We start from the raw sequence: 72,089 nt of genomic DNA, 5'->3' as shown, positions 1-72,089 counted from the left end.
CTTATTAAAACATGTCTAACTTATAAATAAACATCGCTACTGTCGCTGGGCACACGACCAACTACAAGCAATCACTATGAACTGGCATATATCGTGCTTACCACAGATTAACTGGTCGAGGGCGCTTCTTCCTCTGACGGCGTCTGGTCACGGCGCTTCCACGGCCCACAATAATGCCTCTGGGCGATTTAATAAACACTTCGTCGACCAGGACTTGAGACCACAACGTTCCCAGCTCGGTTCCACAGCTGGCACGTCTACACACTTCTCTTCTCTTCGAGATATATCACTAGGGGTTCCCTTCTGACGGGAGCTCAACGGAGCGCAGCTTTCCCCTGCGATGTCTGGCACTCAAGTGAGGTCAAAGCCCTTCCAGAAGCGAGCCTCACGCCTCCAGCAAAATGTCCACATCTCCTAGCCAGTCATTTATTTGTTTTCTTCCTCATCGCCCATAATCTTAAACTGCTCATGGAATCCACCATACTATTTTTCATATGGGTTATCACCTCAATATATGCTAGACCTTCTAATCAGGTCAGGCTTGATGAATAACTCTCAAGGAGGGAGACTCGTTTCTCCTGTAGGCTGAGATCATAACAAGGGGATCAAAACATTCCCTCTAATGCGTTATGCGTGGTTTCCTCCGAGGCTATGGGTCCCCCTTCTTCCAGCTAGAGGTGGTACTCCCTTCCATATTTATATATATATATATATATATATATATATATATATATATATATATATATATATATATATATATATATAATATATATATATTATATATATATATATATATATATTATATATATATATACCTAGAAGGGGTACCACCTTTGGTGCAAGTGTAGGGACCCATAGCCTCAGAGAAGAAAATAAAGAGTACTCAGAGAAGACCTTGTGGATCCTCACTGAACACGTTAATATTTTCTTCTCCTACCATCCCTATTCTTTTGGTATATGTGTATATTTATCTAACTTTATTTGAAAATGTCATTACACAAAAAAAGTTACAATATTGATTACATGCTGGGTACAAGGCTGCTTGTCACAAGTTGAACAGCTCCTCAGATGGCGGGCAGGAACCATGGATGCAGTGAGCATTTCCTCTTTGGATTGCCACACTAAGGCGCTGAAAGAGAAAACTAGCAGCTCTAGGGTCTCTAGTTATTTCGATTAGCTTAGACCCCAACTCCTTCAAAAAGCTAGCAGCACTTTTACCCCAGGCACCAAGTGTCTCTGAGGTAATGGGGACAAAATTATAGTGGTGCTCAAGGTCTCTGTATTTATGTGACTTGGCTGCTTCCCAATGATTGGCAGCTCCTCCTGCTTGTGTAGCACTGAAGTCAACATAGGTATTGGCTAAAGTTGAAACGCAAGTGTAGTCCCACACCAACTGTCTACCATTCTTCCAGGGGTTCACCGTGATTCCGTCTGGGCGATTGACGGCTCATCAGAGTTGCGGGACATTAGGTAACGGGGCTCTCTCTCTGCTGGACAACCGACTGTGGTAAGGCTTCTCTTAATAATGTCATTGACCTCGCCGTGTCTTGCATGCCATCCTCCTGTCCTTTGGCAGAGAAGGCAATGCCGTCCGTACCTGTCGGCCTCTGCCTCACCGCAAATACACCTGTACTCGGTGTGGATTGGGGCAGTGAGGCAGAGAGCCACGGCAATTCGGAGGGCCCGCGGTGTGAGATTGGTGCCGGTTGCTGACATTGGGGTTGCTAATAGGAAATCACCTGCATGGGGAGCTGGATATATATATATATATATATATATATTATATATATTATATATATATATATAAATATATATATATATATATATATATATATATATATATATATATATATATATGTCGTACCTAGTAGCCAGAACGCACTTCTCTGCCTACAATGCAAGGCCCGATTAGCCTAATAAGCCAAGTTTTCATGAATTAATTGTTTTTCGACTACCTAACCTACCTAACCTAACCTAACCTAACTTTTTTGGCTACCTAACCTAACCTAACCTATAAAGATAGGTTAGGTTAGGTTAGGTAGGGTTGGTTAGGTTCGGTCATATATCTACGTTAATTTTAACTCCAATAAAAAAAAATTGATCTCATACATAATGAAATGGGTAACTTTATCATTTCATAAGAAAAAAATTAGAGAAAATATATTAATTCAGGAAAACTTGGCTTATTAGGCAAATCGGGCCTTGCATAGTAGGCTGAGAAGTGCGTTCTGGCTACTTTTTTGTATATAATATATACTTTATACTTATGCTACTTTTTTATATATATATATATATATATATATATATATATATATATATATATATATATATATATATATATATATATGTCGTACCTAGTAGCCAGAATGCACTTCTCGGCCTACTATGCAAGGCCCGATTTGCCTAATAGGCCGAGTGATTTTCTATATTTTCCATAAATTGTTTCCTATTGGTTTATTTTTAATATTATTTTTATATTATATTATGAACAGAAATTATTGATTTAGTTATGTTAGTCTAGGTTAGTCTAGGCTAACCTTAAGATAGGTTAGGTTAGGTCAGGTAAGGTTGGTTAGGTTCGGTCATATATCTACGTTAATTTTAACTCAATTTTAACAAAATTAACTTATACGTAATGATATATATATATATATATATATATAATATATATATATTATATATATATATATAATATATATATATATAGAAGGTTAACCAGGTTAGGTCCAGGTTAACCTACTTTCTGAGGTGTTCACCATCTTACAGTAGCCAAAAACTAAGTGAGTATGACCGGTTACTGAAATCAATGCTAGAAAAAGCCCTTAACCTCTCTCTCGATGACCTACAGTGGAAACAAGTCTCTCTTCCCGTAAGACTTGGGGGCCTCGGAGTTCGAACAGCAACGTAAATCGCTGTTCCAGCCTTCCTGTCCTCCTTATCAGCATCCGAGACCTTGTGAAGGAAATTCTACCTGCCCACTTACATCAGCTGGCAGGTGTACATGATCCCAATTTTACACGCTGTGCCACAGAGTGGGCCTCTCGTGCAGGCCAATCACCTCAACCACCATCCCCAAAAGCCCACATGCAGTCCAGCTGGGATGGCCCCATTGTAGACCAAGTTGCTGCAGAGTGCCTGGGTGCTGCAACAACACAACACGACATTGCTCGCCTCACAGCAGTCGCAGCACCACATGCAGGGGATTTCCTGTTAGCAACCCCAATGTCGGCAACTGGCACGCGTCTCACACCACACGCCCTCCGAATTGCTGTGGCCCTCCGCCTTGCTGCCCCAATCCACACCAGATATAGGTGTATTTGCGGCGAGGTGGTGGCTGACAGGTACGGCCACCATGGCCTACTCTGCCAAAGCACAGGGGGATGGCACTCGAGGCACAGTGAAGTTAACGACATCATCAAGAGGAGCCTCACCACAGCCGGATGCCCAGCTGAAAGAGAGCCCCGTTACCTAACGCCCCTTAACTCTGATGCTCTTATTGGTCGCCTGGATGGTATCACAGTGAACCCCTGGAAGAATGGCAAGCAGTTGGTATGGGACTACACGTGCGTATCAACCCTGGCTAACACCTACATTAACCTCAGTGTTGCACAACCAGGTGGCGCTGCCACCCACAGGGAAGCAGCCAAATCCCGTAAGTATAGAGAACTGGATCACCACTACAATTTTGTCCCCATTGCTTCTGAGATACTCGGCGCCTGGGTAAAAGTGCTACCAGTTTTTTGAAGGATCTGGGCTCTAGGCTCATTGAAACAACAAGGGACCCAAGAGCTGCAAGTTTTCTTTTCCAGCGCCTCAGTGTGTCGATACAGAGGGAAATTCGCACTGCATCCAGGGTTCCTGCCTGCCATCTGAGGAGCTGGAGGAACTCGACAACCTATGATAACCATCTTTGTAACCCATATGTAACTCCTTTTTTGTAACAAAGTTCAAATAAAGTAATATATATGTGTACATACAAAAGAATGGAGTGGTAGGAGAAGATAATATTAGTGTTCAGTGAGAAACCACAAGGTCTCCTCTGAATACTTTTTATTTTCTTCTCTGAGGCTATGGGTCCCCACATTGGCACCAGAGGTGGTAACCTCACAAACAATATATATATATATATATATATATATATATTATATATATATATATATATATATATATATATATATATATATATATATAATATATACATATGTCGTACCTAGTAGCCAGAACGCACTTCTCAGCCTACTATGCAAGGCCAGATTTGCCTAATAAGCCAAGTTTTCCTGAATTAATATATTTTCTCTAATTTTGTTCTTATGAAATGATAAAGCGATCCATTTCATTATGTATGAGGTCAATTTTTTTTAATTGGAGTTAAAATTAACGTAGATATATGACCGAACCTAACCAACCCTACCTAACCTAACCTATCTTTATAGGTTAGGTTTGGTTAGGTAGCCCAAATGTTAGGTTAGGTTAGGTTAGGTTAGGTAGGTTAGGTAGTGGAAAAACAATTAATTCATGAAAACTTGGCTTATTAGGCAAATCGGGCCTTGCATAGTAGGCTGAGAAGTGCGTTCTGGCTACTAGGTACGACATATATATATATATTATATTATATATATATATATATATATATATATATATATATATATATATATATATATATATATATATATATATATATATGTCGTACCTAGTAGCCAGAACGCACTTCTCAGCCTACTATGCAAGGCCCGATTTGCCTAATAAGCCAAGTTTTCCTGAATTAATATATTTTCTCTAATTTTTTCTTATGAAATGATAAAGCTATCCATTTCATTATGTATGAGGTCAATTTTGTTTTATTGGAGTTAAAATTAACGTAGATATATGACGGAACCTAACCAACCCTACCTAACCTAACCTAACCTATCTTTATAGGTTAGGTTAGGTTAGGTAGCAGAAAAAGTTAGGTTAGGTTAGGTTAGGTAGGTTAGGTAGTCGAAAAACAATTAATTCATGAAAACTTGGCTTATTAGGCAAATCGGGCCTTGCATAGTAGGCCGAGAAGTGCGTTCTGGCTACTAGGTACGACATATATATATATATATATATATATATATATATATATATATATATATATATATATATATATATATATTTAAAAATAATAATCATAAATTTGACAAGTTCCAGAAAAATGCACTGATTATCTGTATAAATGAAAATGGAAATGTTCGTTTGTTCAAAATCGCTAATCTCCGAAAGTTCTTTCTCCGATTACCTTGAAATTTTCACACAACGTTCCCTTCGTATTCGAGCGGGTTTTTATATACAAACTATATAGATGTCACGTCTGTGACGGAAAAAAACTATTTTTTTTTTTAAAGCTGTGTTCTTTGGGTGTTTTTCATGTGAGGGAAATCTTCGAAACCTTTTTACCGATTGCTTTGAAATTTTGACACAACATTGCATTCGAATAGGCGAATGTTTTAATATACCTATTATATACATGCTTCACCTGTGACAGCAAAAAACATGTTTTTTTGGAAAAACAGCGCCATCTGTAGGACATAAGAGCAACACACGCTGTAAACTCCTAAAGTTCTTCACCGATTGCTTTGAAATTTTTACACAACGTTCCATTCAAATACGTGCATATTTTTATATACCTATAATTTAGATGCCACACCTGTGAAAGGTAAAAACATGTGTTTTTGGAAAAACAGCGCCATCTGTTGCACATAAGAAGAACACACGATATACGAAATATGTTACCATTCTATTTCAATGTTTCTGATTGCATTGATAAATTGAATTTTTCATAGATTTTGATCGATTTTCATTTCGATTTAGTTATTTTGTGTGACGTTGCGTTGGAATTGAGCTGTGTTGTTTAACAATCCATTCATTTCGTGGGTAAAGCTTATTTGTTTCTTTTTTCATTTTTTTCATTTCGGTTTTTAATTGTTCTTCTTATTTTTCAGTGCAATTAGTGGTGAAATTGAGCTGTGTCGATTGAACTGCGTTTGAATTGAAATATTTCGTTAGTATTTTTTTTTTTTAAACAAGAAAATGGACAACACGTTTATTTCACAGCTGCAAATGTACAACAAACAGCTATGAATCCGCTGGCTACAACGTTAACTGCTTTCTTCACGTTATGTCAAAATGACGCGTTTACGAAAACACTGCTGTATTCGGAAGTGCCTACGTATTACACATAGAATACCAGTAGAAAATCATTTGAACGACGAAAACGAGGAGACCGAGTCGACAGACAACCTGGCATATTCAAATTAACTACGATAGGCAGACTGTACACAGTGCATCCCAATCAAGATGAATGCTTCTTTCTTCGTATGCTGTTGGTAAATGTACCTGGTCCAACGTTTTCCAACAATTGAGATTTGTCAACATCGTAACACATGCCACTTCCCGTAGTGCATGTCAAGCTCTGAATTTATTGGAGAACGACCGACACTGGGATGTATGCATTTATGACGCGTCCAACACGTCACATCAAAATCAAATTCATGCATTGTTAGGAATCATATTGACCGCCTGCTCTCCTTTATCTCCAACAGAATATATGGAAGAAATATAAATCGCACATGGCTGAAGATATTATCCGTCGAATACGAAAGAAATTTTAAATATGAACATGGATTTCACAGCAGAAATCCACAACGAAGCATTGATAATGGTTGAAAATTTGTGCTTAGAAATCGCGAACAAAGTTCTCATTCAATTGGAAATGCCATCACCGAATCGACCTGCTGCTGCTTCGTTCGATGTAGAATTGCGTCGTGAACAAAATTACAACACGAGTGATCTGTTGTCGTATGTGCACTCAAATATTCTTAACTTAACACTTGAGCGAAAAGGCATTTACAATCAAATAATTAAAACTGTCAATAACGGGTTTGGAGAAATCTTCTTAGATGCGTCAGGAGGAACTGTAAATCTTTCCTAATTAGATTGATTCTGGCAGCATTTCGATCCCAAAATGGCATAAGCTTTGCTCTTCCATCGTCTGGAATAGCTGCGACATTGTTGCCAGGTGGAAGAACTGCTACTTCGATTTGAAATTGCCACTGAACATGCAATTCTTTGAAACACCCACATGCAACATTTCCAAAGCATCCGGTTAGGGAAAAGTATTGCAGAAATGTAAACTTATTGTTTGGGATGAATGCACAATGGCCCACAAAATATCACTCGAGGCTCTTGATCGATCATTCAAAAGATTTGCGTGGAAACATCAGACCACTTGTGAACGCATTAATATTGCTTGCAGGAGATTTCAGGCAAATATTACCTGTAATTCCTCGATACAAGTCAGTCAACACTGTTGAGGAAGCAGATGAATCGATTAGTTATCCAACAGAATTTTTTAATTCACTCGATCTGCCAGGGATACATCACACGTACGGCAATTGAAAATCTGCGTGCCAATTATCATGTTGCGAAATATTAATCAGCTAAAGCTTTGCAACGCTACACGCCTTGCAGAAATAAATTAATCAGCGATGTCGTAGAAGAAACAATCTTGACAAGACCTTTCAAAGGTGAAGATGTCCTCATTCCTCGCATTCCTATGATTCCAACTGATATCCCATTTCAATTTAAGATATTGTAATTTCCAATTCGATTGACATCTGCAATCACCATCAACAAAGCTCAGGGGCCACTCTTTAGAATTGTGCCGTTTATATCTAGACATGGAATGCTTCTCATAGGGACAATTATATGTTGCATGTTCTAGAGTCGGCAAACCAGACAATCTCTGTCTCCACAGACAATTGAACAACAAAAATTATTGTATACTCACAAGCATTGTGAAATTAAACACATTAGAAACGTGCGCTTTCTCTTTTCTGTCTTTATCATTTAACCAGACTGAGCCACAGCAACGCGTGGCGGCTACAGCTAGTATATATATATATAATCAGTGCATTTTTCTGGAACTTGTCAAATTTATGACTATATTTTTAAATATTCATGTGTGTTTAATTGATCATTCCTTTTATTTACTAAAATTGTCATTTACTAGGAGCATTCTGGTGCATCAACTACCTACACAGTGGCCTTACCCTAGATATGATACAGTGTTGATAGATACACAAGCCTTGCCAGACTAGGATACATAACAGCTCGTCGTACCACATCGCAATGGATCTTCCTTCCGCTACTTTGGCTCTGTGGCGACTTTTGATAGTTGGGAGTATTTTCTTCTTGATTTGCTCCTTAGTCTGTGTAAAACTTGGAGGTATGTGAACCTGTACAACAGGTTGAGCAGTGGCAGTTTTTGCTAGTGAATCTGCCTTTGCATTACCATCTATGCCAATGTGACTTGGCATCCAGTTTAGGGTGATTGACAGCCCTAGATTATGGGCTTCTTTTCCTGTAAGTTGAATTTCTGTGAGAGAGGGACCAAGCTCTCATGCGGCCTTTATTGATCTCCAAACTGCTTTTGATACAGCAAACAGAGAAATAATTTTAGAACAACTAGCTTCTTTTGGAGTTAAGGGAAGGCTGTTGATATGGCTCAGGGGTTACCTGAGTAACAGAATCGCCTCAGTCCTTTTCATGGGTGTGAAAAGTAAACTTTGTGCACCCTTCGAGTTGGGTACACCCCCAGGGTGGAGTGCTAAGTTCTACACTGTTCAATGTTCTGATGCACAAATTAACAATTGATATTCCTGCACTTATTTACGAAGCCGTCATCTGTTATTCCAATGACATATGCATTGTTGCAAATTCCCAAACTAGACTGCAAGCTCTACTTGATTCACTCACTGCTAAAAGCATTGAATGTGGTCTTGTTATCTCTATAACTAAATCCAGACTTCTCCATCCCCAAGAGAAAACTCATGTCCCTATAACTTTCAAGGTCAACAACCAGAACATTGAAACGTGTAGGCAGCACAAATACCTTGGAGTTGGTATTAACAGTGACATTGTAAACGATCTACACCGTAGGTTAAAAGAAAAACTAAAACCACTGAAAATACTTAGTTGTAAGAATATTGTGTCGGGGTTTTCACCTCTCTATTATTCTCTACCCTTACTCTGGGGTGAGCAATAGTTATGCTCAAGGTAACTCACCGTAGCCCTGCGGGTCTTCCCTCGATCCTCACGGCGCCACTGCACGCCAGGAGAGTCTCCCAGTCAATCTTAACGGCCTCTTATTAAGAAAGAGTGAGAACACGACTCGTTCACCTCGACTGTCGTGTGCCCTCCCCAACAATAGGGCTCTACGGTTAAACACAAGATCGCCAACTGGTGTTTAAGGTGGCCAGTAACACCCTCAGTGGACTGGTGTATTCAGTGGTAGCCTTGGCAAGGTCACACTCAAAGTCAGGAATCAGGCAGGTACTTATTGTTATCACTCTATGCTTACAGGTATAGTATAGCCACAAGATCAATGGAGGGGATGATAAAAACACAAAGAGAGTTTTGTATTTTACTTAAAATGTATGAAAGATGTCACAAGGCCACACAATAATCATAAATCAACTGATCCTGACTCGGCCGGTAATTCCCACGGATATTATGTGATCATAGGGGCAACATCTCCCTCCTCATCAAGTGTCAAGAACAGCTGATCGCAATGGCCTCTCCGCGCGAACTTTGCTTGTTTTCTAGATTCGCTGTTTCGTTAAATTCTCCAATATTACTAGAAACTCGCACACTCGATATTGGCTAAATAAACCGATTACTCGGTTGCACTGTACTCAGGCTCAAACAGTCTTTTCTACAATCAATGCTATAATGATTCACTGTAATGGCTTCACATTGTTCTTCATCATCAATATATTATGAACTATTAACACTGGAGTTTTCAGTACTTTCTCTCGTTGGCGATAACGCAATAATTCACTGTACTCACAAATGATTATTCACTGAATGAACATAGACATATATATGGTATATAAATCAATCATCAATACATGGAAAATAAATAGTTTCTGGGCACATAGCCTAACCTCCAAATACTGGCATAATCTTATATATAATTTACCACTATATGTTCATATCAAAATCTATAGAAAGATATACACAACACAGTAAATTTATCACTGGTTCCTGGTGTCTGTACACACCAATAATCAACATGAATATTACAAGTACTCTTGATAGTACTGTCTAGCACCTGGTGCTTTACCATGACATAGGTGAGACTTGCTCACGACATATAAAATCTTCGGGCTAGATAATATAGCCGAATATATAGCTAACTAAAGGGGAATGGGGAGGGAACTAGAACCACCTACTTCACCCTATCCTCCGATGAGAGTCGAGATGTAGCTCCTGGTCCTCGTGTCGGGAACGCCCCCACACTACACGTCGTCGTGTCCTACCAGAGCCTCTCGTCGTCCCACCGTTTAGCGCGTCGTCTCCGTGCCTCCTCACTGCAGGTCCGTCCTTCTTGACTTCTTGAAGGTTGGAGTCGGTCTCCTGGCCGTCGTCTTCTCCCAGCAACGGCTGTCGCCTACGTCTCAGCTACAGTCGTTCGGTTTCCCCAAATAGTCCTCTCTTCCTCAGCTACCCAGTGGCTCTGTCAGCCACTACGCTGTCACGAACTGGTGAATTGCCACAGACGTCAATATACGTCACTGCACGGCTTCACTGCTACTGGCACAGTACCTGACTGGAGCACTTGTTGCTCAAATAACCGTCAATTCCCTCTTCTGGTTCAACACATGAACTAGGGAAGACTTCTCAGAGTACTGGCGAACTTCGATGACGCGTAAATCCACGGTAGTGGGAAACAGCTGTCCGACAGACAGGACCACTCGTCGCACGTCCGACCTCTATGACGTGTCGTGTCTGACTGCTGGCGCCAGCCCGGCGCGCTGGCCGGACCCCCTTCCTTCGTGACGTCACTTTCGCCACGGGAGGTTTTCATTGGCTCCCAGTGCCACACTGCTGTCGGTGACCAATCCGGTGCCACTGACGTCACACGGTTTTGGCGGGAGATCAGGGAAGCCAGCGCCATCTTGGCTCCCTAAAGGGCCTAAACCACAGGCCAAAATATTACTATTTCACAAATTTCTCGGTCTCCGAGAACACTTCACTCTCTCCCATATATCAAATTGTAGCCTGCAACGTAGAGAACGCTTGGGAAAAGTAGACATGACTCTTACTGCAGGCTGGGAGAATTATAAGGGGGGGAACTCCGTCACATACCCCTCCCCTTAAAATAAGAGTCATGTCTGGTTAGTGTATGGGATAGGGCATCCGCTACTACGTCGTCCTTCCCCTTGATGTGCTTGACCTTGATCCTTGTCAGACTCTCAGTGCGGGTGAGACTGGTGCCGTCCGCCCTGGACCACTTACTTTCCTCCTCCGGGAGTTCTCGGTCCCTCGGTACACTCAGACCCGTCTTCCGCTGGGTTTCTCGGGTACGTTCCGTCCTGCTTGCGGCTCTTCCTTCCACATGAAGAAAGGTTCAGGCGGTCCTGCGACACACCTGTTTCTTCCGGGGTCCATCCGGCTTCCCAATCTCGTACGACACTGGACCCAACCGTCGCAGCACTCGGTATGGTCTCTTGAACCGCTCTTGGTCACTCTACCTTTACCTGGCAGCACAACCATTACTTTGGATCCGGCCTGAAAATCCCTCTGCGCAGCTCTCCTGTCGTACCACTCCGACATCTTACGTTGCGCCTTCTTCAGGAGTTTCCTAGCCAGTCTTCGCTCTAGTGAGACGTTCTTTGAACTTCTGGACATATTTATTCACCGTTCCCACGGTTGCTCCTGGCGTCCATCGTTCCTTCATCATGAATAGCATGGCATATATAATATATAAATGGAAAGTAAGCCTTCTCAGGACCCACACGTCCTCCTTCGGCCTTACTAACCAATTCGGGGAACTCCCCTGCTGTAACTCTCCGAGACGAGTGCGGCTTACCCCTGGAGAACTGGTGAGTGTCACCTGCAACTCACCATTCGGGCTACTCTCGCCCTCCACTCGTTCTCTGGGTCCTACGCAGAGGTGATCTGTTCCCAGGCTGTCATCGACTCCTCAGCCCCATCAGATCCACAACCTCCTGGCTTCTTCCTTTCTTCCGTTGTCTCGGTGTCACAGTACAAACTGGGATCGCCACCGGTGCGATTCCCTTCTCGTCCCCACAGACGTTCAATCTTCGCCTGTCTCCTCGTGTTGTTCTGGGCACTCTTCGCCTTTCACGAGATGCGGGAGGACATATCCTCCACACGCGTCATTCCCCAAGATGACCTGCGCCTCCATCTTGGGCATTGATGTACAGACTCCCACCTCTAGGGTCTGGCAGCCATATCGGAATTTAAAGTTACCTGGTGTAGGGGCATCCTCACTGGGCCTCCCACAGTGGCCACCCGTGCCACCCCCACACTGGTACTTTCGTAACCCTCGGGGAACAGGGTTTCACTTACCAGGGTAAAGTCAGCCCCGGTGTCTCTTAGCATCTTCACTGGGATGGGGTCTGCGACCCCCATCCTTACGGTTCCTTGACACATGAACGGGTGAACTTTCTTCTCCCCATTCAGCACGGGTTCATCCCGCACTCCCTCGGCCCTCTGGTCCTCGAACATCACTAAAGCAACGTGTCCCCGCTGCTTAGCGTCTGCACTCCCGCGCGACGTGTCCGGGTATTCCGCAGTTGTAGCAGCGGCCCCTCGGCGGAGACCATCCCACCGCTCGCCTTAGCACTGCCTCCAGAGACCGTCACACCCTGTGTCTTTCCCGCCTCACTTGTCGTTTCTTTCCCTGCAGTAACAGTTCCCGAGCTCTCAGCTTGGTTCTCCCCTATCGGCTCTACACACCTTTTGATCCTCGGGTGTTCCAACTTGAGAAATGGGACTTGGGAGAACTCCTGTCCTCCATCCATCCGTCCTTCTATAACTCCTATCGTTTCCGACGTATGCGGGTGGTCGGTTCTGTCCCTCTCGGCGTGGGCGTAGGGCTTCTTCTAGCATGTCGGCCCGGTCGGCTGCGGCCCTCAGGTCCTTTATGTCCGCCTCCTTTACCCTCATCCTGATCTCAGGAGAGAGCACGGACATAAACTTTTCCATGGCCATTAGTTCCTTGACCTCTTCGACCGACCTTGCTTCTTCAGAGTCCAGCCACTTAAGGAGCTTTCTTTCTATGTCCCTCGCCGTCTCCGCATACGATTTTCCTGGCAACCGGTACATTCTCTAAACCTCTTTCTGTAACACTCTGGCGTGAGCTTAAAGGAACGGAGCACAGCTCGTTTTACCGCATCGTAGTTAGTGCATTCTTGGAAGTCGAGCATAGTGAAGGCTTGGCGAGCTTCCCCTGTGAGCCTCCCTTGGACCAACTCCGCCCACTCCGCCCTCGGCCACCTCTTCATAGCAGCAACTCTCTCAAAGTGATCGAAGAAACTTTCGGCTTCACTAGGCACAAAGACCGGCAGGTCTCGTTCCCTCACTCGTCGGTCTTCCTGTGGCGGGGCAGGGGCACCTAGTCCCAGTTCAGCTCGCTTCAGCTCCACCTCCTGGTTGGCTTCTATTTCCATTTGTCTCAGCCTAACTTCTTGCTCTCGTTCTTCCCTGCGTAGCTGTGCTTCTCGTTCTTGCTCTTCCCGGCGCAGCTGTGCTTCTCGCTCTTGCTCTTCCCGGCGCAGCTGTGCTTCTCGCTCTTGCTCTTCCCGGCGCAGCTGTGCTTCTCGCTCTTGCTCTTCCCGGCGCAGCTGTGCTTCTCGCTCTTGCTCTTCCCGGCGCAGCTGTGCTTCTCGCTCTTGCTCTTCCCGGCGCAGCTGTGCTTCTCGCTCCTCACGCTTCGTCTGTGCTTCTCGCTCTTCACGCTTCATCTGTGCTTCTCGCTCTTCTTTGCGCTGCTGTGCTTCTCGCTCTTCTTTGCGCTGCTGTGCCTCTCGCTCTTCTTTGCGCTGCTGTGCCTCTAGCTGCAGCTTCATTATTTCCAGCTTAATGCTGTGCCTGCTGCCGCTGGATCCCCTGCTGCTTCCACCAATACTCAGGTGTTCACCCTCACTGGCAGGTGTTTGGGGCCGTTCCTCCCCCAAAGCTTCGTCTCGAGCCTTTAGCTGAGCCATTATCTCTAGTCTTCTTTCACCAACTCGGGCAGATTTCAGCTTTATTCCAAAATGATCCGCTATAGCCTGTAACTGTGCCTTGGTGCACTCTTCCAGCACCTGTTCGTCTCTAGAGTCAATAAACCTCGCTACTTTATCATCCTCCATCTTGTGCTACGAGTGTTAACCTGCACCTGATCTCTAACACCACTGCCAAGTACCACCACTGCAACCTTTACTCCGATCGAAATCCTGGCGAGGTCGCCAATGTCGGGGTTTTCACCTCTCTATTATTCTCTACCCTTACTCTGGGGTGAGCAATAGTTATGCTCAAGGTAACTCACCGTAGCCCTGCGGGTCTTCCCTCGATCCTCACGGCGCCACTGCACGCCAGGAGAGTCTCCCAGTCAATCTTAACGGCCTCTTATTAAGAAAGAGTGAGAACACGACTCGTTCACTCGACTGTCGTGTGCCCTCCCCAACAATAGGGCTCTACGGTTAAACACAAGATCGCCAACTGGTGTTTAAGGTGGCCAGTAACACCCTCAGTGGACTGGTGTATTCAGTGGTAGCCTTGGCAAGGTCACACTCAAAGGTCAGGAATCAGGCAGGTACTTATTGTTATCACTCTATGCTTACAGGTATAGTATAGCCACAAGATCAATGGAGGGGATGATAAAAACACAAAGAGAGTTTTGTATTTTACTTAAAATGTATGAAAGATGTCACAAGGCCACACAATAATCATAAATCAACTGATCCTGACTCGGCCGGTAATTCCCACGGATATTATGTGATCATAAGGTGGCAACATCTCCCTTCCTCATCAAGTGTCAAGAACAGCTGATCGTAATGGCCTCTCCGCGCGAACTTTGCTTGTTTTCTAGATTCGCTGTTTCGTTAAATTCTCCAATATTACTAGAAACTCGCACACTCGATATTGGCTAAATAAACCGGATTACTCGGTTGCACTGTACTCAGGCTCAAACAGTCTTTTCTACAATCAATGCTATAATGATTCACTGTAATGGCTTCACATTGTTCTTCACTCATCAATATATTATGAACTATTAACACTGGAGTTTTCAGTACTTTCTCTCGTGGCGATAACGCAATAATTCACTGTACTCACAAATGATTATTCACTGAATGAACATAGACATATATATGGTATATAAATCAATCATCAATACATGGAAAATAAATAGTTTCTGGGCACATAGCCTAACCTCCAAATACTGGCATAATCTTATATATAATTTACCACTATATGTTCATATCACAAATCTATAGAAAGATATACACAACACAGTAAATTTATCACTGGTTCCTGGTGTCTGTACACACCAATAATCAACATGAATATTACAAGTACTCTTGATAGTACTGTCTAGCACCCTGGTGCTTTACCATGACATAGGTGAGACTTGCTCACGACATATAAAATCTTCGGGCTAGATAATATAGCCGAATTATTATCTAACTAAAGGGGAATGGGGAGGGAACTAGAACCACCTACTTCACCCTATCCTCCGATGAGAGTCGAGATGTAGCTCCTGGTCCTCGTGTCGGGAACGCCCCCACACTACACGTCGTCGTGTCCTACCAGAGCCTCTCGTCGTCCCACCGTTTAGCGCGTCGTCTCCGTGCCTCCTCACTGCAGGTCCGTCCTCCTTCTTGACTTCTTGAAGGTTGGAGTCGGTCTCCTGGCCGTCGTCTTCTCCCAGCAACGGCTGTCGCCTACGTCTCAGCTACAGTCGTTCGGTTTCCCCAAATAGTCCTCTCTTCCTCAGCTACCCGGTGGCTCTGTCAGCCACTACGCTGTCACGAACTGGTGAATTGCCACAGACGTCAATATACGTCACTGCACGGCTTCACTGCTACTGGCACAGTACCTGACTGGAGCACTTGTTGCTCAAATAACCGTCAATTCCCTCTTCTGGTTCAACACATGAACTAGGGAAGACTTCTCAGAGTACTGGCGAACTTCCGATGACGCGTAAATCCACGGTAGTGGGAAACAGCTGTCCGACAGACAGGACCACTCGTCGCACGTCCGACCTCTATGACGTGTCGTGTCTGACTGCTGGCGCCAGCCCGGCGCGCTGGCCGGACCCCCTTCCTTCGTGACGTCACTTTCGCCACGGGAGGTTTTCATTGGCTCCCAGTGCCACACTGCTGTCGGTGACCAATCCGGTGCCACTGACGTCACACGGTTTTGGCGGGAGATCAGGGAAGCCAGCGCCATCTTGGCTCCCTAAAGGGCCTAAACCACAGGCCAAAATATTACTATTTCACTAATTTCTCGGGTCTCCGAGAACACTTCACTCTCTCCCATATATCAAATTGTAGCCTGCAACGTAGAGAACGCTTGGGAAAAGTAGACATGACTCTTACTGCAGGCATGGGAGAATTATAAGGGGGGGGAACTCCGTCACAATTGGTATCAATATTAAATATGCTAGACTATTCTATATGAAGTTTGTGTTATAATGCTTGGCACTTAATTAATTTCCCCTCCTCTGTGTTGGACAAACTTGAAGTAGTACAGAATGAAGCCATGAGGATAATTCTTGGTGCCCCAAGATGCACAAGAATCATCAACATGAGGGAAGAACTGAAGCTTCCAACCATACTACAGAGAATCATGCAAGTCAACTCGACCTTTTTCCTTAAAGTCATGAGAGACCTTACATCTGCATTGCTCAGCGACAAATTATTTAGTGCTGTTAACACCCTATTGACTGGTGCCGACATACCAACTCACTCCTTTTATGATAAATGGCTGAGCAAAAATGCCTACAATCTCATTAAATTCAGCATTCCTTTAAAGTACAATCTACCTGTCTCTGATATTCCTCTTTATCTGTACCCCACCGTTCAAGTATCATACACACCTGCCACCAAGAAAGGTAATGAGACTCTTACTCTTCTCAAAACTGTCACACTCGAAGCAATCACCTCCTCCATCGAGAATTTAAGATCTCACGAGCACTGTGTCTACACCGACGGCTCAGTCCAATCGTTTACTTGACGGACTGCAGCAGCATGTAGGTTTTATATAAATAATATTTGCTTAAAGACTGTCAGTGTTAGGTTAAACAACTGGCTGACCTCCACACAAGCAGAACTAACAGCATTACAACTAGCTACCAGTACATTAAAAAACATTGGAGGAGGAGGAGGAATAATATTTTGTGATTCAATGCTCTTCAAGCAATCGAAAACTTCTCCTGGAAGATCGACAGCAAGAACCTAATACTACCAATTAATTATAAATGACCTAATAGCTGCACAGAGCAAAGGGTCTCGAATCTCCTTTGTATGGATACCATCACACATAAATATAACCCATCAAAATGAGACAGACATTGCAGCCAAATTAGCGTGTAACAAAGATGAAGTTGAATTAGATCTAGGTATCCCCATCTCTTCTGTCAAAACTATATTGGTCCAAATACTCAGGTCTGATAGGAAAGAAATTACTGACTCCAAACGACCTATATCAAATCAAAAGCTATGATTTGGTCAGATCTGAAACCTATATCTATAGGCAGCACAAAACGTCCACAAGACTGTGCGACACAGTGGTTGCCAGGATCCAGTTGGGTTACCATTACTTGTGGCAGGTGGCTACAGGTGACGGATCTCCCAATCCTGAACACTCCAGGTGCAAACTCTGTGAGCAGAAATTGCGGGAGAACATGATCTCCCCACACTTCATCATCTAATGCCCAGTTATTAGACCTTTCAAACCAGTTAGCATGAGATACCTGGAGCTTTGCAATTACTTTATTCACTCTCATTTTCTTGAAGATATCCTCATAGTGTTCCCAAAATTTTCCAGTGCAGGCTACTGAACATATGGCCCTGTATGACTAACCATCCTGCGAGATAGGGACTTTTAGTATTACTGCTACCTTATTCACTCTTGTGTTCATGATATCCTCATAACGAGCACGGAGTCTGTCAGTGCAGACTACTTATCATATGCCTCTGTATGACCAGTCATCCTGTGTGATGGGGAATTCTTAGCATCACGTAGCTAGCTTTTTGACACACTGTGCTCCCCATCATATAGTCTAGGGTAGCTGCACAAATGCAGAACCTAATGTATTAATAAAAAAGGAATTTCTGTGAGTTGTATATTATCTCTGTGCTTGCTGGATAACAATGCCTGGAGCGAAGATTTAGAGTCGGTATGAATGATGACATCATGTAAATCATTCTCAATTGTACAGTTTGTGGCCTCCTTCAAGGCATATAATTCTGTTTGCAATGTTGAGCACCCACTATTCATGCTCCAGTAAGCTTCATGGTTGGTAGTGTAAACTGCTGCCCCGGCAGAACCTCTTTCTTGATCAACTGATCCATCTGTGAAGATGTGAGTCGTTGTAGGTCTTGAGACGGTTTCCATTTGTTGTTCTATGACTGCTTTGAGCCTCTTTGAGTCACATGCTGGTTTTTTAAAACTGGTAATCCTTCAATGTTAATCTTTCGGTTCGATTCTTCCCATGGAGGAGGCTGCCGAAAGCGTTGACATGGTCTTTCTTCCCCTTTGTTTTTAATGGTTCATTTCAAGTCCACTTTCTCTAGAATCTTGACCAGATTATCCGTCCATGCACTTGTTCTATATTGAAGGTTTCTCTGAAGCGATCTGTGTATGCTATCTTTGATTGACAGTCTGGCGGTGGTTCCAACAAGTTTTGCTGTTATGGTGGCTATCCTTTGTTTGATCCTGTTTTCTAAGGCTGGTAAGTTGGTTTCCATTGTTATATTCTTTCAACGCGTCCATATAGGTGCTCCAAGCATTGTTCGCAGAGCATCATTTTGAGACACTTCCAGTTTTTCCCATTGGTTATCACTGAGGGATGTAAGAGCAGGGGCAGCATAGTCAATGAGTGACCTAACTGCTTAAACGTAGTACATTTTGAGTACTGGTAGAGATGCACCTCTCTAAGACTTGTCAGGAGCGCAAACTGAGTTTCTGGCTTTACAGCGTTGCCGAAGATATTCAATTTCTTGAGTGAATTTCAACTGGCTGTCTATCATGCCTCCTAGGTATTGAAAAGATGTAACCACTCAATTTCATGTCATTGTATTGCGAGTCTGATGTGTTGAGTTCTCATTTTAACGGCCATTGCTTTGATTTTATTGCTTTATTTTCACTGTTATGCGTTCCACTTCCCTGATGATAATATCTAGTCATTTTTGTGCATGGTTCTTGGTGCCTTTGCTATTGATAATGACCACAAAGTCGTCTGCATAGTTAAGTAGTTTGGTTTTGGTAACTTGAGCTTCATGAATTGTTCATGAGACAGTTGAAGAGGAAAATGCGCCCGGGGCCGTGCTGTTGTTGTTGTTGTTTAAGATTCAGCTACTGGGAACAAAACGTTCCAAGTAGCACGGGCTATGGTGAGCCCGTAGTGGACTTACCTGTCATAGGAGAGGGGCTGTAACTGTGCTCCTGTGCGGCCTGCGTTGTTGTTGTTTTAGATTTAGCTACTCAGAACGAAATGTCCATGTAGCACAGGCTACATGGACAGGACGAGAAACTTGACGAGTACAGGAAGCCAGTGGCTTGCCGAACGTCCCCTCAATTTGCCTTGATGATCTTTTACCGTTGGATTTTAATATTTAACAGAGTTTTGGCACTTACGTCTTCAGCGGGTAGGCAGTTCCATGGGCTTATAATCCTGTGGGTGAAAAAGCATCTCCTGCTCTCAGTCCTACATTGTGGCTTGTTGACCGTGAAACCGTTGCTCATTGTTTGTGTTGCAGCTGACCTTTTGAAGAAATTGTCCGGATCAACAATTTTCCAATTTGTTCAGTGCTTTAAAAGTTTAGATGAGATCCGCGGTTTCATGCCTGGTTTGCATTGCTGTTAGTCCTGTGGCCTTCAATCGTTCCTGATACGCGAGTTAACTTAGCTCTGGAATTATTTCTGTTGCCCGGAGTTGCACTTTCTCCAGAGCAGCTTTGCCCTTCTGAAGATGAGTTCTCCATTCATGGATATAGAAATCCAATTGGGATTGCACGAGAGATTTACACAATTTAATTACTACCTTATTTTTCTATAAGTCAAAGGTACGCTTCATTATTCTAAGGGTTTCTGTAGCTTTTTTGACAGCTGCTCCTACTTGTTATGCAACTTTCACCGAGTGATTGATTTTTATTCCCAGGTCCATTCTTTCATCAATCTGCTGTAATGTAATGTTATTAATTTGGTAGTTGTGGCATGGGTTGGTATGCCCCACATGTCAGGCCTTGCATTTGTCGATATTAAAAAGCATTTGCCAGTTTTCAGACCATTTGTGGAGTTCATGTAGGTCTCGTTATAAGGCTTCAATATTATTTTCCTTTCCCACTTTACCATAAATATGTGTGTCATCTGTACATTTCATGACGTGGTTTGTAATATTCTTGTCATTGTCTTTGAAATATATGACAAAAAGGGTTGGCCTCAAAATGGACCCCTGTGGTGCTGTACTTACCATATCCAGTCAAATTCCTTTCCATTTAGCACGATTCTTTGGTATCTTTGTTTTAACTATTGTTTTACCCATTCTAGTATTCTACATTTATTACATGTGCCTTTAATAAGACTATCATTGCCAGTCACTTATGTTGTACCTTATCAAAGGCTTTAGCAAAATCCATGTATACTAGATCCACCGGAAGTCCTTTTTCTGAGTAGCTGGTTACCGTTTCTAAGAATGTTAACAGGTTTGGAGGGCTGGATCTATTTTAAACAAACCCATGTTATGTCGATTTTACATAAATGTTCAGATTATCACTGAAAGATGTCAAATGATTCTCTCCCTTAGGATTCTCTCCACGAGCTTGCAGATGAGTGATGTCAAGCTATCGGCCGGTAGTTTTGTGCAGAGCTCTTTCTGCCTTTTTTTAAAATAGTGGTAACTTTTTCATTTTTCCAATCAAGAGGGACTATCCCTTGGTACAGATATTTTGTGAAAAGTAATTTCAGCGGTAGGCGTAGTTCTACTGCCGGTTACTTTATGACTTTGGATTGTATTCCATCCACACCTGGGGATTTTTGTTACGGACCCGAATCCAGCGTCCGAGCCTGGAGCAGTGACGACCACGCCATCTGTGGGTCAGCTCCGAAACCCCCTCCAAATGGACGACGACACCTGGTGAGGACGAGCTGTACTGGCCACCAGGGCCAGTTTCCAGTCCTGTTCAGCTCACAACACAGCCGCTGCTGACCTCTGGTGAGGTGGTGCTCAGACGACAACGCCATCTATGGAGTGGATAGGTGGGCGTTTGGGTCTGAGCCTGTAAGTGAGGTGCTTTAGTGTGTCCCTGTTACTGATGACGTGTCTGATTACAGAGTCGACCTGGACTGCTGTAATGGAGGTTGGATCAGTCTACCCAAGGCAGCCGTCTCGTCACCAAGTGTTTGCTGCAGCAGCTGTGAGTCACCCCCCGGATGAACACTGTGGTGTTACCCTGCCTGTAAAGCGGCAGTTGAAGGATTGTCATACCCGGGACTGACTGGTGGAGACGCTTAACCACTGGGGTGTTGTGGAAAGGAGAGTGATCTGTGGTATCACACGAGGCTCCTGACTAGGGCGCGACCCTAGTATGCTCGTGGAGTGGCCTAACCAGTGTCGCTGATTTAGAACCTGCCAGCTATCTGCTGGACTTGTGGTTGACGGCCTCCACGACGGTGCACCCAGTGGAACTGTGTTTTGGCTGGCCTGTGGCCGGGGTAGACTCAAGATTCTCGAAGGATTCGTCGTGAGGACACGAGAGCACCAAGAGCTTGGCACCGAGAACGTCCAGGGTCTTCAGAGGAAGACTACATCGTGTATTATAGTGTTTATACCCCCCCCCCCCCGTGTAATCATATATATCTTATTTATTGGTGACGGTGATAATTATATTATATTAAGTTTTTGACTTTATTTCCCTTCCCCCTTTAATTTACTTGCGTTACGGATCACATCCCTTGAAAGCCACTACTAACTTGGGGCCGGATACCCTTCCTCTAACAACATCAGAGTAAGAACCCAGTTGCGACCCGAGAGGGCCATAACAATTTTGAGTCTTTAAGTTTGTCAATGTTCTTCCTGATTATGTTGCATGTTATGGATTTATCCTTTAATTCATTCTCATTACCTCCTTCAAACATTTGTGTGGGTGATGGGATGTCATCTAACCTTACTAGTGTGAACATTATTCATTCATTCAGAGTGTTTGTCGACTTTTCATCGTCCATTAAAACTTGGTTAGTCTCATTTCTTAAGGATCCAACCAAGTCCGTTGTTTTGGTTTTACTTTTAATGTAGGCATAGAACGATTTTAGATATTTCTTTATGTTTTGAGAATGTTTTCTTTTGTAGTTTCTTTTTATCTGATCTGATTTCCTGGGTGGCTGAGTTTAGTGGCCTTTTATATATCCCCATAATCAATCATGTGCATCGTGGATTTATTCGTTCTCCAGAGGTTCTTCTTGGTTATCAATGCTCGTTTTACGACCTGTGTCATCCATCTAGTTTCAATTATTTTCTTTCTCCTTTTTGGCACATACTTTTGAACGAGTTCCGTGGTGACCTTCTTCAAATTTTGCCATGATGCTTCCATGCCATTCTCACCTATCAGCTACCTCCAAGAGATGTTTTGCAGTTCCTGTCTCATTCCTTGATAAGCTTCTCATTGGTAATCTAGAAATTCATCATCATTTACCTTTATGCGGGTTTCTATATTCGTAGCCCATCTTAAAATATGGTGATCACTTGAGAGGGTTAGCTTTTCCCCTTCCTGAATTAGATCAATCATGCCCTTTTCTGAAGTTAGCACAAGATTTAGGATGTTATTACCTCGTGTGGGATCTACCAAATGCTGTATGAGAAAGGATTCCTGAACAAGGTCTAGAAATATAAAGTATATATTAGCAACACAACATTACTGTTTCAGAAAGTAGAGTCACATATACCTGAATTTTCCTGAGGGTCACACTTTAGTTCCCTCGACAAGGACAGGAAGCCAGCGGGTTGTCAAAGGTCTCCTCATTTGTCCTGATGATTTTTTCAAGCAGCTTTTTATAATTCAACAATTTTGGTATTTACTAATTCGGAAGATAGGCGGTTCCATGGGTTTATAAACCCTGTGAGAGAAAAAGCATTTCCTGTTTCATTTCTACATTGTTCCATGTTGAGCTTGAAACCTTTGCGCCTGGCTTGTGTTATATCTAACCTCTTTAAGAAGTTGTCTGGCTAAATTCTTCAAATTATTCAGTATTTAAAAAGTTTCGATGAGATCCATCCTGTCATGCCTGATTTGCTGTGTTGTCAGCCCTGAGGCCCCTCAACCGTTCCTGGTGTAAGAGTTGACTTAATTCTATCAGCATATTCCAAATTGTATCAGTAATTCAAAATGAAAATGTTTGAGAGTTTATGAATTAATGACTATAAATGTGTTATGGAAATAGAGCCCTTAATCTTCTGAACAATTTTGTTGTTTAAATTAGCTTGGAAGAAATATTATTATATATAATTTCCACTTCAATTTCCGAAGCAGATGACATTGCACTATTAATTACAATTATTATATTTTTGGCAATAGTTAATATATGCAATTTGTTTTAAATATAAGTATTTTACTGGCGTAAAGCTCCAATTATTATTGTATTTTTTCTTTATTTCTTATTTACTTTTCATTTAATATTTGTATAATGTCAGCTGCAAATTTTACTCACAAATTTTACTTACAATTTTTTTACTATTATAAACATACCTTTCAATTACACAATATTTACAACTTGTTAACATTATCAACAGCAACATTCTCAGAACATGTGCCATTATCGTGAGCCAGTTCAGCCATTTCTGAAATAAATGAGTAGTTATCATCTCCCGAGAGTCTGAATTCAGTGTCTTGTTCCGAGAGTCTGAATTCAGTGCCTTGTTCCGAGAGTTTGGATCCCATACTGATAGGATCATTGCTTCTAGAATCTGAGATCGTAAGAAAAACAATATACATGTAAATCTTGAGTTAATAAAGAATTTTGCATATAGTAACAATAATTAGGTTATCACGCCTCAATAAACTTTATGGAATACAATATTCAGACATCATGAATATAGAAAGAAACATGATTGCAAGTGCTTCTAGACTCACCATTCCACGACACTTTAGCGCCACCAACCACACTGGTCAACAACCACCACTGGTCAACACCACAAGGGTCACCAACCACATTGATCAATAACCACATAGATCGTCACCACATTGATCAATAACCACTAGATCGACAACCACATTGATCGACAACCACATGGGGTCACCAACCACATGGGTTACCAGCCATATTGGTCATCAGCACAATGGGTCATCATCCACAGGGGTCACCAACCACATGGGTCACCAACCACATGGGTCACCAACCACATTGGTCATCATCCGCAGGGGGTCCACCAACCACAGGGGTCACCAACCACATTGGTCACCAACCACAGGGGTCACCAACCACAGGGTCACCAACCACAGGGGTCACCAACTACAGGGGTATCCAGCAACAGGGGGTCATCAGTCACGGGGGTCATCAACGAGATGGGGTCACCAATCACATGGGTTACCAACCACATGGTCACCAACCACACCGGTCACCAACAACATGGTTCAGCAATCACATGGGGTCACCAACTAAAGGGGGTCACAAACCACTGGGATCAATGACTACAGGGGAGACCAACTACATAGGTCACCAACCACATGGGTTACCAACAACATGGATCACCAATAACATGGGGTCACCATGTTACCGCGGACCGGGCCGCGGGGACACTAAAAAAGCCCCGAAATCAACTCAAGATAACCTGTTACCATTTACCACAACGCTGCTGGAATATATCACAAAACTACTAGCATATACCACAAAACTACTAACATATACCTCAAAACTACTAGCATATACCACAAAATTACTAGCATATACCACAAAACTACTAACATATACCTCAAAACTACTAGCATATACCACAAAATTTCTAGCATATATCACAAAATTACTAGCATATATCACAAAATTACTAGCATATATATCACGAAATTTCTTGCATATACCACAAAAATACTAGCAAATAACACAAAACTACTAGCATATTCCACAAAATTACTAGCATATATCACAAAAATATTAACAAATAAAACAAAACTACTAGCAGAGAAAATAAAACTACTATCATATACTAAAAAACTACAAGCATATGCTACAAAATTACCAGCATATATCACAAAACTACTAGGACATAAAACAAAACTACTAGCATATGCCACAAAACTATTAACAAATAAAACAAAACTACTAACATATACCACAAAATTACTAGTATATACCATAAAACTGCTAGCATATGCCACAAAGTTACTAGCACATACCACAAACCTACTAGCATAAACAACAAAGCTGTTAGCATATAGAGTACCAGAAAGCATCAAGCATATGCCACACTACTGCTTGCATAAATCCCAATACAGAAATATCAGAAAACTGTTAATATATACCACAAAATTATCAATGAACTCCAGAAAATTACAAACATGTTCCACAAAACATTGTTACCAGAATACACCAAGCAACACACAGATGGTCTTCAAGAACACACCAAGCAACACACAGAAGGTCTTCAAGAACACACCAAGCAACACACAGCAGGCGTCCACAAGACACCAAGCAACACACAGCAGGTCGACCACAAGACACCAAGCAACACAAAGCAGGTCGACCACAAGACACCAAGCAACACACAGCAGGTCGACCACAAGACACCAAGCAACACACAGCAGGTCGACCACAAGACACCAAGCAACACACAGCAGGTCGACCACAAGACACCAAGCAACACACAGCAGGTCGACCACAAGACACCAAGCAACACACAGCAGGTCGACCACAAGACACCAAGCAACACACAGCAGGTCGACCACAAGACACCAAGCCACACACAGCAGGTCGACCACAAGACACCAAGCAACACAAAGCAGGTTGACCACAAGACACCAAGCAACACACAGCAGGTCGACCACAACACACCAAGCAACACACAGCTGGTCTACAAGAACACACCAAGCAACACACAGAAGGTCTTCAAGAACACACCAAGCAACACACAGCTGGTCTACCAGAACACACCAAGCAACACACAGAAGGTCTTCAAGAACACACCAAGCAACACACAGCTGGTCTACCAGAACACACCAAGCAACACACAGAAGGTCAACAAGAACACACCAAGCAACACACAGAAGGTCTACAAGAACACACCAAGCAACACACAGAAGGTCTCCAAGAACACACCAAGCAACACACAGAAGGTCTTCAAGAACACACCAAGCAACACACAGAAGGTCAACAAAACACACCAAGCAACACACAGAAGGTCTACAAGAACACACCAAGCAACACACAGAAGGTCTACAAGAACACACCAAGCAACACACAGAAGGTCTTCAAGAACACACCAAGCAACACACAGAAGGTCTACAAGAACACACCAAGCAACACACAGAAGGTTTACAAGAACACACCAAGCAACACACAGCAGGTCTACCAGGAACACACCCAGCAACACACAACAGATCGACGAGAAAATACCAAGCAACACACGAGCCATGGAGGAACACCTTGGAGGAATTTGACCTCATCAGTAATGAGGTCAAAAGGAATCTGTTGGGGCTGAATGTGACAAATGCTGTTCGGCCTGACAGAATCTCACCATGGATACTAAAGAAAGGTGCAGAAGCACCAAGTGTGCTTCTATACTCTATGGTGTATAACAGGTCACTGGAAACAGGAGACCTACTGGAAAGCTGGAAGACAGGTAATGTAGTCCCAATATACATAAAGGGTGACAGGCAAGAGGCACTGAACTGCAGGGCAGTTTCCCTAACTTGTATACCATGCAAGGTGATGGAGAAGATCGTGAGGAAAAAGAGTCGTAGAGCATCTGGAGGGAAATAGTTTTGTAACACACCACCAACATGGGTTCAGAGATGGTATATCGTGCCTCACAGGGTTAATAGAATTTTATTACCTTGCAACAAAAATTAGGCAAGAAAGAAAAGTGTCGGCATACTGCATTTTCTTGGGCTGTCAGAAAGCCTTTGACACAGTACTCCATTAAAGGCTGTTATAAAAGAGTGAACAACAGGAAGGAGTAAAAGATAAGGCGCTCCAGAGTATCTAAGCAAAAGGAAACAGCGAGTAACTGCGAGGGGGAGATATCAGAGTGGCGAGACATCACCAGCGGAGTCCAACAGGACTCTGTACTTGGACCCATCCTGTTTCAAATATATGTAAACGATCTTCCAGAGGGTATTGACTCATTCCTCTTAATGTTTGCTGATGATGCAAAAATTATGAGAAGAATCAAGGCAGATGAAGATAGACAGAGACTGCAGGACGACCTGGACAAACTGGAAGATTGGTCTAGAAAATGCCTACTGAAGTTCAACTCAGGAAAGTGTAAAGTAATGAATTAGGCGAGGGAGCAGAAGGCTGAACATAAGGTACCATCTGGGAGGTGAAATCTTGCAAGAATCAAATTACAGAGCAAGATCTGGGGGTTGATATCACACCGAACCTGTCCCCAGAAGCCCACATCGAAAGGATATCATCATCGGCATATACTAGGTTTGGCCAACATATGAATTGTCTTTAAAAACTTGTGTAAGGAATTGTTCAAGACCATGTATACCACATATGTCAGACCAATCCTAGAATATGCAGCTCCAGCCTGGAGTTCATACCTAGTTAAACACAAGACATAGTTAGAAAGATTCAGCGGTATGTCACACAGACTCGTCCCATAACTGCGAGGTATGAGTTACGAGGAAAGACTAAAGGAGCTGAACCTCACGTCCCTGGAAAACAGAAGATTAAGGGAAGGAACATGATTACCACCTACAAAATTTTCAGGGAATTGACAGGGTGACAAAGACAACTCTTTAGTACGGGTGGAACACGAACAGGGGACACAGGTGGAAACTTAGTACCCAAATGAGCCACAGTGACATTAGAAAGAATTTTTTCAGTGTCAGAGTAGTTAACAAATGTAATGCATTAGGCAGTTATGTGGTGCGAAGCTGACTCCATACACAGTTTCAAATGTATATATGATAGAGTCCAGTAGGCTCAGGAATCTGTAGACCAGTTGATTGACAGTTGAGAGGCGGGACCAAAGAACCAAAGCTCGACCCTCACAAGCACAACTAGAATGAGTACAACTAGGTGAGTACGAGCGGTCGACCAGAATACACTAAGCAACACACGAGAGGTCGACCAGAACCACCAAAGCAACACACGAGAGGTCGACCAAAACACACCAAGCAATAATAAACGAGAGGTCGACCAAAACACACCAAGCAATAAACGAGAGGTCGACCAGAACACACACAAACAACACACAACAGGTCGACCAGAACACACCAACCAACACACGAGAGGTCGACTAGAACACACCAAGCAACTAATCCAACAAATACATTGTAACCAAAACTGTATTTTTTGCCTTTCTACAGTATGACAACATTGTAGTTATGTTTTGTGATCGTAAGCACATTACTGACCAGGTCGTGCGAGGAGAACCTTCTCAAGGCCGATGACTGGAGCCTCTACACTAAGGGAGACCAGCGTAGCCATTATTCACTGATCACTAACACTCCACAGTTTCGATTATCTGAAAGATATATCACCATTATATTTTTTTCCCACACAGAGTGATAGAAAACATGTCCATGTAGTTTGGCTATTGTTTGCCTATGAAAGAAAGATTTGATTATGTGAAGAAATTGAAAGGTTTACTGATCCCTTCATCCCTGTGTTTTACTCTTCTTTCCAAAGCGATTTTTATTCAATTTCTACTTAATTTGGTTGAAGTATTCGGGTCAAGGCCAAGATATGATTGATGTGGAAGCAATTTATAGGAGTTCAACATCCATTTTGATACCATTGTCCTTGCGTTGTAATATATATTCATTATTTTTAAGTTTCGTCTCATATTTGAAATTATTTGTCGGAGAAAGTTCATTATAGACCAGGGATAGTTATGTCATAGTTCATTGTATACCATTGTTCATTACAGTCCATGGTTCATTACAGATCATGTTCATTACAGACCATGGTTCATTACAGACCATGGTTCATTACAGTCCATGGTTCATTACAGACCATGGTTCATTACAGTCCATGGTCATTACAGACCATGGTTCTTTACAGTCCATGGTTCATTACAGACCATGGTGTCATTACAGTCCATGGTTCATTACAGACCATGGTTCATTACAGACCATGGTTCATTACAGACCATGGTTCATTACAGACCGTTGTTCATTACAGACCATGGTTCATTACAGACCGTGGTTCATTACAGTCCATGGTTCATTACAGTCCATTGTTCATTAGAGTCCATGGTTCATTACAGACCATGGTTCATTACAGACCATGGTTCATTACAGTCCATGGTTCATTACAGACCATGGTTCATTACAGACCATGGTTCATTACAAACCATGGTTCATTACAGTCCATGGGTCATTACAGACCATGGTTCATTACAGTCCATTGTTCATTACAAACCATGGTTTCATTACAGGACATTGGTTCATTACAGTCCATGGTTCATTACAGTCCATTGTTCATTACAGTCCATGGTTCCATTACAGTCCATGGGTCCATTACAGTCCATGGTTCATTACAGTCCATGGGTCATTACAGTCCATGGTTCATTACAGACCATGGTTCATTACAGACCATTGTTCATTACAGTCCATGGTTCATTACAGTCCATGGTTCATTACAGTTCCATGTTCATTACAGTTCCATGGTTCATTACAGTCCATGGTTCATTACAGTCCATGGTTCATTACAGACCATGGTTCCTTACAGACCATGGTTCATTACAGACCGTTGTTCATTACAGACCATGGTTCATTACAGTCCATGGTTCATTACAGTCCATGGTTTCATTACAGACCATGTTCCTTACAGACCATGGTTCATTACAGACCGTTGTTCATTACAGACCATGGTTCATTACAGTCCATGGTTCATTACAGTCCATGGTTCATTACAGACCATGGTTCCTTACAGACCATGGTTTCATTACAGACCGTTGTTCATTACAGACCATGGTTCATTACAGTCCATGGTTCATTACAGACCATGGTTCCTTACAGACCATGGTTCATTACAGACCATGGTTCATTACAGAGCATGGTTCATTACAGACCGTTGTTCATTACAGACCATGGTTCATTACAGACCATGGTTCATTACAGACCGTTGTTCATTACAGACCATGGTTCATTACAGACCATGGTTCATTACAGACCGTTGTTCATTACAGACCATGGTTCATTACAGACCATGGTTCATTACAGACCACGATTCATTACAGACCGTTGTTCATTACAGACCGTTGTTCATTACAGACCATGGTTCATTATAAACAATGGTTCAGTCCTTGCGGTTACCTTGCGTTGATTTCGGGGGGACAAGTTTCCCGTAGTTCGGTCTCTGACCTAACTTCCTGGTTGATAGTGTGGTCACCCAGGCTGTTGGACGTGGCTGCTCGCAGCTTGACGTATAAATCACAGCCTGGTTGATCAGTTATCCTCTAATAGAGTTTATCGAGTTCTATCTTGAACACTGTGAGGGGTGACCGGATATGTCCTTTATGTATAGTGGAACCACGGTTCATTATAGACCATGGTTCTATAATGAACTGGAATTTGTGTATGCTGATTATGACAAAATAAATTATCGGTTCTAGGAACACATACGGATGAGTGCCCCTCTGTGAGCAGATTATCTTCCATTTCGTGATGTAACGATGACTGCACACATCTTCCCGATGACTGCACAGATTATGTTCATTTCGAGAATTTCAAGAAATATCACGAAATATTCATTATTGATTGATTACCGGAATTTGCGTTTGCTTTTCCTATCGATATTTTCGGCGCTGTGGAGAGGGCGGATCTGCTGCATGGGTGACAGCTTCTCCCTCATATCAACCTACCCTTGTTTTGCGCCCTGGAGTGGCCACTCCAGACCGACAACCATAGCGCAACTCCTTTGTCTCCTGAGACTGATGGATGCCTACTACAACTACTGGAGTTATATTTAATGGTAGAATTTTACGTAAGTCAGGCAGTATCGAGTTATATTAGTCTATTCACGTTAGGTGAAGCTGTTCAATCGGATTTTTTTCAAACCATACAACTTGCCCACTATAAGTTTTGAACTAAATGCATGTATCAATGCATAAGAACCAAATTCCTGAAACTTGTCCACTAATTCCTTTCATATCCAATGTAGCAAGATTTGGTAGAAACCCACGAATAAAAAACATTACCTTGTTAAAATAGTTGTAATAATAAGGAGTTCTGGCACTGAAGACAATGGCAAACTGGAGAGGGAAAGCCACGAGGTACATGGAGTAGGTCAGGCGGCTTAGTGGCTGCCACACAGGGTGAGAGAGCAAGTCATTCACCAATCCTGCAAAAATAATCCTTTCAATTCATCATTTAAATTGTAATATTCGGATATTTGTTTGAAATAATAGCGTCATTACTTCTGTTCTTGACTAAACGTCTGGATTTTGAGCTGCTGCGAGAGATTTGAGAGCATAAATGCCGAAGATTAGGTGAAGAGGAAATTCATTGTCTCACCTCCATACCCGTTGTGACAAGCGAAGACCACCCAAGCCACTACAGCGCCCCAGGTGAACCGCTGGCCCCCACCATACACCAACTGGGTTACCACGTCATACTGGGCTTTCTTGGGAATCGTGTTGTAACTCCACATGCCAAATACAACTAGGATACCGGTAATAGTTGCCAGTGTCCATCCCGCTACCACTTGCCACTGTAAACACATGCACAGCGAAATCAGTGATTTATCAATGACAATCAATGATTTATAACAATCAACAAAAAACTGCAAACGTGACAACAACTTGATTAAAAATTGCCAGAATGCATGCAATATTCGGTTATGCATATTTCTGCCATAAGAAAAACAAAAGAAAACAAAGCCAGTGTTATATATCAACCCGTCCTCTTAAAAATAACGTCACTTTTGGCTCATATGCGCGCTATGGCCAAATTTGGACGTAATTTGAATTGACACACCTCGTCAGCTTGGTGGACGTCATGCCTATGTACTTAGATTGAAGGCTACATCCTTCGTGGGGGCATGTGTACACATATACCACGTTTGACTGCTGTAAAGGGTTCTCCATCGGCTTCGAGGTGTTTTTAATAAGGAGGTCGGTAGTCTTCTTTGTTTTATAGAATATGATTAGGTCTACATTTTGGTTAGGAGTTATGCTTTTTACTCCTATACGGATTATTTCTTTCATTATTCGTTCTTCTTTTTTAGGTTCACTGTGCACGGTGGATTTATAATATAATTTTATTTGAGGTGTTGTGGTGTCTGTTGTGGTTCAGGATTGTGCCATCGATCAAGTTGTCGTCTTATTGTAGTGTTTATTTCGGTGTTGCTATATCCGTTCTTCACCAACACCTGGGTTATTCTTTCAAACTCACTACTCACGTTGCTACCATTCAGAGCAGTGGGTAAGAGCTCGACAAATAAGGGTTGAGAACACTGGCTTTGTATGCTTTGGGGGCAGTCACGCCACCGTTCAGGCATAATCCTATGTTTGTAGGCTTAGTATAATACGCTGGTGCTTAGAGAGACTCCTGTTTTTGTTATTAGTACATCCAGGAATAGCAGACTGTTATTTTTATTATTTTCATGGGTAAAACGGAGTACTGACTCTCTCTCTCTCTCTCTCTAGATGTTTTTTTTAGAACTTCTGGTCTGTGGCTACTGAGCTGCTGTTGGTTCATTGGACAAAAATAACTACGGCTACTAATGAGTTTTATCAGTCTGGTAGACATATGGTAAGAGTACTGGTCTTGTAAAGGTGTTCATTATTCCTGTCAGTCTAAATTTTGAACCTTTCAGGAGAGGAGCTCTCTCTGATACAATCTACTTGTGGTTCATGCAAGTTTCTGTTACAATTGGGGCTCGTGTTTTCTCATATAAGTGAATTGTGTCAAAGAAAACGAACTCCTGGTTTGTAGCTACTGAGTTGCTGTTGGGTCATTGGACGGAAATAGCTACGGCTACCGCTACCAATGACTTTTAACAGTCTGGTAGCCATTTGCTCAGAGTACTGGACTTGCCAAGGTGTTACTTACCCCGGTCAGTCTAAGGATTGAACATTTCACGAGAGGAACTGGTAGGCCGGCAAAGCTGGCCAAGCCGGCCTACCAGACGGAATCAAACTGCCCTTAGAAGGGGTGTCTGACAATTGGCGTAGGACTATACTTGCGTATCCACCCTGGCAACCACTTATGTCAACCTCTCTGCCGGCCAAGCAGGAGCCGCAGCGGCACACAGAGAAAGATACAAGTCTACCAAGTACAGGGAATTAGATCACCGGTACAACTTTTTTCCAATAAGATCTGATACCCTAGATCCATGGGGAGAGAGTGCAAGATGATTTTTAAGGATCTTGGTTCCTGGCTCATTGACACTACAAGAGACTCTAGTGTGGCAAGTTTTTTCTTCCATTGCCTCAGTGTTGCGATCCAGAGGGGAAATGTCCGCTGCATCCTCGGTTCATGCCCGGCGTTGAAGGAGTTCGAAGAAATTTACAGCCTCTAGGAAACAAACTTCCCCTTATTTCCTCTTAATATTCATTTTTTGTAAACAATCAGATATGTAACTGTAATTCCTTGCATAATAAAGTGTACAGCATAAAAAAGGGGGTGGTAGGAGAAGTGAACACTCATACGTATTCAGAGGAAAGTAACAAGTTTCTCTCTGAATGCTCTGTGTTCCCTTTTTCGAGGCTGTGGGTCCTTACAATTGCACCAGAGGTGGTACCATATATATATATATATATATATATATAATATATATATATATAATATTATATATATATTATATATATATATATATATATATATGTCGTACCTAGTAGCCAGAACGCACTTTTTGGCCTACTATGCAAGGCCCGATTTGCCTAATAAGCCAAGTTTTCCTGAATTAATATATTTTCTCAAATTTTTTCTTATGAAAATGATAAAGCTACCCATTTCATTATGTATGAGGTCAATTTATTTTTATTGGAGGTTAAAATTAACGTAGATATATGACCGAACCTAACCAACCCTACCTAACCTAACCTAACCTATCGTTATAGGTTAGGTTAGGTTATGTAGCCGAAAAAGTTAGGTTAGGTAAGGTTAGGTAGGTTAGGTAGTCGAAAAACAATTAATTCATGAAAACTTGGCTTATTAGGCAAATCGGGCCTTGCATAGTAGGCTGAGAAGTGCGTTCTGGCTACTAGGTACGACAATATATATATTAATATATATATATATATATATATATATATATATATATATATATATATATGTCGTACCTAGTAGCCAGAACGCACTTCTCAGCCTACTATTCAAGGCCCCGATTGCCTAATAAGCCAAGTTTCATGAATTAATGTTTTTTTCGTCTACCTAACCTACCTAACCTAACCTAACCTAGCTTTTTTTGGCTACATAACCTAACCCTTACCTATAAATATAGGTTAGGTTAGGTTAGGTAGGTGTTGGTCTATGTTCGGTCATATATCTACATTAATTTTAACTCCAATAAAAAAAATGACCTATACATAGAGAAAAGGTTGCTTTATCCATTTCATAAGAAAAAAATTATATGTAAATATATTAATTCAGGAAAACTTGGATTATTAGGCAAATCGGGCCTTGAATAGTAGGCTGAGAAGTGAGTTCTGGCTACTAGGTACGACATATATATATATAATATATATATAATATATATATATATATATATATATATATATATATATATATATATATATATATATATATGTCGTACCTAATAGCCAGAACGCACTTCTCAGCCTACTATTCAAGGCCCGATTTGCCCTAATAAGCCAAGTTTTCATGAATTAATGTTTTTTCGTCTACCTAACCTACCTAACCTAACCTAACCTAGCTTTTTTTGGCTTACCTAACCTAACCTTACCTATAAATATAGGTTAGGTTAGGTTAGGTAGGGTTGGTTAGGTTCGGTCATATATCTACTTTAATTTTAACTCCAATAAAAAAAAAAATTGACCTCATACATAGAGAAAAAGGTTGCTTTATCATTTCATAAGAAAAAAATTATAGTAAATATATTAATTCAGGAAAACTGGCTTATTAGGCAAATCGGCCTTGAATAGTAGGCTGAGAAGTGAGTTCTGGCTATTAGGTACGACATATATATATATATATATATTATATATATATATATATATATATATATATATATATATGTATATATATATATAATATATATATATATATATATATATATATATATATATATTATGTCGTACCTAGTAGCCAGAACGCACTTCTCAGCCTACTAGCAAGGCCCGATTTTGCCTAATAAGCCAAGTTTTCATGAATTAATTGTTTTTCGACTACCTAACCTACCTAACCTAACCTAACCTAACTTTTTCGGCTACCTAACCGAACCTAACCTATAAAGATAGGTTAGGTTTGGTTAGGTAGGGTTGGTTAGGTTTTGTCATACATCTACGTTAATTTTAGCTCCAATAAAAAAAATTGACCACATACATAATGAAATGGGTAACTCTATCATTTCATAAGAAAAAAATTAGAGAAAATATATTAATTCAGGAAAACTTGGCTTATTAGGCAAATCGGGCCTTGCATAGTAGGCTGAGAAGTGCGTTCTGGCTACTAGGTACGACATATATATATATATATAGATATAGTATATATATATATATATTATGTCGTACCTAGTAGCCAGAACGCACTACTCATCCTACTATGCAAGGCCCGATTTGGCCTAATAAGCCAAGCTTTCCTGAATTAATATATTTTCTCTAATTTTTTTCTTATGAAATGATAAAGCTACCCATTTCAATATGTATGAGGTCAATTTTTTTTATTGAAGTAAAATTAACGTAGATATATGACCGAACCTAACCTAAACCTAACCTATCTCTATAGGTTAGGTTAGGTTAGGTAGCCGAAAAAGTTAGGTTTGGTTAGGTTAGGTAGGTTAGGTAGTCGAAAAACAATTAATTCATGAAACTTGGCTTATTAGGCAAATCGGGCCTTGCATAGTAGGCTGAGAAGTGCGTTCTGGCTACTAGGTACGACAGTATAAGTATATATATAATATATATATATATATGATATATATATATATATAATATATATATATATATATATATATATATATATATATATGTCGTACCTAGTAGCCAGAACGCACTTCTCAGCCTACTATGCAAGGCCCGATTTGCCTAATAAGCCAAGTTTTCAAGAATTAATTGTTTTTCGACTACCTAACCTACCTAACCTAACCTAACCTAACTTTTTCGGCTACCTAACTTAACCTAACCTATAAAAGATAGGTTAGGTTAGGTTAGGTAGGGTTGGTTAGGTTCGGTCATATATCTACGTTAATTTTAACTCCAGTAAAAAAAAATGACCTCATACATAATGAAATGGGTAGGTTTATCATTTCATAGGAAATAAATTAGAGAAAATATATTAGTTCCGGAAAACTTGGCTTATTAGGCAAATCGGGGCCTTGCATAGTAGGCTGAGAAGTGTAGTTCTGGCTAATAGGTACGACATATATATATATATATATATGTCGTACCTAGTAGCCGAACGCACTTCTCGCCTACTATTCAAGGCCCGATTTGCCTAATAAGCCAAGTTTTCCTGAATTAATATATTTTCTCTAATTTTTTTCTTATGAAATGATAAAGCTACCCATTTTCATTATGTATGAGGTCAATTTTTTTTATTGTGTTAAAATTAACGTAGATATATGACCGACCTAACCAACCCTACCTAACCTAACCTAACCTATCTTTATAGGTTAGGTTGGGTTAGGTAGCCGAAAAAGTTAGGTTAGGTTAGGTTAGGTAGGTTAGATAGTCGAAAAACAATTGATTCATGAAAACTTAGCTTATTAGGCAAATCGGGCCTTGCATAGTAGGCTGAGAAGTGAGTTCTGGCTACTAGGCTACGACATATATATATATATATATATATATATATATAATATATATATATATATATATGTCGTACCTAGTAGCCAGAACTCACTTCTCAGCCTACTATTCAAGGCCCGATTTGCCTAATAGCCAAGTTTCCTGAATTAATATATTTACTATAATTTTTTTCTTATGAAATGATAAAGCAACCCTTTCTCTATGTATGAGGTCAATTTTTTTTTATTGGAGTTAAAATTAACATAGATATATGACCGAACCTAACCAACCCTACCTAACCTAACCTAAACCTATATTTATAGGTAAGGTTAGGTTAGGTAGCCAAAAAAAGCTAGGTAGGTTAGGTTATGTAGGTTAGGTAGACGAAAAAACATTAATTCATGAAAACTTGGCTTATTAGGCAAATCGGGCCTTGAAATAGTAGGCTGAGAAGTGCGTTTCTGGCTTATTAGGTACGACATATATAATATATATATATATTATATAATATATATATATATATATATATATATTATATAGTATAATATGTCGTACCTAATAGCCAGAACGCACTTCTCAGCCTACTATTCAAGGCCCGATTTGCCTAATAAGCCAAGTTTTCATGAATTAATGTTTTTTCGTCTACCTAACCTACCTAACCTAACCTAACCTAGCTTTTTTTGGCTACCTAACCTAACCTTACCTATAAATATAGGTTAGGTTAGGTTAGGTAGGGTTGGTTAGGTTCGGTCATATATCTATGTTAATTTTAACTCCAATAAAAAAAATTGACCTCATACATAGAGAAAAGGGTTGCTTTATCATTTCATAAGAAAAAATTATAGTAAATATATTAATTCAGGAAAACTTGGCTTATTAGGCAAATCGGGCCTTGAATAGTAGGCTGAGAAGTGAGTTCTGGCTACTAGGTACGACATATATATATATATTATATATATATATATATATATATATATATATATATGTCGTACCTAGTAGCCAGAACTCACTTCTCAGCCTACTATGCAAGGCCCGATTTGCCTAATAAGCTAAGTTTTCATGAATCAATTGTTTTTCGACTATCTAACCTACCTAACCTAACCTAACCTAACTTTTTCGGCTACCTAACCCAACCTAACCTATAAAGATAGGTTAGGTTAGGTTAGGTAGGGTTGGTTAGGTTCGGTCATATATCTACGTTAATTTTAACAACAATAAAAAAAATTGACCTCATACATAATGAAATGGGTAGCTTTATCATTTCATAAGAAAAAAATTAGAGAAAATATATTAATTCAGGAAAACTTGGCTTATTAGGCAAATCGGGCCTTGAATAGTAGGCCGAGAAGTGCGTTCTGGCTACTAGGTACGACATATATATATATATATATATGTCGTACCTATTAGCCAGAACTCACTTCTCAGCCTACTATGCAAGGCCCGATTTGCCTAATAAGCCAAGTTTTCCGGAACTAATATATTTTCTCTAATTTATTTCCTATGAAATGATAAACCTACCCATTTCATTATGTATGAGGTCAATTTTTTTTTACTGGAGTTAAAATTAACGTAGATATATGACCGAACCTAACCAACCCTACCTAACCTAACCTAACCTATCTTTATAGGTTAGGTTAAGTTAGGTAGCCGAAAAAGTTAGGTTAGGTTAGGTTAGGTAGGTTAGGTAGTCGAAAAACAATTAATTCTTGAAAACTTGGCTTATTAGGCAAATCGGGCCTTGCATAGTAGGCTGAGAAGTGCGTTCTGGCTACTAGGTACGACATATATATATATATATATATATATATATATATATATATATATATATATATATATATATATATATATATATATATATATATATATATAATGTCGTACCTAGTAGCCAGAACGCACTTCTCAGCCTACTATGCAAGGCCCGATTTGCCTAATAAGCCAAGTTTTCATGAATTAATTGTTTTTTCGACTACCTAACCTACCTAACCTAACCAAACCTAACTTTTTCGGCTACCTAACCTAACCTAACCTATAGAGATAGGTTAGGTTAGGTTAGGTTCGGTCATATATCTACGTTAATTTTAACTTCAATAAAAAAATTGACCTCATACATATTGAAATGGGTAGCTTTATCATTTCATAAGAAAAAAATTAGAGAAAATATATTAATTCAGGAAAGCTTGGCTTATTAGGCAAATCGGGCCTTGCATAGTAGGATGAGTAGTGCGTTCTGGCTACTAGGTACGACATATATATATATATATATATATATATATATATATATATATGTCGTACCTAGTAGCCAGAACGCACTTCTCAGCCTACTATGCAAGGCCCGATTTGCCTAATAAGCCAAGTTTTCCTGAATTAATATATTTTCTCTAATTTTTTTCTTATGAAATGATAGAGTTACCCATTTCATTATGTATGTGGTCAATTTTTTTTTTATTGGAGCTAAAATTAACGTAGATGTATGACAAAACCTAACCAACCCTACCTAACCAAACCTAACCTATCTTTATAGGTTAGGTTCGGTTAGGTAGCCGAAAAAGTTAGGTTAGGTTAGGTTAGGTAGGTTAGGTAGTCGAAAAACAATTAATTCATGAAAACTTGGCTTATTAGGCAAATCGGGCCTTGCGTAGTAGGCTGAGAAGTGCGTTCTGGCTACTAGGTACGACATATATATATATATATATATATATATATATATATATATATATATATATATATATACATATATATATATATATATATATATATATATATATATATATATATATATATATATATATGTCGTACCTAATAGCCAGAACTCACTTCTCAGCCTACTATTCAAGGCCCGATTTGCCTAATAAGCCAAGTTTTCCTGAATTAATATATTTACTATAATTTTTTTCTTATGAAATGATAAAGCAACCTTTTTCTCTATGTATGAGGTCAATTTTTTTTTATTGGAGTTAAAATTAAAGTAGATATATGACCGAACCTAACCAACCCTACCTAACCTAACCTAACCTATATTTATAGGTAAGGTTAGGTTAGGTAGCCAAAAAAAGCTAGGTTAGGTTAGGTTAGGTAGGTTAGGTAGACGAAAAAACATTAATTCATGAAAACTTGGCTTATTAGGCAAATCGGGCCTTGAATAGTAGGCTGAGAAGTGCGTTCTGGCTATTAGGTACGACATATATATATATATATATATATATATATATATATATATATATATATATATATATATATATATATATATATATATATATATATATGTCGTACCTAGTAGCCAGAACTCACTTCTCAGCCTACTATTCAAGGCCCGATTTGCCTAATAAGCCAAGTTTTCCTGAATTAATATATTTACTATAATTTTTTTTCTTATGAAATGATAAAGCAACCCTTTTCTCTATGTATGAGGTCAATTTTTTTTTATTGGAGTTAAAATTAATGTAGATATATGACCGAACATAACCAACCCTACCTAACCTAACCTAACCTATATTTATAGGTAAGGTTAGGTTAGGTAGCCAAAAAAAGCTAGGTTAGGTTAGGTTAGGTAGGTTAGGTAGACGAAAAAACATTAATTCATGAAAACTTGGCTTATTAGGCAAATCGGGCCTTGAATAGTAGGCTGAGAAGTGCGTTCTGGCTACTAGGTACGACATATATATATATATATATATATATATATATATATATATATATATATATATATATATATGTCGTACCTAGTAGCCAGAACGCACTTCTCAGCCTACTATGCAAGGCCCGATTTGCCTAATAAGCCAAGTTTTCATGAATTAATTGTTTTTCGACTACCTAACCTACCTAACCTTACCTAACCTAACTTTTTCGGCTACATAACCTAACCTAACCTATAACGATAGGTTAGGTTAGGTTAGGTAGGGTTGGTTAGGTTCGGTCATATATCTACGTTAATTTTAACTCCAATAAAAATAAATTGACCTCATACATAATGAAATGGGTAGCTTTATCATTTCATAAGAAAAAAATTTGAGAAAATATATTAATTCAGGAAAAACTTGGCTTATTAGGCAAATCGGGCCTTGCATAGTAGGCCAAAAAGTGCGTTCTGGCTACTAGGTACGACATATATATATATATATATATATATATATATATATATATATATATATATATATATATATATATATATATATATATATATATATATATATGGTACCACCTCTGGTGCAATTGTAAGGACCCACAGCCTCGAAAAAGGGAACACAGAGCATTCAGAGAGAAACTTGTTACTTTCCTCTGAATACGTATGAGTGTTCACTTCTCCTACCACCCCCTTTTTTATGCTGTACACTTTATTATGCAAGGAATTACAGTTACATATCTGATTGTTTACAAAAAATGAATATTAAGAGGAAATAAGGGGAAGTTTGTTTCCTAGAGGCTGTAAATTTCTTCGAACTCCTTCAACGCCGGGCATGAACCGAGGATGCAGCGGACATTTCCCCTCTGGATCGCAACACTGAGGCAATGGAAGAAAAAACTTGCCACACTAGAGTCTCTTGTAGTGTCAATGAGCCAGGAACCAAGATCCTTAAAAATCATCTTGCACTCTCTCCCCATGGATCTAGGGTATCAGATCTTATTGGAAAAAAGTTGTACCGGTGATCTAATTCCCTGTACTTGGTAGACTTGTATCTTTCTCTGTGTGCCGCTGCGGCTCCTGCTTGGCCGGCAGAGAGGTTGACATAAGTGGTTGCCAGGGTGGATACGCAAGTATAGTCCTACGCCAATTGTCAGACACCCCTTCTAAGGGCGCAGTTTGATTCCGTCTGGTAGGCCGGCTTGGCCAGCTTTGCCGGCCTACCAGTTCCTCTCGTGAAATGTTCAATCCTTAGACTGACCGGGGTAAGTAACACCTTGGCAAGTCCAGTACTCTGAGCAAATGGCTACCAGACTGTTAAAAGTCATTGGTAGCGGTAGCCGTAGCTATTTCCGTCCAATGACCCAACAGCAACTCAGTAGCTACAAACCAGGAGTTCGTTTTCTTTGACACAATTCACTTATATGAGAAAACACGAGCCCCAATTGTAACAGAAACTTGCATGAACCACAAGTAGATTGTATCAGAGAGAGCTCCTCTCCTGAAAGGTTCAAAATTTAGACTGACAGGAATAATGAACACCTTTACAAGACCAGTACTCTTACCATATGTCTACCAGACTGATAAAACTCATTAGTAGCCGTAGTTATTTTTGTCCAATGAACCAACAGCAGCTCAGTAGCCACAGACCAGAAGTTCTAAAAAAAACATCTAGAGAGAGAGAGAGAGAGAGTCAGTACTCCGTTTTACCCATGAAAATAATAAAAATAACAGTCTGCTATTCCTGGATGTACTAATAACAAAAACAGGAGTCTCTCTAAGCACCAGCGTATATACTAAGCCTACAAACATAGGATTATGCCTGAACGGTAGGCGTGACTGCCCCCAAAGATACAAAGCCAGTGTTCTCAACCCTTATTTGTCGAGCTCTTACCCACTGCTCTGAATGGAGCAACGTGAGTAGTGAGTTTGAAAGAATAACCCAGGTGTTGGTGAAGAACGGATATAGCAACACCGAAATAAACACTACAATAAGACGACAACTTGATCGATGGCACAATCCTGAACCACAACAGACACCACAACACCTCAAATAAAATTATATTATAAATCCACCGTGCACAGTGAACCTAAAAAAGAAGAACGAATAATGAAAGAAATAATCCGTATAGGAGTAAAAAGCATAACTCCTAACCAAAATGTAGACCTAATCATATTCTATAAAACAAAGAAGACTACCGACCTCCTTATTAAAAACACCTCGAAGCCGATGGAGAACCCTTTACAGCAGTCAAACGTGGTATATGTGTACACATGCCCCCACGAAGGATGTAGCCTTCAATCTAAGTACATAGGCATGACGTCCACCAAGCTGACGAGGTGTGTCAATTCAAATTACGTCCAAATTTGGCCATAGCGCGCATATGAGCCAAAAGTGACGTTATTTTTAAGAGGACGGGTTGATATATAACACTGGCTTTGTTTTCTTTTGTTTTTCTTATGGCAGAAATATGCATAACCGAATATTGCATGCATTCTGGCAATTTTTAATCAAGTTGTTGTCACGTTTGCAGTTTTTTGTTGATTGTTATAAATCATTGATTGTCATTGATAAATCACTGATTTCGCTGTGCATGTGTTTACAGTGGCAAGTGGTAGCGGGATGGACACTGGCAACTATTACCGGTATCCTAGTTGTATTTGGCATGTGGAGTTACAACACGATTCCCAAGAAAGCCCAGTATGACGTGGTAACCCAGTTGGTGTATGGTGGGGGCCAGCGGTTCACCTGGGGCGCTGTAGTGGCTTGGGTGGTCTTCGCTTGTCACAACGGGTATGGAGGTGAGACAATGAATTTCCTCTTCACCTAATCTTCGGCATTTATGCTCTCAAATCTCTCGCAGCAGCTCAAAATCCAGACGTTTAGTCAAGAACAGAAGTAATGACGCTATTATTTCAAACAAATATCCGAATATTACAATTTAAATGATGAATTGAAAGGATTATTTTTGCAGGATTGGTGAATGACTTGCTCTCTCACCCTGTGTGGCAGCCACTAAGCCGCCTGACCTACTCCATGTACCTCGTGGCTTTCCCTCTCCAGTTTGCCATTGTCTTCAGTGCCAGAACTCCTTATTATTACAACTATTTTAACAAGGTAATGTTTTTTATTCGTGGGTTTCTACCAAATCTTGCTACATTGGATATGAAAGGAATTAGTGGACAAGTTTCAGGAATTTGGTTCTTATGCATTGATACATGCATTTAGTTCAAAACTTATAGTGGGCAAGTTGTATGGTTTGAAAAAAATCCGATTGAACAGCTTCACCTAACGTGAATAGACTAATATAACTCGATACTGCCTGACTTACGTAAAATTCTACCATTAAATATAACTCCAGTAGTTGTAGTAGGCATCCATCAGTCTCAGGAGACAAAGGAGTTGCGCTATGGTTGTCGGTCTGGAGTGGCCACTCCAGGGCGCAAAACAAGGGTAGGTTGATATGAGGGAGAAGCTGTCACCCATGCAGCAGATCCGCCCTCTCCACAGCGCCGAAAATATCGATAGGAAAAGCAAACGCAAATTCCGGTAATCAATCAATAATGAATATTTCGTGATATTTCTTGAAATTCTCGAAATGAACATAATCTGTGCAGTCATCGGGAAGATGTGTGCAGTCATCGTTACATCACGAAATGGAAGATAATCTGCTCACAGAGGGGCACTCATCCGTATGTGTTCCTAGAACCGATAATTTATTTTGTCATAATCAGCATACACAAATTCCAGTTCATTATAGAACCATGGTCTATAATGAACCGTGGTTCCACTATACATAAAGGACATATCCGGTCACCCCTCACAGTGTTCAAGATAGAACTCGATAAACTCTATTAGAGGATAACTGATCAACCAGGCTGTGATTTATACGTCAAGCTGCGAGCAGCCACGTCCAACAGCCTGGGTGACCACACTATCAACCAGGAAGTTAGGTCAGAGACCGAACTACGGGAAACTTGTCCCCCCGAAATCAACGCAAGGTAACCGCAAGGACTGAACCATTGTTTATAATGAACCATGGTCTGTAATGAACAACGGTCTGTAATGAACAACGGTCTGTAATGAATCGTGGTCTGTAATGAACCATGGTCTGTAATGAACCATGGTCTGTAATGAACAACGGTCTGTAATGAACCATGGTCTGTAATGAACCATGGTCTGTAATGAACAACGGTCTGTAATGAACCATGGTCTGTAATGAACCATGGTCTGTAATGAACAACGGTCTGTAATGAACCATGCTCTGTAATGAACCATGGTCTGTAATGAACCATGGTCTGTAAGGAACCATGGTCTGTAATGAACCATGGACTGTAATGAACCATGGTCTGTAATGAACAACGGTCTGTAATGAACCATGGTCTGTAAGGAACCATGGTCTGTAATGAACCATGGACTGTAATGAACCATGGACTGTAATGAACCATGGTCTGTAATGAACAACGGTCTGTAATGAACCATGGTCTGTAAGGAACCATGGTCTGTAATGAACCATGGACTGTAATGAACCATGGACTGTAATGAACCATGGTCTGTAATGAACAACGGTCTGTAATGAACCATGGTCTGTAAGGAACCATGGTCTGTAATGAACCATGGACTGTAATGAACCATGGACTGTAATGAACCATGGACTGTAATGAACCATGGACTGTAATGAACCATGGACTGTAATGAACCATGGACTGTAATGAACAATGGTCTGTAATGAACCATGGTCTGTAATGAACCATGGACTGTAATGACCCATGGACTGTAATGAACCATGGACTGTAATGACCCATGGACTGTAATGAACCATGGACTGTAATGAACAATGGACTGTAATGAACCATGGACTGTAATGAACCAATGTCTGTAATGAACCATGGTTTGTAATGAACAATGGACTGTAATGAACCATGGTCTGTAATGACCCATGGACTGTAATGAACCATGGTTTGTAATGAACCATGGTCTGTAATGAACCATGGTCTGTAATGAACCATGGACTGTAATGAACCATGGTCTGTAATGAACCATGGTCTGTAATGAACCATGGACTCTAATGAACAATGGACTGTAATGAACCATGGACTGTAATGAACCACGGTCTGTAATGAACCATGGTCTGTAATGAACAACGGTCTGTAATGAACCATGGTCTGTAATGAACCATGGTCTGTAATGAACCATGGTCTGTAATGAACCATGGACTGTAATGAACCATGGTCTGTAATGAACCATGGACTGTAAAGAACCATGGTCTGTAATGAACCATGGACTGTAATGAACCATGGTCTGTAATGAACCATGGACTGTAATGAACCATGGTCTGTAATGAACCATGGTCTGTAATGAACCATGATCTGTAATGAACCATGGACTGTAATGAACAATGGTATACAATGAACTATGACATAACTATCCCTGGTCTATAATGAACTTTCTCCGACAAATAATTTCAAATATGAGACGAAACTTAAAAATAATGAATATATATTACAACGCAAGGACAATGGTATCAAATGGATGTTGAACTCCTATAAATTGCTTCCACATCAATCATATCTTGGCCTTGACCCGAATACTTCAACCAAATTAAGTAGAAATTGAATAAAAATCGCTTTGGAAAGAAGAGTAAACACAGGGATGAAGGGATCAGGAACCTTTCAATTCTTCACATAATCAAATCTTTCTTTTCATAGGCAAACAATAGCCAAACTACATGGACATGTTTTCTATCACTCTGTGTGGGAAAAAAATATAATGGTGATATATCTTTCAGATAATCGAAACTGTGGGAGTGTTAGTGATCAGTGGAATAATGGCTACGCTGGTCTCCCTTAGTGTAGAGGCTCCAGTCATCGGCCTTGAGAAGGTTCTCCTCGCACGACCTGGTCAGTAATGTGCTTACGATCACAAAACATAACTACAATGTTGTCATACTGTAGAAAGGCAAAAATACAGTTTTGGTTACAATGTATTTGTTGGATTAGTTGCTTGGTGTGTTCTAGTCGACCTCTCGTGTGTTGGTTGGTGTGTTCTGGTCGACCTGTTGTGTGTTGTTTGGTGTGTTCTGGTCGACCTCTCGTTTATTGCTTGGTGTGTTTTGGTCGACCTCTCGTTTATTGCTTGGTGTGTTTTGGTCGACCTCTCGTGTGTTGCTTGGTGTGTTCTGGTCGACCTCTCGTGTGTTGCTTAGTGTATTCTGGTCGACCGCTCGTACTCACCTAGTTGTACTCATCTAGTTGTGCTTGTGAGGGTCGAGCTTTGGTTCTTTGGTCCCGCCTCTCAACTGTCAATCAACTGGTCTACAGATTCCTGAGCCTACTGGACTCTATCATATATACATTTGAAACTGTGTATGGAGTCAGCTTCCACCACATAACTGCCTAATGCATTACATTTGTTAACTACTCTGACACTGAAAAAATTCTTTCTAATGTCACTGTGGCTCATTTGGGTACTAAGTTTCCACCTGTGTCCCCTTGTTCGTGTTCCACCCGTACTAAAGAGTTGTCTTTGTCCACCCTGTCAATTCCCCTGAAAATTTTGTAGGTGGTAATCATGTCTTCCCTTAATCTTCTGTTTTCCAGGGACGTGAGGTTCAGCTCCTTTAGTCTTTCCTCGTAACTCATACCTCGCAGTTATGGGACGAGTCTGGTGACATACCGCTGAATCTTTCTAACTATGTCTTGTGTTTAACTAGGTATGAACTCCAGGCTGGAGCTGCATATTCTAGGATTGGTCTGACATATGTGGTATACATGGTCTTGAACAATTCCTTACACAAGTTTTTAAAGACAATTCATATGTTGGCCAACCTAGTATATGCCGATGATGATATCCTTTCGATGTGGGCTTCTGGGGACAGGTTCGGTGTGATATCAACCCCCAGATCTTGCTCTGTATTTGATTCTTGCAAGATTTCACCTCCCAGATGGTACCTTATGTTCAGCCTTCTGCTCCCTTCGCCTAATTTCATTACTTTACACTTTCCTGAGTTGAACTTCAGTAGGCATTTTCTAGACCAATCTTCCAGTTTGTCCAGGTCGTCCTGCAGTCTCTGTCTATCTTCATCTGCCTTGATTCTTCTCATAATTTTTGCATCATCAGCAAACATTAAGAGGAATGAGTCAATACCCTCTGGAAGATCGTTTACATATATTTGAAACAGGATGGGTCCAAGTACAGAGTCCTGTTGGACTCCGCTGGTGATGTCTCGCCACTCTGATATCTCCCCCCTCGCAGTTACTCGCTGTTTCCTTTTGCTTAGATACTCTGGAGCGCCTTATCTTTTACTCCTTCCTGTTGTTCACTCTTTTATAACAGCCTTTAATGGAGTACTGTGTCAAAGGCTTTCTGACAGCCCAAGAAAATGCAGTATGCCGACACTTTTCTTTCTTGCCTAATTTTTGTTGCAAGGTAATAAAATTCTATTAACCCTGTGAGGCACGATATACCATCTCTGAACCCATGTTGGTGGTGTGTTACAAAACTATTTCCCTCCAGATGCTCTACGACTCTTTTTCCTCACGATCTTCTCCATCACCTTGCATGGTATACAAGTTAGGGAAACTGCCCTGCAGTTCAGTGCCTCTTGCCTGTCACCCTTTATGTATATTGGGACTACATTACCTGTCTTCCAGCTTTCCAGTAGGTCTCCTGTTTCCAGTGACCTGTTATACACCATAGAGTATAGAAGCACACTTGGTGCTTCTGCACCTTTCTTTAGTATCCATGGTGAGATTCTGTCAGGCCGAACAGCATTTGTCACATTCAGCCCCAACAGATTCCTTTTGACCTCATTACTGATGAGGTCAAATTCCTCCAAGGTGTTCCTCCATGGCTCGTGTGTTGCTTGGTATTTTCTCGTCGATCTGTTGTGTGTTGCTGGGTGTGTTCCTGGTAGACCTGCTGTGTGTTGCTTGGTGTGTTCTTGTAAACCTTCTGTGTGTTGCTTGGTGTGTTCTTGTAGACCTTCTGTGTGTTGCTTGGTGTGTTCTTGAAGACCTTCTGTGTGTTGCTTGGTGTGTTCTTGTAGACCTTCTGTGTGTTGCTTGGTGTGTTCTTGTAGACCTTCTGTGTGTTGCTTGGTGTGTTCTTGTTGACCTTCTGTGTGTTGCTTGGTGTGTTCTTGAAGACCTTCTGTGTGTTGCTTGGTGTGTTCTTGGAGACCTTCTGTGTGTTGCTTGGTGTGTTCTTGTAGACCTTCTGTGTGTTGCTTGGTGTGTTCTTGTTGACCTTCTGTGTGTTGCTTGGTGTGTTCTGGTAGACCAGCTGTGTGTTGCTTGGTGTGTTCTTGAAGACCTTCTGTGTGTTGCTTGGTGTGTTCTGGTAGACCAGCTGTGTGTTGCTTGGTGTGTTCTTGAAGACCTTCTGTGTGTTGCTTGGTGTGTTCTTGTAGACCAGCTGTGTGTTGCTTGGTGTGTTGTGGTCGACCTGCTGTGTGTTGCTTGGTGTCTTGTGGTCAACCTGCTTTGTGTTGCTTGGTGTCTTGTGGTCGACCTGCTGTGTGTGGCTTGGTGTCTTGTGGTCGACCTGCTGTGTGTTGCTTGGTGTCTTGTGGTCGACCTGCTGTGTGTTGCTTGGTGTCTTGTGGTCGACCTGCTGTGTGTTGCTTGGTGTCTTGTGGTCGACCTGCTGTGTGTTGCTTGGTGTCTTGTGGTCGACCTGCTGTGTGTTGCTTGGTGTCTTGTGGTCGACCTGCTGTGTGTTGCTTGGTGTCTTGTGGTCGACCTGCTTTGTGTTGCTTGGTGTCTTGTGGTCGACCTGCTGTGTGTTGCTTGGTGTCTTGTGGACGCCTGCTGTGTGTTGCTTGGTGTGTTCTTGAAGACCTTCTGTGTGTTGCTTGGTGTGTTCTTGAAGACCATCTGTGTGTTGCTTGGTGTATTCTGGTAACAATGTTTTGTGGAACATGTTTGTAATTTTCTGGAGTTCATTGATAATTTTGTGGTATATATTAACAGTTTTCTGATATTTCTGTATTGGGATTTATGCAAGCAGTAGTGTGGCATATGCTTGATGCTTTCTGGTACTCTATATGCTAACAGCTTTGTTGTTTATGCTAGTAGGTTTGTGGTATGTGCTAGTAACTTTGTGGCATATGCTAGCAGTTTTATGGTATATACTAGTAATTTTGTGGTATATGTTAGTAGTTTTGTTTTATTTGTTAATAGTTTTGTGGCATATGCTAGTAGTTTTGTTTTATGTCCTAGTAGTTTTGTGATATATGCTGGTAATTTTGTAGCATATGCTTGTAGTTTTTTAGTATATGATAGTAGTTTTATTTTCTCTGCTAGTAGTTTTGTTTTATTTGTTAATATTTTTGTGATATATGCTAGTAATTTTGTGGAATATGCTAGTAGTTTTGTGTTATTTGCTAGTATTTTTGTGGTATATGCAAGAAATTTCGTGATATATATGCTAGTAATTTTGTGATATATGCTAGTAATTTTGTGATATATGCTAGAAATTTTGTGGTATATGCTAGTAGTTTTGAGGTATATGTTAGTAGTTTTGTGGTATATGCTAGTAATTTTGTGGTATATGCTAGTAGTTTTGAGGTATATGTTAGTAGTTTTGTGGTATATGCTAGTAGTTTTGTGATATATTCCAGCAGCGTTGTGGTAAATGGTAACAGGTTATCTTGAGTTGATTTCGGGGCTTTTTTAGTGTCCCCGCGGCCCGGTCCGCGGTAACATGGTGACCCCATGTTATTGGTGATCCATGTTGTTGGTAACCCATGTGGTTGGTGACCTATGTAGTTGGTCTCCCCTGTAGTCATTGATCCCAGTGGTTTGTGACCCCCTTTAGTTGGTGACCCCATGTGATTGCTGAACCATGTTGTTGGTGACCGGTGTGGTTGGTGACCATGTGGTTGGTAACCCATGTGATTGGTGACCCCATCTCGTTGATGACCCCCGTGACTGATGACCCCTGTTGCTGGATACCCCTGTAGTTGGTGACCCCTGTGGTTGGTGACCCCTGTGGTTGGTGACCCCTGTGGTTGGTGACCAATGTGGTTGGTGACCCCTGTGGTTGGTGACCCCTGCGGATGATGACCAATGTGGTTGGTGACCCATGTGGTTGGTGACCCATGTGGTTGGTGACCCCTGTGGATGATGACCCATGTGGCTGATGACCAATATGGCTGGTAACCCATGTGGTTGGTGACCCCATGTGGTTGTCGATCAATGTGGTTGTCGATCTATGTGGTTATTGATCAATGTGGTTGACGATCTATGTGGTTATTGATCAATGTGGTTGGTGACCCTTGTGGTTGTTGACCAGTGTGGTTGTTGACCAGTGTGGTTGGTGGCGCTTAAAGTGTCGTGGAATGGTGAGTCTAGAAGCACTGAATCATGTTTCTTTCTATATTCATGATGTCTGAATATTGTATTCCATAAAGTTTTATTGAGGCGTGATAACCTAATTATTGTTACTATATGCAAAATTCTTTATTAACTCAAGATTTACATGTATATTGTTTTTCTTACGATCTCAGATTCTAGAAGCAATGATCCTATCAGTATGGGATCCAAACTCTCGGAACAAGGCACTGAATTCAGACTCTCGGAACAAGACACTGAATTCAGACTCTCGGGAGATGATAACTACTCATTTATTTCAGAAATGGCTGAACTGGCTCACGATAATGGCACATGTTCTGAGAATGTTGCTGTTGATAATGTTAACAAGTTGTAAATATTGTGTAATTGAAAGGTATGTTTATAATAGTAAAAAAATTGTAAGTAAAATTTGTGAGTAAAATTTGCAGCTGACATTATACAAATATTAAATGAAAAGTAAATAAGAAATAAAGAAAAAATACAATAATAATTGGAGCTTTACGCCAGTAAAATACTTATATTTAAAACAAATGCATATATTAACTATTGCCAAAAATATAATAATTGTAATTAATAGTGCAATGTCATCTGCTTCGGAAATTGAAGTGGAAATTATAATAATAATATTTCTTCCAAGCTAATTTAAACAACAAAATTGTTCAGAAGATTAAGGGCTCTATTTCCATAACACATTTATAGTCATTAATTCATAAACTCTCAAACATTTTCATTTTGAATTACTGATACAATTTGGAATATGCTGATAGAATTAAGTCAACTCTTACACCAGGAACGGTTGAGGGGCCTCAGGGCTGACAACACAGCAAATCAGGCATGACAGGATGGATCTCATCGAAACTTTTTAAATACTGAATAATTTGAAGAATTTAGCCAGACAACTTCTTAAAGAGGTTAGATATAACACAAGCCAGGCGCAAAGGTTTCAAGCTCAACATGGAACAATGTAGAAATGAAACAGGAAATGCTTTTTCTCTCACAGGGGTTATAAACCCATGGAACCGCCTATCTTCCGAATTAGTAAATACCAAAATTGTTGAATTATAAAAAGCTGCTTGAAAAAATCATCAGGACAAATGAGGAGACCTTTGACAACCCGCTGGCTTCCTGTCCTTGTCGAGGGAACTAAAGTGTGACCCTCAGGAAAATTCAGGTATATGTGACTCTACTTTCTGAAACAGTAATGTTGTGTTGCTAATATATACTTTATATTTCTAGACCTTGTTCAGGAATCCTTTCTCATACAGCATTTGGTAGATCCCACACGAGGTAATAACATCCTAAATCTTGTGCTAACTTCAGAAAAGGGCATGATTGATCTAATTCAGGAAGGGGAAAAGCTAACCCTCTCAAGTGATCACCATATTTTAAGATGGGCTACGAATATAGAAACCCGCATAAAGGTAAATGATGATGAATTTCTAGATTACCAATGAGAAGCTTATCAAGGAATGAGACAGGAACTGCAAAACATCTCTTGGAGGTAGCTGATAGGTGAGAATGGCATGGAAGCATCATGGCAAAATTTGAAGAAGGTCACCACGGAACTCGTTCAAAAGTATGTGCCAAAAAGGAGAAAGAAAATAATTGAAACTAGATGGATGACACAGGTCGTAAAACGAGCATTGATAACCAAGAAGAACCTCTGGAGAACGAATAAATCCACGATGCACATGATTGATTATGGGGATATATAAAAGGCCACTAAACTCAGCCACCCAGGAAATCAGATCAGATAAAAAGAAACTACAAAAGAAAACATTCTCAAAACATAAAGAAATATCTAAAATCGTTCTATGCCTACATTAAAAGTAAAACCAAAACAACGGACTTGGTTGGATCCTTAAGAAATGAGACTAACCAAGTTTTAATGGACGATGAAAAGTCGACAAACACTCTGAATGAATGAATAATGTTCACACTAGTAAGGTTAGATGACATCCCATCACCCACACAAATGTTTGAAGGAGGTAATGAGAATGAATTAAAGGATAAATCCATAACATGCAACATAATCAGGAAGAACATTGACAAACTTAAAGACTCAAAATTGTTATGGCCCTCTCGGGTCGCAACTGGGTTCTTACTCTGATGTTGTTAGAGGAAGGGTATCCGGCCCCAAGTTAGTAGTGGCTTTCAAGGGATGTGATCCGTAACGCAAGTAAATTAAAGGGGGAAGGGAAATAAAGTCAAAAACTTAATATAATATAATTATCACCGTCACCAATAAATAAGATATATATGATTACACGGGGGGGGGGGGGGGTGGTATAAACACTATAATACACGATGTAGTCTTCCTCTGAAGACCCTGGACGTTCTCGGTGCCAAGCTCTTGGTGCTCTCGTGTCCTCACGACGAATCCTTCGAGAATCTTGAGTCTACCCCGGCCACAGGCCAGCCAAAACACAGTTCCACTGGGTGCACCGTCGTGGAGGCCGTCAACCACAAGTCCAGCAGATAGCTGGCAGGTTCTAAATCAGCGACACTGGTTAGGCCACTCCACGAGCGATACTAGGGTCGCGCCCTAGTCAGGAGCCTCGTGTGATACCACAGATCACTCTCCTTTCCACAACACCCCAGTGGTTAAGCGTCTCCACCAGTCAGTCCCGGGTATGACAATCCTTCAACTGCCGCTTTACAGGCAGGGTAACACCACAGTGTTCATCCGGGGGGCGACTCACAGCTGCTGCAGCAAACACTTGGTGACGAGACGGCTGCCTTGGGTAGACTGATCCAACCTCCATTACAGCAGTTCCAGGTCGACTCTGTAATCAGACACGTCATCAGTAACAGGGACACACTAAAGCACCTCACTTACAGGCTCAGACCCAAACGCCCACCTATCCACTCCATAGATGGCGTTGTCGTCTGAGCACCACCTCTCCAGAGGTCAGCAGCGGCTGTGTTGTGAGCTGAACAGGACTGGAAACTGACCCTGGTGGCCAGTACAGCTCGTCCTCACCAGGTGTCGTCGTCCATTTGGAGGGGGTTTCGGGAGCTGACCCACAGATGGCGTGGTCGTCACTGCTCCAGGCTCGGACGCTGGATTCGGGTCCGTAACAAAAATCCCCAGGTGTGGATGGAATACAATCCAAAGTCATAAAGTAACCGGCAGTAGAACTACGCCTACCGCTGAAATTACTTTTCACAAAATATCTGTACCAAGGGATAGTCCCTCTTGATTGGAAAAATGAAAAAGTTACCACTATTTTAAAAAAAGGCAGAAAGAGCTCTGCACAAAACTACCGGCCGATAGCTTGACATCACTCATCTGCAAGCTCGTGGAGAGAATCCTAAGGGAGAGAATCATTTGACATCTTTCAGTGATAATCTGAACATTTATGTAAAATCGACATAACATGGGTTTGTTTAAAATAGATCCAGCCCTCCAAACCTGTTAACATTCTTAGAAACGGTAACCAGCTACTCAGAAAAAGGACTTCCGGTGGATCTAGTATACATGGATTTTGCTAAAGCCTTTGATAAGGTACAACATAAATGACTGGCAATGATAGTCTTATTAAAGGCACATGTAATAAATGTAGAATACTAGAATGGGTAAAACAATAGTTAAAACAAAGATACCAAAGAATCGTGCTAAATGGAAAGGAATTTGACTGGATATGGTACGTACAGCACCACAGGGGTCCATTTTGAGGCCAACCCTTTTTGTCATATATTTCAAAGACAATGACAAGAATATTACAAACCACGTCATGAAATGTACAGATGACACACATATTTATGGTAAAGTGGGAAAGGAAAATAATATTGAAGCCTTATAACGAGACCTACATGAACTCCACAAATGGTCTGAAAACTGGCAAATGCTTTTTAATATCGACAAATGCAAGGCCTGGCATGTGGGGCATACCAACCCATGCCACAACTACCAAATTAATAACATTACATTACAGCAGATTGATGAAAGAATGGACCTGGGAATAAAAATCAATCACTCGGTGAAAGTTGCATAACAAGTAGGAGCAGCTGTCAAAAAAGCTACAGAAACCCTTGGAATAATGAAGCGTACCTTTGACTTATAGAAAAATAAGGTAGTAATTAAATTGTGTAAATCTCTCGTGCAATCCCAATTGGATTTCTATATCCATGAATGGAGAACTCATCTTCAGAAGGGCAAAGCTGCTCTGGAGAAAGTGCAACTCCGGGCAACAGAAATAATTCCAGAGCTAAGTTAACTCGCGTATCAGGAACGATTGAAGGCCACAGGACTAACAGCAATGCAAACCAGGCATGAAACCGCGGATCTCATCTAAACTTTTAAAGCACTGAACAAATTGGAAAATTGTTGATCCGGACAATTTCTTCAAAAGGTCAGCTGCAACACAAACAATGAGCAACGGTTTCACGGTCAACAAGCCACAATGTAGGACTGAGAACAGGAGATGCTTTTTCACCCACAGGATTATAAGCCCATGGAACTGCCTACCCGCTGAAGACGTAGTGCCAAAACTCTGTTAAATATTAAAATCCAACTGTAAAAGATCATCAAGGCAAATTGAGGGGACGTTCGGCAAGCCACTGGCTTCCTGTACTCGTCAAGTTTCTCGTCCTGTCCATGTAGCCTGTGCTACATGGACATTTCGTTCTGAGTAGCTAAATCTAAAACAACAACAAGCGCAGGCCGCAACAGGAGCACAGTTACAGCCCCTCTCCTATGACAGGTAAGTCCACTACGGGCTCACCATAGCCCGTGCTACTTGGAACGCTTTGTTCCCAGTAGCTGAATCTTAAACAACAACAACAACAGCACGCCCCGGGCGCATTTTCCTCTTCAACTGTCTCATGAACAATTCATGAAGCTCAAGTTACCAAAAGCCAAACTACTTAACTATGCAGACGACTTTGTGGTCATTATCAATAGCAAAGGCACCAAGAACCATTCACAAAAATGCCTAGATATTATCATCAGGGAAGTGGAACGCATAACAGTGAAAATAAAGCAATAAAATCAAAGCAATGGCCGTTAAAATGAGAACTCAACACATCAGACTCGCAATACAATGACATGAAATTGAGTAGGTTACATCTTTTCAATACCTAGGAGGCATGATAGACAGCCAGTTGAAATTCACTCAAGAAATTGAATATCTTCGGCAACGTTGTAAAGCCAGAAACTCAACTTTGCGCTCTCTGACCAGTCTTAGAGAGGGTGCATCTCTACCAGTACTCAAAATGTACTACGTTTAAGCAGTTAGGTCACTCATTGACTATGCTGCCCCTGCTCTTACATCCCTCAGTGATAACCAATGGGAGAAACTGGAAGTGTCTCAAAATGATGGCCTCAGAACAATGCTGGGAGCACCTATATGGACGCGTTGAGAGAATATAACAATGGAAACCAACTTACCAGCCTTAGAAAACAGGATCAAACAAAGGATAGCCACCATAACAGCAAAACTTGTTGGAACCACCGCCAGACTGTCAATCAAAGATAGCATACACAGATAGCTTCAGAGAAACCTTCAATATAGAACAAGTGCATGGACGGATAATCTGGTCAAGATTCTAGAGAAAGTGGACTTGAAATGAACCATTAAAAACAAAGGGGAAGAAAGACCATGTCAACGCTTTCGGCAGCCTCCTCCATGGGAAGAATCGAACCGAAAGATTATCATTGAAGGATTACCAGTTTTAAAAAACCAGCATGTGACTCAAAGAGGCTCAAATCAGTCATAGAACAACAAATGGAAACCGTCTCAAGACCTACAACGACTCACATCTTCACAGATGGATCAGTTGATCAAGAAAGAGGTTCTGCCGGGGCAGCAGTTTACACTACCAACCATGAAGCTTACTGGAGCATGAATAGTGGGTGCTCAACATTGCAAACAGAATTATATGCCTTGAAGGAGGCCACAAACTGTACAATTGAGAATGATTTACATGATGTCATCATTCATACCGACTCTAAATCTTCGCTCCAGGCATTGTTATCCAGCAAGCACAGAGATAATATACAACTCACAGAAATTCCTTTTTTATTAATACATTAGGTTCTGCATTTGTGCAGCTACCCTAGACTATATGATGGGAAGAACAGTGTGTCAAAAAGCTAGCTACGTGATGCTAAGAATTCCCCATCACACAGGATGACTGGTCATACAGAGGCATATGATAAGTAGTCTGCACTGACAGACTCCGTGCTCGTTATGAGGATATCATGAACACAAGAGTGAATAAGGTAGCAGTAATGCTAAGAGTCCCTATCTCGCAGGATGGTTAGTCATACAGGGCCATATGTTCAGTAGCCTGCACTGGAAAATTTTGGGAACACTATGAGGATATCTTCAAGAAAATGAAAGTGAATAAAGTAATTGCAAAGCTCCAGGTATCTCATGCTAACTGGTTTGAAAGGTCTAATAACTGGGCATTAGATGATGAAGTGTGGGGAGATCATGTTCTCCCGCAATTTCTGCTCACAGAGTTTGCACCTGGAGTGTTCAGGATTGGGAGATCCGTCACCTGTAGCCACCTGCCACAAGTAACGGTAACCCAACTGGATCTTGGCAACCACTGCGTCGCACAGTCTCGTGGACGTTTTGTACTGCCCATAGATATAGGTTTCAGATCTGGCCTCGTAGCCTGGGGCCAGATTCACGAAAGGACTTACGCAAGCACTTACGAACGTTTACATCTTTCCTCAATCTTTGACGGCTTTGGTTACATTTATTAAACAGTTTACAAGCATGAAAACTTGCCATTTAACTGTTGTTATTGTTATAAACAGCCTCCTGGTGCTTCGGAGCTCATTAACTGTTTAATAATTGTAAACAAAGCCGCCAAAGATTGAGAAAAGATGTACAGGTTCGTAAGTGCTTTCGTGAATCTGGCCCCTGGTGGATAGCGCGCAGGACTCGTAACTCTGTGGCGCGGGTTCGATTCCCGCACGAGGCAGAAACAATGGGCAAAGTTTCTTTCACCCTGAATGCCCCTGTTACCTAGCAGTAAATAGGTACCTGGGTGTTAGTCAGCTGTCACAGGCTGCTTCCTGGGGGTGGAGGCCTGGTCAAGGACCGGGCCGCGGGGACACTAAAGCCCCGAAATCAACTCAAGATAACCTCAAGAAATCATAGCTTTTGATTTGATATAGGTCGTTTGGAGTCAGTAATTTCTTTCCTATCAGACCTGAGTGTTTGGACCAATATAGTTTTGACAGAAGAGATGGGGATACCTAGATCTAATTCAACTTCATCTTTGTTACACGCTAATTTGGCTGCAATGTCTGTCTCATTTTGATGGGTTATATTTATGTGTGATGGTATCCATACAAAGGAGATTCGAGACCCTTTGCTCTGTGCAGCTATTAGGTCATTTATAATTAATTGGTAGTATTAGGTTCTTGCTGTCGATCTTCCAGGAGAAGTTTTCGATTGCTTGAAGAGCAGACATTGAATCACAAAATATTATTCCTCCTCCTCCTCCAATGTATTTTAATGTACTGGTAGCTAGTTGTAATGCTGTTAGTTCTGCTTGTGTGGAGGTCAGCCAGTTGTTTAACCTAACACTGACAGTCATTAAGCAAATATTATTTATATAAAACCTACATGCTGCTGCAGTCCGTCAAGTAAACGATTGGACTGAGCCGTCGGTGTAGACACAGTGCTCGTGAGATCTTAAATTCTCGATGGAGGAGGTGATTGCTTCGAGTGTGACAGTTTTGAGAAGAGTAAGAGTCTCATTACCTTTCTTGGTGACAGGTGTGTATGATACTTGAACGGTGGGGTACAGATAAAAAGGAATATCAGAGACAGGTAGATTGCACTTTAAAGGAATGTTGAATTTAATGAGATTGTAGGCATTTTTGCTCAGCCATTTATCATAAAAGGAGTGAGTTGGTATGTCGGCACCAGTCAATAGGGTGTTAACAGCACTAAATAATTTGTCGCTGAGCAATGCAAGATGAAGATGGCATCTTCAATCTGGTGCCCCTAGGAATCACATGAGACACGCCCATGACAACACTCTAACCAGAGAAATGTTGAACAAGAATACCTGCATAATAGACAAAACCCAAGATGCAAGAAGATTACAAATTCTTGAGGCAATTCACATAAGAATAGAGCGACCTACCATGAACACCCAAATCACGGAACTATTTACTCTACCCACCATGAGAGTAAGGACAAGACAAGAACATATCAATGCCAACACAGAAGACAATGTCCAACATAATAGGCCAATTACACTGGATTAATCTTTGTGTTTAGATAGGAGCTGCCTCGTATGGGCCAATAAGCCTTCTGCAGCCTCTATGTTTCACCTCATATATATATATATATATATATATATATATATATATATATATATATATATATATATATATATATATATATATATATATATATATATATATATATATATATATATATAACTGAAAACTCACACCCCAGAAGTGACTCGAACCCATACTCCCAGGAGCGACGCAACTGGTATGTACAAGACGCCTTAATCCACTTGACCATCACGACCGGACATAATGAGGTGATAGCCGAGGCTATTTGAACCACCCCACCGCCGGCACTCGGATAGTAATCTTGGGCATAGCATTTTACCAAATCACCTCATTCTTTGGGGAACACGTGAGGAACACAAATGCGAACAAGCCTGAATGGTCCCCAGGACAATATGCAACTGAAAACTCACACCCCAGAAGTGACTCGAACCCATACTCCCAGGAGCGACGCAACTGGTATGTACAAGACGCCTTAATCCACTTGACCATCACGACCGGACATAATGAGGTGATAGCCGAGGCTATTTGAACCACCCCACCGCCGGCACTCGGATAGTAATCTTGGGCATAGCATGAGTTTTCAGTTGCATATTGTCCTGGGGACCATTCAGGCTTGTTCGCATTTGTGTTCCTCACGTGTTCCCCAAAGAATGAGGTGATTTGGTAAAATGCTATGCCCAAGATTACTATCCGAGTGCCGGCGGTGGGGTGGTTCAAATAGCCTCGGCTATCACCTCATTATGTCCGGTCGTGATGGTCAAGTGGATTAAGGCGTCTTGTACATACCAGTTGCGTCGCTCCTGGGAGTATGGGTTCGAGTCACTTCTGGGGTGTGAGTTTTCAGTTGCATATTGTCCTGGGGACCATTCAGGCTTGTTCGCATTTGTGTTCCTCACGTGTTCCCCAAAGAATGAGGTGATTTGGTAAAATGCTATGCCCAAGATTACTATCCGAGTGCCGGCGGTGGGGTGGTTCAAATAGCCTCGGCTATCACCTCATTATGTCCGGTCGTGATGGTCAAGTGGATTAAGGCGTCTTGTACATACCAGTTGCGTCGCTCCTGGGAGTATGGGTTCGAGTCACTTCTGGGGTGTGAGTTTTCAGTTGCATATTGTCCTGGGGACCATTCAGGCTTGTTCGCATATATATATATATATATATATATATATATATATATATATATATATATATATATATATATATATATTGTTTGTGAGGGTACCACCTCTGGTGCCAATGTGGGGACCCATAGCCTCGGAGAAGAAAATAAAAAGTATTCAGAGGAGACCTTGTGGTTTCTCACTGAACACTAATATTATCTTCTCCTACCACCCCCATTCTTTTGTATGTACACATATATATTTACTTTATTTGAACTTTGTTACAAAAAAGGAGTTACATATGGGTTACAAAGATGGTTATCATAGGTTGTCGAGTTCCTCCAGCTCCTCAGATGGCAGGCAGGAACCCTTGAGGTTATCTTGAGATGATTTCGGGGCTTTTAGTGTCCCCGCGGCCCGGTCCTCGACCAGGCCTCCACCCCCAGGAAGCAGCCCGTGACAGCTGACTAACACCCAGGTACCTATTTTACTGCTAGGTAACAGGGGCATAGGGTGAAAGAAACTCTGCCCATTGTTTCTCGCCGGCGCCTGGGATCGAACCCAGGACCACAGGATCACAAGTCCAGCGTGCTGTCCGCTCGGCCGACCGGCTCCCTGGATGCAGTGCGCATTTCCCCTCTGTATCGCCACACTGAGGCGCGGGAAAAGAAAGCTTGCAGCTCTTGGGTCCCTTGTTGTTTTAATGAGCCTAGAACCCAGTTCCTTCATAAAACTGGTAGCACTTTTACCCCAGGCGCCGAGTGTCTCAGAAGCAATGGGGACAAAATTGTATTGGTGATCCAGTTCTCTATACTTACGGGATTTGGCTGCTTCCCTGTGGGTGGCAGCGCCACCTGGTTGTGCAACACTGAGGTTAATGTAGGTGTTAGCCAGGGTTGATACGCACGTGTAGTCCCATACCAACTGCTTGCCATTCTTCCAGGGGTTCACTGTGATACCATCCGGGCGACCAATAAGAGCATCAGAGTTACGGGGCGTTAGGTAACGGGGCTCTCTTTCAGCTGGGCATCCAGCTGTGGTGAGGCTCCTCTTGATGATGTCGTTAACTTCACTGTGCCTCGAGTGCCATCACCCTGTGCTTTGGCAGAGTAGGCCATGTTGGCCGTACCTGTCAGCCACCACCTCGCCGCAAATACACCTATATCTGGTGTGGATTGGGGCAGCAAGGCGGAAGGCCACAGCAATTCAGAGGGCGTGTGGTGTGAGACGCGTGCCAGTTGCCGACATTGGGGTTGCTAACAGGAAATCCCCTGCATGTGGTGCTGCTACTGCTGTGAGGCGAGCAATGTCGTGTTGTGTTGTTGCAGCACCCAGGCACTCTGCAGCAACTTGGTCTACAATGGGGCCATCCCAGCTGGACTGCTTGTGGGCTTTTGGGGATGGTGGTTGAGGTGATGGGCCTGCACGAGAGGCCCACTCTGTGGCACAGCGTGTAAAATTGGGATCATGTACACCTGCCAGCTGATGTAAGTGGGCAGGTAGAATTTCCTTCACAAGGTCGTCGGATGCTGATAAGGAGGACAGGAAGGCTGGAACAGCGATTTGCGTTGCTGTTCGAACTCCGAGGCCCCCAAGTCTTACGGGAAGAGAGGCTTGTTTCCACTGTAGGTCATCGAGAGAGAGTTTAAGGGCTTTTTCTAGCATTGATTTCAGTAACCGGTCATACTCACCTAGGTTTTGGCTACTGTAAGATGGTGAACACCTCAGAAAGTAGGTTAACCTGGACCTAACCTGGTTAACCTTCTATATATATATATATATATATATATATATATATATATATATATATATATATATATATATATATATATATATATATATATATATATATATATATATATATATATATATATATATATGTCGTACCTAGTAGCCAGAACGCACTTCTCAGCCTACTACGCAAGGCCCGATTTGCCTAATAAGCCAAGTTTTCATGAATTAATTGTTTTTCGACTACCTAACCTACCTAACCTAACCTTACCTAACTTTTTCGGCCACCTAACCTAACCTAACCTATAAAAATAGGTTAGGTTAGGTTAGGTAGGGTTGGTTAGGTTCGGTCATATATCTACGTTAATTTTAACTCCAATAAAAAAAAATTGACCTCATACATAATGAAATGGGTAGCTTTATCATTTCATAAGAAAAAATTATTGAAAATATATTAATTCAGGAAAACTTGGCTTATTATGCAAATCGGGCTTTGCATAGTAGGCTGAGAAGTGCATTCTGGCTACTAGGTACGACATATACATATATATATATATATATATATATATATATATATATATATATATATATATATATATATATATATATATATATATATATATATGTATATATATATATATATATATATATATATATATATATATATATATATATATATATATGTATATATATATATATATATATATATATATATATATATATATATATATATATATATATATATATATATATATATATTTCATTACGTATAAGTTAATTTTGTTAAAATTGAGTTAAAATTAACGTAGATATATGACCGAACCTAACCAACCTTACCTGACCTAACCTAACCTATCTTAACTTAACCTAGACTAATATAACTAAATCAATAATTTCTGTTCATAATATAATATAAAAATAATATTAAAATAAACCAATAGGAAACAATTTATGGAAAATATAGAAAATCACTCGGCCTATTAGGCAAATCGGGCCTAGCATAGTAGGCCGAGAAGTGCATTCTGGCTACTAGGTACGACATATATATATATATATATATATATATATATATATATATATATATATATATATATATATATATATATATATATAACAACACAGCTCAATTCCAGCTGCGACAACACCACATGACACTGCCCGACTTAGAGCTGTAGCAGCTCCCCATGCAGGTGATTTCCTATTAGCAACCCCAATGTCAGCAACCGGCACCCGTCTCACACCGTGGGCCCTCCGAATTGCCGTGGTTCTCTGCCTCACTGCCCCAATCCACACCGAGTACAGGTGTATTTGCGGTGAGGCAGAGGCCGACAGGTACGGACGGCATGGCCTTCTCTGCCAAAGGACAGGAGGATGGCATGCAAGACACGGCGAGGTCAATGACATTATTAAGAGAAGCCTTACCACAGTCGGTTGTCCAGCAGAGAAAGAGCCCCGTTACCTAATGTCCCGCAACTCTGATGAGCCGTCAATCGCCCAGACGGAATCACGGTGAACCCCTGGAAGAATGGTAGACAGTTGGTGTGGGACTACACTTGCGTTTCAACTTTAGCCAATACCTATGTTGACTTCAGTGCTACACAAGCAGGAGGAGCTGCCAATCACTGGGAAGCAGCCAAGTCACATAAATACAGAGACCTTGAGCACCACTATAATTTATATAGTATATATATAAATATATATATATATATAGTATATATATATAGTATATATATATATATATATATATATATATATATATATATATAGTATATATAAATATATATATATATATATATATATATACTATATATATATATATATATATACTATATATATATATATATACTAGTATATTTTGGTAGCAGTCTTTCCTGTAGACATATATTATTAAATATGACGGAAAAAGTAAGATTAATAATTCTAACACGAATTTTTTCAATCTTTCGTACATTTCTTTTCACTGTTGGAAGTAAATCAAAAATCAATTCTCCAAAATTCATTTTTATTTCTAGTCTAGAAATAAACTAGATATAATAATCTAGACTAGAAATAAAAATGAATTTTGGAGAATTGATTTTTGATTTACCTCCAACAGTGAAAAGAAATGTACGAAAGATTGAAAAAATTCGTGTTAGAATTATTAATCTTACTTTTTCCGTCATATTTAATAATATATATATACTATATATATATATATATATATATATATATATATATATATATATATATATATATATATATATATATATATATATATATATATATATATATTAATAAATATGACCGAAAAAGTAAGATTAATAATTCTAACACGAATTTTCTCAATCTTTCGTACATTACGCTTCACTGTTGGAGGTAAATAAAAAATCACTTCTCCAAAATTCATTTTTATTTCTAGTCTGACGCGACACGGGCGCGTTTCGTAAAACTTATTACATTTTCAAAGACTTCACAAATACACAACTGATTAGAACTTACGTATCTCTGATTTTATATCTACATTTGAGTGAGGTGGGAGGGGTGATGTGGCATTAACACAAGACAGAACAAGAGGGGATATTAAGGGGGGAGACAATCGGAATGATAGCCGACAGAGTGTATCGTGATCCAGCCTGTACTCCTCTTGACATGCCAGAAAGTATTCTGAGGAAACTACTCCAAGCTTGTACTAAAGAGGCACCCTTCTTGAGCCCGGATGGGCACATGTATAAGCAAGTAGATGGGGTCGCCATGGGTTCTCCCCTAGGTGTCCTGTTTGCAAACTTCTACATGGGTACCATCGAGCAAAAAGTCTTAGTCGACCTGAACTTGAAACCGGCCATATACTGCAGGTATGTTGACGACATTTTTACACAGGTACCTGATGTCAGACATCTGCAGGAGCTGAAGGAGGCATTTGAGCTGAGTTCCGTGCTGCGTTTCACTTACGAGACGGAAAAGGATGGGAAGCTGCCTTTTCTAGATGTAACAGTCATGGAAAAGGGCGGAAGTTTCCACAATGCAGTCTACACTAAGGAAACAAACATAGGAATGTGCCTAAATGCCAACAGCGACTGCCCTGACAGGTACAAGAGGAGTGTTGTTAACGCATACGTCGACCGTGCTCTCAGCCACAGCTCAGAATGGAAGCAAGTCGACGAAGAACTCTGTAGGGTAAGACAGGTCCTAGTCAATAACGGCTTCTCCAATGGTTTCATCGAAGACATCATAAGAAGGAAAGTGAAAAGCCATGCAACCTCTGAAGAGACAACTAACACAACACCTATACCCCCTATTAGACTATTTTACAGGAACTTCTTTTCCACAGCTCATAAAACGGAGGAAAGGGTCCTGAAAGATATTGTTAATAGAAACGTTATCCCTACAGACAAAAATCAGAGGATACAACTGACGATTTACTATAAAACCAGAAAAACGGCCAGCCTACTCATGAGAAACTCTCCAGACACAAAACAGAACGCTTTAAAAGAGACTAACGTCGTCTATGCCTTCAAATGCCCACTTGGGGACTGTAAGCTCAAAAAAACCCAGTATATAGGCAAGACAACAACATCTCTTTCTAGGCGTTTAACGATGCATAAGCAACAGGGCTCCATTAAGGAACATATAATCTCTTCCCATAACCAAACCATCGCCAGAGAAATCCTAGTAAACAACACAGAAATCATCGATAGATACAGCGATAGCAGGCGGCTTGACGTTTGCGAGGCACTACACATCAAGAAGTCAACACCAGCAATCAACAGCCAATTATTGCACAACTATATTCTACCCACCTCAAGACTCCGCTCCAATATAGAAGCATCAAGAAATATGGACCAATAGGCTTTCTACAAATCACTTCCATTCAATACCCATTGTTTCTGTTCTGTCTTGTGTTGATACTTTTAATACCCTATTATTATCCCCTCTTGTTCTGTCTTGTGTTAATGCCACATCACCCCTCCCACCTCACTCAAATGTAGATATAAAATCAGAGATACGTAAGTTCTAATCAGTTGTGTATTTGTGAAGTCTTTGAAAATGTAATAAGTTTTACGAAACGCGCCCGTGTCGCGTCAGACTAGAAATAAAAATGAATTTTGGAGAAGTGATTTTTGATTTACCTCCAACAGTGAAGCGTAATGTACGAAAGATTGAGAAAATTCGTGTTAGAATTATTAATCTTACTTTTTCGGTCATATTTATTAATATATGTCTACAGGAAAGACTGCTACCAAAATATACTAATATATATATATATATATATATATATATATATATATATATATATATATATATATATATATATATATATATATATATATATATATATATATATATATATATATATATACTATACATATATATATATATACTATACATATATATATATATATATATATATATATATATATATATATATATATATATATATATATATATATGTCGTACCTAGTAGCCAGAACTCACTTCTCAGCCTACTATGCAAGGCCCGATTTGCCTAATAAGCCAAGTTTTCATGAATTAATTGTTTTTCGACTACCTAACCTACCTAACTTAACCTAACCTAACTTTTTCGGCTACCTAACCTAGCCTAACCTATAAAGATAGGTTAGGTTAGGTTAGGTAGGGTTGGTTAGGTTCGGTCATATATCTACGTTAATTTTAACTCCAATAAAAAAAATTGACCTCATACATAATGAAATGGGTAGCTTTATCATTTCATAAGAAAAAAATTAGAGAAAATATATCAATTCAGGAAAACTTGGCTTATTAGGCAAATCGGGCCTTGCATAGTAGGCTGAGAAGTGCGTTCTGGCTACTAGGTACGACATATATATATATATATATATATATATATATATATATATATATATATATATATATATATATGTCGTACCTAATAGCCAGAACGCACTTCTCAGCCTACTATTCAAGGCCCGATTTGCCTAATAAGCCAAGTTTTCATGAATTAATGTTTTTTCGTCTACCTAACCTACCTAACCTAACCTAACCTAGCTTTTTTTGGCTACCTAACGTAACCTTACCTATAAATATAGGTTAGGTTAGGTTAGGTAGGGTTGGTTAGGTTCGGTCATATATCTACGTTAACTTTAACTCCAATAAAAAAAATTGACCTCATACATAGAGAAAAGGGGTTGCTTTATCATTTCATAAGAAAAAAATTATAGTAAATATATTAATTCAGGAAAACTTGGCTTTTTAGGCAAATCGGGCCTTGAATAGTAGGCTGAGAAGTGAGTTCTGGCTACTAGGTACGACATATATATATATATATATATATATATATATATATATATATATATATATATATACATACATATATATATATATATATATATATATATATATATATATATATATATATATATATATATATATATATATATATATATATATATATATATATATATATTATATTATGACCGAAAAAGTAAGATTAATAATTCTAACACGAATTTTCTCAATCTTTCGTACATTTCTTTTCACTGTTGGAAGTAATTCAAAAATCAATTCTCCAAGATTCATTTTTATTTCTAGTCTGACGCGACACTTGAGCGCGTTTCGTAAAACTTATTACATTTTCAAATACTTTAGTTAACACATACACAACTGAATAGAACTTACACATCTCCGATTTTGTTTATATCTACATTTGAGTGAGGTGGATGGGGTGAGGTGGTATTTAATAAGGTATTAATTTCATCAACACAAGCCAGAACATGAAACAATGGGTATTGAATAGAAGTGGTTGTAGAAAGCCTATTGGTCCATATTTCTTGATGCTTCTATATTGGAGCGGAGTCTTGAGGTGGGTAGAATATAGTTGTGCATTAATTGGCTGTTGATTGCTGGTGTTGACTTCTTGATGTGTAATGCCTCGCAAACGTCAAGCCGCCTGCTATCGCTGTATCTATCGATGATTTCTGTGTTGTTTACTAGGATTTCTCTGGCGATGGTTTGGTTGTGGGAAGAGATTATATGTTCCTTAATGGAGCCCTGTTGCTTATGCATCGTTAAACGCCTAGAAAGAGATGTTGTTGTCTTGCCTATATACTGGGTTTTTTGGAGCTTACAGTCCCCAAGAGGGCATTTGAAGGCATAGACGACGTTAGTCTCTTTTAAAGCGTTCTGTTTTTTGTCTGGAGAGTTTCTCATGAGTAGGCTGGCCGTTTTTCTGGTTTTATAGTAAATCGTCAGTTGTATCCTCTGATTTTTGTCTGTAGGGATAACGTTTCTATTAACAATATCTTTCAGGACCCTTTCCTCCGTTTTATGAGCTGTGGAAAAGAAGTTCCTGTAAAATAGTCTAATAGGGGGTATAGGTGTTGTGTTGGTTGTCTCTTCAGAGGTTGCATGGCGTTTCACTTTCCTTCTTATGATGTCTTCGACGAAACCATTGGAGAAGCCGTTGTTGACTAGGACCTGCCTTACCCTACAGAGTTCTTCGTCGACTTGCTTCCATTCTGAGCTGTGGCTGAGAGCTCGGTCGACATATGCGTTAACAACACTCCTCTTGTACCTATCTGGGCAGTCGCTTTTGGCATTTAGGCACATTCCTATGTTCGTTTCCTAAGTGTAGACTGCAGTGTGGAAACCTCCGCTCTTTTCCATGACTGTTACATCTAGAAAGGGCAGCTTCCCATCCTTTTCCATCTCGTAAGTGAAACGCAGCACAGAACTCCGCTCAAATGCCTCCTTCAACTCCTGCAGATGTCTGACATCAGGTACCTGTGTAAAAATGTCGTCAACATACCTGCAGTATATGGCCGGTGTCATGTTCATGTCGACTAAGACTTTTTGCTCGATGGTACCCATCGAGCAAAATTCATTTTTATTTCTAGTCTGACGCGACATACTAATATATATATATATATATATATATATATATATATATATATATATATATATATATATATATATATATATAAATATATATATATATATATATATATATATATATACTATATACGCGAATATACTAATAAATATATATATATATATTAGTATATTCGCGTATATAGTATATATATATATATATATATATATATATATATATATATATATATATATATATATATATATATATATATATATATATATATATATATATATATATATATATATATATATATATTAGTATGTCGCGTCAGACTAGAAATAAAAATGAATTTTGGAGAATTGATTTTTGAATTACCTCCAACAGTGAAAAGAAATGTACGAAAGATTGAGAAAATTCGTGTTAGAATTATTAATCTTACTTTTTCGTTCATATTTAATAATATATGTCTACAGGAAAGACTGCTACCAAAATATACTAATATATATATATATATATATATATATGTCGTACCTAGTAGCCAGAACGCACTTCTCAGCCTACTATGCAAGGCCAAATTTGCCTAATAGGCCAAGTTTTCATGAATTAATTGTTTTTCGACTACCTAACCTACCTAACCTAACTTTTATGCTACCTAACCTAACCTAACCTATAAAGATAGGTTAGGTTAGGTTAGGTAGGGTTGGTTAGGTTCGGTCATATATCTACGTCAATTTTAACTCCAATAAAAAAAAATTGACCTCATACATAATGAAATGGGTAGCTTTATTATTTCATAAGAAAAAAATTAGAGAAAATATATTAATTCAGGAAAACTTGGCTTATTAGGCAAATCGGGCCTTGTATAGTAGGCCGAGAAGTGCGTTCTGGCTATTAGGTACGACATATATATATATATATATATATATATATATATATATATATATATATATATATATATATATATATATATATATATATATATATATATATATATATATATATATATATATATATATATATATATTTTGGTAGCAGTCTTTACTGTAGACATATATTATTAAATATGACCGAAAAAGTAAGATTAATAATTCTAACACGAATTTTCTCAATCTTTCGTACATTTCTTTTCACTGTTGGAGGTAAATCAAAAATCAATTCTCCAAAATTCATTTTTATTTCTAGTCTGAAGCGACACTAGCGCGTTTCATAAAACTTATTACATTTTCAAAGACTTTTAGTTTACAAATACACAACTATATATCCTGCCCGAAACGCTTTGCGTAATAGTGGCTTTAGGCATTGTATGTACTAGCTCTATCTATAAAGCCATCAAACTTTGTAAAATCTCTTTATGTATGTACCTTTGCCTAAATAAAAATTATTATTATTATTATTATTATAACTGAATAGAACTTACACATCTCCTGGTTTCGTTTATATCTACATTTGAGTGAGGTGGATGGGGTGAGGTGGCATTAATAGGGTATTAATTTCATCAACACAAGACAGAACAAGAGGTGGCATTAATAGGGTATTAATTTCATCAACACAAGACAGAACACGAAACAATGGGTATTGAAATGGAAGTGATTGTAGAAAGCCTATTGGTCCATATTTCTTGATGCTTCTATATTGGAGCGGAGTCTTGAGGTGGGTAGAATGTAGTTGTGCATTAATTGGCTGTTGATTGCTGGTGTTGACTTCTTAATGTGTAGTGCCTCGCAAACGTCAAGCCGCCTGCTATCGCTGTATCTATCGATGATTTCTGTGTTGTTTACTAGGATTACAAAAAATCCTTAAAAGTCTTTGAAAATGTAATAAGTTTTACGAAACGCGCTCGTGTCATATTTAATAATATATATATATATATATATATATATATATATATATATATATATATATATATATATATATATATATATATTTATATATATATATATATATAAATATATATATATATATATATATATATATATATATATATATATATATATATATATATATGTATATATGTGTGTATATCACGAAAATAAACACGTGATTAAGAATGTGACAATGTCAGACCACGGAGGAAATATTAAGGAAATTATTATATATATATTAAGGAAATTCCTGTTTCATTTTTCCTCCGTGGTCTGACATTGTCATATATATATATATATATATATATATATATATATATATATATATATATATATATATATATATATATATATATATATATATAAAATATATATATATATATATATATATATATATATATATATATATATATATATAGTAATAAATACGCTTTCTGAGCTTATTTATTACTAAAAAATCTATAAAATAATAGATTTTTGCGCTTTAGTATCTCCTCGACCAGGCCTCCACCCCCCAGGAAGCAGCCTGTGACAGCTGACTAACTCCCAGGTACCTATTTTACTGCTAGATAACAAGGGCATAGGGTGAAAGAAACTTTGTCCATAGTTTCTCGCCGGCGCCCGGGATCGAACCCGGGACCACAGGATCACGTGTGCAGCGTGCTTTCCGCTCGGCCGACCGGCTACAAGGAGATAGCTCACTCACAAATATCCTAACTTCACAGATAAAAATATCTAACCTAAACATGAACAAAATATTAAATCCATTACTTAAATTAAGATGTTATCCAACCAAACTCTCACCAGCACCTGAGTTGTTGTTGTTGTTAAAGATTCGCTACCTGGAACAGTTCCAAGTAGCACGGGCTATGGTGAGCCCGTAGTGCCTTAGCACCTGAGCTCTCTGGCTGTACTTAAGCGCCGCCTGGCAACTCCTCAAGGTTACCACAAAGCAGATACACTCTCTCCACTTATACTCAAATACAAAAGAACTAACCATTCCCAAACATACACGATCATACTAATATAATGTTTCACACATGCTGATGATATAACTAAAAGTAAAAACATTCTTAATTGGCTAAAATAAACATTTATGTAATAATAATCCCACAAGCTGGCAACACCAACTGGACACGTCTCTCGCTGCCTCACTTCACACGTCTATGACAGGAACATAACCTGTCCACTGATGACAAGTCC

At 40.1% G+C, this 72,089-nt stretch overlaps 1 protein-coding gene and 1 long non-coding RNA gene across 2 annotated transcripts; one reads left to right on the top strand and one right to left on the bottom strand.

The window, feature by feature from the left end:
* Positions 1-28,707: 28,707 nt before the first annotated feature.
* LOC138370707 (uncharacterized) lies at positions 28,708-31,910 on the bottom strand. The gene is made up of 3 exons (XR_011230222.1): positions 31,719-31,910; positions 31,403-31,545; positions 28,708-28,723 (listed from the first exon to the last, which is right to left on the bottom strand). It is a non-coding gene; the product is annotated as an uncharacterized lncRNA (long non-coding RNA).
* A 1,648-nt stretch (positions 31,911-33,558) lies between these two features.
* Positions 33,559-51,922, top strand: LOC138370799 (nose resistant to fluoxetine protein 6-like). Its single transcript, XM_069335402.1, has 5 exons — positions 33,559-33,615; positions 43,340-43,535; positions 43,709-43,851; positions 46,523-46,634; positions 51,245-51,922. The coding sequence occupies exons 1-5, from the start codon at positions 33,559-33,561 to the stop codon at positions 51,442-51,444; spliced, it is 708 nt and encodes a 235-aa protein (XP_069191503.1). The 3' UTR covers positions 51,445-51,922.
* Positions 51,923-72,089: the final 20,167 nt, after the last annotated feature.

Source organism: Procambarus clarkii, chromosome 33 (genome assembly GCF_040958095.1).
Source record: "Procambarus clarkii isolate CNS0578487 chromosome 33, FALCON_Pclarkii_2.0, whole genome shotgun sequence".
Taxonomy (NCBI): Eukaryota; Metazoa; Arthropoda; class Malacostraca; order Decapoda; family Cambaridae; genus Procambarus; species Procambarus clarkii.
Note: the sequence above shows the minus strand (reverse complement) of the source record. Positions and strands in the feature narration are given on the sequence as shown.

Excerpts from the sequence above, each read along its gene's own strand:
- LOC138370799 (XM_069335402.1), top strand. The coding sequence starts at position 33,559 with ATGATTTTTAAGGATCTTGGTTCCTGGCTCATTGACACTACAAGAGAC. Across the intron at positions 33,616-43,339 it reads CTACAAGAGACTCTAGTGTG|TGGCAAGTGGTAGCGGGATG; the intron begins GCAAGTTTTTTC and ends ATGTGTTTACAG. Across the intron at positions 46,635-51,244 it reads GGTTCTCCTCGCACGACCTG|ATTCTAGAAGCAATGATCCT; the intron begins GTCAGTAATGTG and ends TTACGATCTCAG.